Source organism: Leptidea sinapis, chromosome 29 (genome assembly GCF_905404315.1).
Source record: "Leptidea sinapis chromosome 29, ilLepSina1.1, whole genome shotgun sequence".
NCBI lineage: Eukaryota > Metazoa > Arthropoda > Insecta > Lepidoptera > Pieridae > Leptidea > Leptidea sinapis.
Window position 1 is genome coordinate 7,259,717 of NC_066293.1, and position 72,089 is coordinate 7,331,805.

General features: G+C 35.4%; 1 long non-coding RNA gene and 1 pseudogene across 2 annotated transcripts; one reads left to right on the top strand and one right to left on the bottom strand.

Moving 5' to 3' along the window:
- Positions 1 to 28,870: 28,870 nt before the first annotated feature.
- LOC126973563 (putative nuclease HARBI1) lies at positions 28,871 to 31,478 on the bottom strand (annotated as a pseudogene).
- Positions 31,479 to 35,013: 3,535 nt separating this feature from the next.
- Positions 35,014 to 46,343, top strand: LOC126973375 (uncharacterized). 2 transcript variants are annotated; one of them, XR_007731338.1, is made up of 3 exons: positions 35,014 to 35,100; positions 36,340 to 36,484; positions 46,163 to 46,343. It is a non-coding gene; the product is annotated as an uncharacterized LOC126973375 (long non-coding RNA). The 2 variants fall into 2 exon arrangements; XR_007731337.1 differs by lacking the exon at positions 46,163 to 46,343 and adding an exon at positions 40,206 to 40,386.
- The last annotated feature ends 25,746 nt before the right edge of the window (positions 46,344 to 72,089 follow it).

The window sequence follows — 72,089 nt, forward strand, 5'->3', positions numbered from 1 at the left end:
AATGGTTGATGTTGGTGCGAATGGCCGAGTATCGGATGGTGGTGTTCTGTTTTACACAAAATTCTGGGATCTCTATATTAAAGGCGAATTAGATATACCAGAACCATCGCCATTGCCATACGCATCCGAAAGTTTTCATATCTGATGAGGCTTTTGCACTAGGGAAAAATTTAATGAGACCATATCCACAAAGTGCATGTAACAATAATAATGATGAGCGAAAATAATTTATCAGGCGACTGTCACGAGCTAGATCAGTTATTGAAGGTGCTTTTGGTGTAATAACAAAAAATTCGGTGTATTTCAAAAGGCAATATGCTTTGAGCCACGAAAAGCCTCAGTGATAGTAACGGCTTGCTGTTATTTACATAACTACTTAATGAAAACTAAATCCCGTCGCTACTTGGCATCAAACTGGAAAGTTACAAAAGCTACGGATATTGGATTGAACGATTTGGAGCCCACTTCTACCCGAAATTCAACTAATGATGCCAAACTGATAAGAGAAAGACTCTGCCATTACTTTAGCCATGAGGGTAAATTGGAAATTAGCAAAAAAGACCTTCAATACTGAATTGAGGACAAACAATAATAATTTTACAGCATTATACCTACTTTGTTTTATTTTTGAGTTAGTACCTTCTTGCGTACCTACCTATTGCGGGTTGACGTTGGGGGGACGGGGTGTTAGGACCCACGCGAGGAAGAATAGGGTCGCGGGAAAAGAAATCGCGCGCAATACACGTGTTACTTTTATGGCTACTTCATCCCCTCAACGTCTGTCTCCACGCAGGCACGGCACGCACAAACTCGCCGGGCTATATAATATGTACCTATACTACATAGAAAATATGCTCTTACTTACTCGATCTACCGGAACAGGTTGCTCAAATTTATCCAAAAATTTTAGATATTCGAAAGTCCAACTTTTTGGACAGTATAAGTCATCGTAAAATGTTAATTTTTTTTTGATATCCTCTATAGTTGCCCCGGGTTTAATTTTTATATATATGTCGAGGAGTTTTCGCAAAGCGTCATTTCTCTTGTATTTATTACATTGTATTTTATTTGCGCTTCGTCGCTTGGCACGTCTTGCTCCATTCGGGGACGGTGACTAACTGACGAGAGAATGATTCTAGCGGTTACACGATCAGTCTGGCATCAGTCTGCTGTCATTCACGTCATTCTGAGCTGACTGTTGGACTGAACTGACGCCAGACTGAGCGTGTTGTAACCTTTGACTAAGTAAATGCGTCTTGAGTGTACTCATGTAAATAACGGGGACTGTTCACAAAAGTGGACGGCAAAATAACCATCTTGCCAATGGCTTAGCAATCAACTGCAGGCAACATGTTGCAATATGGCTGCAATAGTATGGCCTTTGATTCAGAACGCTTTAATGAGCCACACAATCCAGCAACAATGGCCGGACGAAATGACGCTCATCGCAGCCGCTTACATTGTTTTGGCAGAAAAACGAAAAAAAATGACACGAATGTGGATTCGACCCTACCTAAGTAGGCGTGACACTTTGGATTCCGTAGACAAGAAATTAATGCTGGATAAATACTTATTTAAAAATTTTACAAGAATGTCTAAGAGCGACTTCCTATTTCTTGTGAACAGAATTGGACCAAGCATACAAAGGCAAGATACAAACATGGGGAATGCAATACCTGTGACTACAAGATTAGCAATCTTCAATCAACTCTACGGTATTTAGCGACTGGAGATTCTTTCAAGAGTTAAATGTACATTTTCAGAGTGTCCGCTTATTCAATTTCAACTATTGTCTCAGAGGTTTGTGAAGCCTTAATAGAAGGCTTAAAGGAATACATAAAGGCAAGTAAATATTTAAGTATTTATTAAGTGCACTTTTATTTTTGTTCGACGTAGAATAAACGAATTTGCGAATCACTATTGACAGTTAGAGTCACAAGTTCTTCATAAGCAATATTTCCAGTTAACTGGTTGTGGTGTAGATCAGCATACTGTTGTGGTGGAGACTGATAAGGAGCGGTATATTCTTGAGTCATAGGCTGCCGAGTATTTTGTCGTGATATGTATTGGTACATCTCTGAATAGTGGGATTGAGAAGTGCTAGCTCTTTCTCCGCTATCGCCAGCAGGACTCTTCTGAGGACAGCTGGATTTCTGTATTTTCTCATGTCACAGTCAAATAAAATTTTCATTATGTTTAATTCTGCCTGAGCACGGGTATAGTCATCATATTTACTTAACTTGTTTGCTATATGCTCTGCGAAACCAGCAAATTCATTTCTTCTATTTTCACCTGCTTCAAGTATAATATTTTGAGACTTTTCCAAAATGGGATCTGCAGTCTTGGACTTCTTAGAAGCACGTGGTTTTGGAGAGGAAACAGAGGAAAGCAGAGAGTCTGTTGTTTCTGAAGGTACCTCTTGGTTAACAATGCTACTAGTCTCTTGGGCTTCAGTCCCCTGAAAACGAAAGAAATATTCAATATAATTAAAAGGGAACCTTTATTTTACAGATGCCATCACAAGCGACTGAAAGGAAACGAGTCGCAAAGGATTTCGAAGACCGTTGGAATTTTCCTCACTGTTTGGGTGCAATGGATGGCAAGCACATTAGAATTATTTGTCCACCCAACAGTGGAACTCAATATTTTAATTATAAGCAGTTTTTTAGCATAGTGCTATTCGCGGTAAGAGACGCAAAGTACAATTTTTTGTATGTGCATGCTGGAGTTCAGGGAAGAATATCCGATGGGGGAGTTTTTAGGCATACGGCTTTTGGGCAAGCACTCCTGAACCAAAATCTTGACATACCACATTGTGAACCCCTTCCGGGTCGAGAAGTATCTACACCATATGTTTTCTTGGCAGATGATGCATTTCCCTTAACCGAAAATATTTGCAAGCCCTATACTGTAGATTCGAACATAGGATCTCCTAAGCGAGTATGTAAGTACAGAATATCTAGAGCACGCCGAATTGTGGAAAACTCATTTGTAATTTTCGCATCCATTTTTCGTATGCTACATACTACTATCAATGTTGAGATGAAAGATGTACAAAATATAATTATGGCTTGTGCATATTTACATAAATTTTGCGACGAAATACAAGAGCACAAGCTTTATATTCACCACCTGGGACCTTTGACAGGGAAGATATTGACCTTGGAACGGTGATCCCAGGATCATGGCAAGCTGATGGAGAGCGTTTAACAGATTTTTATTATTTTATGACAGAGCGGGGACGAGTGGCATGGCAGGACAAATATTTAGGAAATCCATAATCTAATAATAAATATAGGTACATAAATTTTCTGTTGCATTTTCACTATCCAGTCCTGTATTTGGAGTATCTTGACTAAGAATAAACGACATCGCATCGTTAGCAAACCATTTTGTTTGTTTGCCGCCAGCACTACCACTTTAATTCTTTTTTCTTTCCTCATTCTTCACATAAGTTCGCAGGCTTCGGAATTTCTTGTAAGCGTCATCACTGGATATATCAAACTTAGTAGCAACAATCCATGCATCTTTTTTCGCATTTCTGTCTTTATACATTCCTGTTTCCACATTCCATATTTCAGGATGTAATTGCACTTCATTAATAAAGTCAAGAGTCTTCTCACTAGACCAAGTATGAGTCATTTTAATTTATTTTCAAAACAACACAAGAATGATAGCTGCTGACAGCACAGAATATCGCCACACCACAGATTTATACATGATGGACGTCGCAGCACTCGCAGCACACTTCACGTCGCGCAGAAAGTGAAACGCAAAGTACTTCACGTCGCAGGAAGAAAGGGACGCGCATATACAGTAAAACAGAACAACAATATAGATGGCCCAGATATATTGCAGTATTTTCGATTGCGAGGCCATCGTTCAGCCACACGCCGGCTACACATAAAAACATTTTGACATACCAAGAAATATGTGGCTATAATGCCGGGCCATCCTTAAAATATTGCATAGTGTGGCTGGTATTGCTAGCAATGTTGCCGGCCACAGTATTGCAGCCACAAATTGTCGTAAAATATATCCCGTGTAGACGCCCCATAATATTATCATCTGCGCTAATCGTATCTTGTAGATGTATGTAATTTTCAGATCGTAATTTTTTTTTGTTCGCTTTCTACTTTAATATTACATCTACCAAGAATTGATAGAAAAGTTGCCTTGTACGCAGAAGGAGATTAAAGTTTTGCTCTCGAAGCATCATGTAATACGCATAAAAGTCCATACAGGAAACTTTTTTATTTGGAATTGGCTGTCTCGTTGTTGGATTACCGACTGGAATATTAAAATGATATCGTGATTCATCTTTACTTAAAGCTAATGGGTACTGCAAAGCATCTTAAAATTTATGAGTATCAGCTACACGCTGTAGCGTATTATCATGTGCCCGTAACACAATGTCTCGTGGAGAGCACGGGTCAACAGTAACCAAAACGGCAAATTCATTGACCATTGGCGCATTATAACGCCTCTCATGGTCGCCACGGGGAGTTCGATCAGCATGAATAACAACTTTGTAATTATCTGAAGACCAGTTGTCTATTGCACTTTTAAAGATCTTCACCAAAACATTGTGGCTCTCTTTCTACTTCTTCAATATACTGGCAAAGACGGTTAACTTCATTTTATTGTTAACATCACCCATAAAATACACCTGCAAAAATTTATGCTGATCATTATTTTCTGAAAATAACAATCCAATTCGATGATATATCTGCCCTTGTACAGTAAAAGTTGGTGAGAATCCGGGCATTCTTATCTGTTTATCAACTCCAAAGGATGTCATTTGAAAGCAAGAGTTATACTTTCTTATTTTGCTCAAAAATTGCTTTGACTCATCTGTAACACCTAACAATAAAGTTTTTAAAGGCTCTTCTGGTTCACCAAGTAATGAAAGTGAAACTTTACCACTGGAACAGCACATTCCAACAGTTTCATCTTTTCATTTGAGAGCGTCGCAATAGTGACATTTTTTGAAGTTATACTTCTTTTGGCGCGATGGAGAAAAATGATGAGAGTGAATTATTACGATGCGCGCTGTTAGACGGAATATTAAAAACGAACTTTTAAAAAAGAAATTTATTTAGAACTAGAAAATATAATTGAAATGTATGAGTGGCTCAGGGTTCGGAAGGAGACTGACTGCCTTTATATTTTATTAAGTGACGCCATGGTCTTAAAGTGCTGACGCTAATGTTATGCCTGCATTAAAGCATACATATGTGCATATGTAACAACCCCCCCTTTAAGAGGAAACTTATCGTAAATAATAAAGATAAGTTTTCAGAATATTTTAACCAACTCTTAGTTGCGGTGGAGGTGGTGATGATTGAAACTCAATATCTATTTCTTCAGAATCCTTAGCCCTTACAAAATACTTTGAAAGTAGGATACATAATTTCTTACATATAAAAACTACGATAAAACATACAACTAGAAATAGTGAAATTATACTTATAACAGAATTATTTGAATTATCACTAAAGGTATTAACAGGATTTGCAATATATAGATCATCACTGATATCTTCTATGTTAAATTTAAGTTCTTTTAATTGATGTAGATTAATATTACTAATTTCAGAAAAGTTAATTTTGGAAATATTGAAGCGGCTAAGATTACAACATTTATCAGATATTATATTATAAGTAGGTTTTATGACTGGAATATTAATTTCTGGATTGGATACCTTATTAAATTTAATATTCTTAAAATAAGCTGTACAATTATATGGAATGGTAAGTTTTCCTGTTCCTGAAATGGTTGTTTCAAATAATACATCCTGATTACATTCTATTGTTATTTTATTTAAATTCGATTCTACAAATATCCAATCAGCATTATTTAGTTTATGCCAAATATCTATATCACCATGTATAAATTTAGTTTGGCAGGTATTTGGAATGCTGGATACAGCTTTTGTCATAATTTCTATTTCACAAGACGGATTACCAGGAACAGAGAATATGTTAGTTATTTGACATATGTGTACTTTGGGAGAAATAACTTTACACTCATTAAAATCCTTTAAATATATAAATGTAGACTTATCAGTATTTATTGTCAGATATCGTTCTGTAGGTATAATGCAAACATATGAATAAGATGAATTAACTTCATGCGGAATAGGTAAAGGAACAGTATCATAAACATTATAATCTAAGGCATTAACTAATGGAATCTTAACAATAAAAATCAGTTTACCATTATAATAATATGAAATTAAATCTGCTACATTAATCAAAACATGAATATTACTTAAATCTAAATTAATACAATCTAAATTAATATATACTACTCCCAGACTCAATAATGTTGGGGCTACTGAAAACCAGTGCTACATTGGCACCACGCTATTGCAGCTTTTTACTGAGTTAGCTCCATTTGGTGACATTCACTGCCGCACAGTACCTTTTTCGTTTTAAGCTGTTGTATTATTTAATTTGTTTTATTTGTTAGTTCTAAGAAATTATTACTTATTTTGGTTTGTATCATTTTAATAATTGTGTGGTGGTGGTTTTTGTTATCAATAAATTTTTATTCTATTCTATTCTAATAGGTAAGTCCCTATACTTAGGTATATTTTTATAGACATTTAATAAATCGTTATATAATTGCTTGGGTGTTAAGACAGATGGATGTAAACTATTGCTTTTTATGAATAAAATAGAATTCAATAAGTCTTCAATTTTAAACGCAAGAGTAAACAAATGTGATTGAAGACAATTTAAAATGTTTATTAGTTTTACTTTGAAACTATCTATAGTAACTAAATTCGATATATTTCTCATATTTGTAGACAAGTTATTAATGGCATCATTGAGTTTAAATTGATTCTCCAATATTTTATTGACAGATTGGTTAATATTAGAAATAGCAGATTTCGAAACTAGAATAGTTTTCTTTATCGAATTCTCTAACCGTTTATCATTATCATACAATGTTTCTATTGCTCTATTGTAATTTATCGCATCGTCTTCATCAAGGGTGCCGAATATATGCTTAAAGCCTACACCGACGCCAGAGAACCATGCAGATCTTTTGGGTCTCTCGCTAGATATGATATGAGATATGGAATTATAGTCACGAAGTATATCATTATAGAGTGAATCCAAGGGTTGCATTATATTTTGACAGACGGAAATATCTATCTCTATACTTTCCTGACACTGTAATTTAACAATCTTTAAAATATCCTGGGTGTACTTAATATTTTGATCAAAAGAAGTAACATCTATCGGAATAACTATATGAAGATAATCGTCTATGAGCTTCAGAGTGCCCACTGGGTCGAAGAGCAAGCCAGGACCTTCCTTGATGTATTTAATATACTCATTCTCGCTAGCGGCTATGGCGCAGTATGTATTAACCATTCTGTAATGACAAAACTAAACTAAACTATCATGCTTATGTAAATAAACCTATAGGTAACTTTGTATATGATAAAAATATAGTATTTATTTATTTATTTATTTATTTATTTATTGGAAAACAAACAGCTTAAGTTATATACACATTGTAACACATAATTTATATTACACAAGCCAATAAAGTTTCCACTTAAATATAAACAAAGTAGGAGTGAATATAATACAAAATATAACGATTTTATATACAATTAAACATAAGGCGAAAAAAGTACACAAAAATACAAATGAAACAAAATTTATCAAATTTATCGGTTGGACATATTTTAAGAATGTTTAAGATATTCTTTAATTTTTTTAGTAAAAGTTGGATAGCTGCTATGAAAAATGTCTAAGTGACTATAATTATTATTATAAGTGTTGCATGCTCTTATAATAAAACAATTGCTAGTATAATTAGTTCTACGAACAGGGATAAAGAATGTATCTATAGAACGTGTATAATGTTTTGGACAGTTAAGTTTAATGTTACTTAAAATACGATTGGAATCAATTAAGTCATGTAATATTTTGAAAAGGAAAACTTGATCTCTGTATTCTCTACGCTGTTGTAAAGATAGGTAATTAAATTTAGGAGTATTACAATTTTGAAACTTATAATTTAATCTTTTAATAAATTTATTTTGTACACTTTCTATAGCATCTATATATTTTGTATAACGTGGGTTCCAAGCAGTCGAGGCATATTCTAAATATGGTCTGACATAAGCATTATATAAAAGATTAAAAGTATGAATATTTTTGAAGTCATTTCCCTGTCTGAATATAAAACCAAGCATTTTATAAGCTTTTGCTGTCATATTGTCAATATGATTTTCAAATAAGAGAGCCGAATCTAGCGTTACCCCAAGGTCTTTTATTTCTGACACCCTTTTAAGGGGTTTATTGTTTATTTTATATTTGAAGAAAATTGGCATTTTTTTCCTCGAAAATGTTATCATACAGCATTTGTCAACATTGAGGTATAAGTCATTAGCGGAACAATAGTTTCCTAACTCAATTAAATCGCTTTGTAGGTCAACACAGTCCTGTTTTTCTTTTATTATTTTAAATATTTTGGTGTCATCCGCATAAAGTAAAATATTAGAATTTTTAAAAGATTGCAAAACATCATTAATAAATATGTTAAATAACAATGGGCCAAGGTGAGAGCCCTGAGGAACGCCCGATGTAACAGGGACAAAACTAGAAATAAATCCTTTAACAGCTACCGCTTGTGTTCTGTTACGGAGATACGACTCCAGCCATCTTAGAAGATCTCCTTGAATACCGATACGCTGAAGTTTAAATAATAGTCGAGCATGCGAAATTTTATCGAACGCCTTTGAATAGTCGGTATAAATTGTGTCTACCTGGAATCCATTGTTTAAGGCATCTATTACTTCATCTAGAAATTCGCAAAGGTTAGTTTCCGTCGAGCGTTTATTTACAAATCCATGTTGCTGTGGAATAATTAGTGGTCGTAATAAAGGAAATAAAGTGTCATAGATAATTTTTTCAAATAATTTTGGGATGACCGATATCTTTGAAATCCCACGATAGTTTTTAATATTATGTCTGTCACCACTTTTAAAAATGGGAACAATTAAAGACATTTTCCATATTGATGGTAAACTACCTGAATGTAATGATTTCCTAAAGAGTATATCTAAAGGTATTGAAATTTGTCTACTACATGCCTTCAGTAAAATTGGGTGTAAATGATCGGGACCACTTCCTTTGGTTGGGTCAAGTTTTAACAAGTACTTTTCTACCTTTTCACGTGTAATGTCTATTGTTCTCGCAAAAGTTTGAGTATAGCTTAATGGTAAGTTATCATGGCTAAATCTAGTATTAGAATCGGCTGTAAAAACGGAGCTAAAGAATGTGTTAAACATATTAGCTATCATTTGACCGTCTGATCCAGTATCATCATCATAGTACATACAGTCTGGAATGCAATTACTACTTCGCTTAGATTTTACAAATGCCCAGAATTTTTTAGAATTGCTATAAATATTATTTTCGGCCTTATTAATAAATAAATCATAGCATTCTGCTTCTAAACGTTTTGTTTCACGGCGTAATTCCGAGAACCTATCATAATCACTAGATCTTCCGTATATTTTCCATTTTTTATGAGCTTTCAGTTTTTTCTTAATTAACTTTATTAAAGATCTAGAGTACCACGACGGAAACTTATCATTTTCATGCACTAGTTTTGTAGGGACAATTCGATCTATAATATGGTTAAGTATAAAATAAAATTTTCCTACGGCACATGTTATATCTTCTGATGAGAGCTCTTCAACCCAGTCAATTTTTGATAATTCATCATTAACTGCATTGTAGTCGGCGTTGTGATAACAACGAACAACACGAGTCGGTGCTCGTAAGTACTTGTTATTTTTTTCACTCTCAACCTTCACCACTAAGGATGGATGATGACCGTATAGTAAAATATAGCTGTATAAAATGAAATAAGTATTAATAAACTTAACTTAATAATTAATAAAAGAAGAATTAGTTACGTATCCGCGTTGTATGCAGGTTTTACTTCATAATAGTGATGTTTTACATATCTTCGGTTTATAAGAAGAGATAAGGTGTTATTGCTATGTATTTTGAAGATCTTATATGGACCTTTCCATATAGGAGATAGCGCCTTCCGAAGTCTTACATGATTTTTAATATAGACATATTAACCGACTTTATATTGTACTGGACGAGTATGTTTATCATAATAATGTTTTGACTTTTTGTGAAGAGTTAATATTTGGTATGGCCTTTTCTCTAGACAGTTTAAGGCGATGGTGAAGCATCTTAATATATTCTGGGTATGTGACGTCAGATCGTAAATCAAAAACGGACGAAAAAGTGTAAATTGGGTAGTTGTATGGACGGTGCTATTATATGTGAGCATGGCAGTAAATACATATTTATGCCATTTTTTTTTTGGTTTTCGTTAATATAAGATTTTAAATATTCTTTTAAAGTGGAATGACTTCTCTCCAGAGCACCTTGCGTCTGAGGGTGATAGGGAGATGACCTAATCTGCTTGATTTTTAAAAATTCACAAGTTTTCTTAAAAAGTTCGGCTGTAAAGTTTGTTCCTTGATCTGTTAAAATTGACTTAGGTATTCCAAATAAAGATATGAAATGAACGAGACATTCACATGATTCTTCAGCCGTAGCATTAGATATTGGGTAAGCTATAGAAAATTTTGTCAAGTCATCTTGTAAAGTAAGTATATATTTTAATTTATAAATTCTAGTTTCAGGCAAAGGTCCCACTATATCGAGACTTATTCTATCGAAAGGTCTAGAAGATGTTGTTGTGATTTGCATAGGTGATTTATTAATTTTTCTTAAGGCTTTTGGCAAAACTTGCAATTTTCTATGTCTGATCTCATATTTTTCCAAAAATAACGTTCTTTTATGCGGTTAACATTCTGTTTGACCCTAAATGGCCCGCTATTGGTATATCGTGGTTCTCCTTCAAGATTTTTGTAATTTCTGTAGGCACGGGATATATTATACAATTGTGATGGATATTGACTTATATTTGTACCATCAAAAAGATACATGAGCATACTATATATTTTTACAAATGAATGTTGTTCAAATGAATTCCTAAAGTCGGAAATAGCTATCTCATTGATTGTGCCGGTAAGTAGAATACTGTCTCTAGCAGATTTTAATGCTTTAAATATATCAGGGTAGGTACAAGTATCAAAGAAATAAACTTTAGTAAATAGGAAATAGTAAATTTTACCATTGATTTCAGATATTTTAAACGAATGCAGTTCACGTTCTCCTTCTACAACATTGACATTCTCTGAGGCAGAGATTAAGTCAGAAAGGTAAGGATTCGACTCATCAAAATCTATTGATACTGGAAGAAGAATTACATTTGCAGAACTCTTAAGAAGGCTCTCGTTGTGCTGTTTTATATATGTATTAAAAATCTTGTTTTTATCTTTAATGCATTTTAAATAATTGGAATAATCTTCACTAATATTTGTTTGATTTTCAGCTAGCTGGCTAGTGACTCTAGTTGATGGACTAGCGGATACAGGTAAGTTTTCAGGTAAAGATTGAAGGAGATCGGTGTCATTAGGAATATGTGAAGGTAAGTTTTCAGGATTTTGGTTACTAGTAGAAGGTTGTGGATCAGAAAAAGTTTCATGAGGTGAATTGTCTGACGTAAAGAATGAAATCGCAGAGGGCGATAAATTTAAAGGACTCAAATTAGCTGGGTCAAAATCTGTTGATAATAGATCTTCAAGGTTTTGATCTGGCAAACTAGGGATAGATAGATGGGGTGAATTTGGTCTTTGATCTCTCATTTCATCTTCAGCATTATCAATTGGATCTTTAGAAATTAATGGATTAATTGGGTATCGTGACAATGCATCTGCGTTAGTGTTTATTTTACCCTTTTTATATTCAATCTCGTCAAATTCTTCAAGTTTGAGCCTCCATCTAACGAGCTTGGAGCCCGGGTCTTTACAATTAAAGAGCAACTTGAGTGGACGGTGATCTGTTATAATTTTGAATCGTCTACCAAAAAGGTAGGGACGGAAAACTTTAGTACCATAAATGATCGCTAGACATTCTTTTTCAGTGACGCTGTAATTGCATTCAGCTTTATTTAATGTTCTTGAAGAAAATGCAATGGGGCGATCTTTGCCAATGGATCCTTGTGAAAGTATAGCAGATATTGCGAAATTTGAAGCGTCACATGTAAGTAAAAAGGGTTTAGTGAAATCTGGATAAGCTAGAACAGGTGCGGAAATAAGAGAATTTTTTAATTTTTTAAAAGATAATTCCTGTTCATTATTCCACAGAAATGGGACGTCCTTTTTAAGGAGATTGGTTAAAGGTTTAGCTAGTTTTGACATATCAGGAATGAACGTGCGATAATAGGAAACTAATCCAAGGAAGGACTTTATGTCCTTAGGGCACTGGGGTGTAGGAAAGTCTGCCACAGCTTTGATTTTCTCTGGGTTCGGTTTTACCCCGTCATCAGTAATGATATGTCCAAGGTAGGAAACTTCTTTGCGGGGAAATTCGCACTTGTCAGGTTGCAACTTTAACCCGTAGGTGCGGAGCCTGTCAAATACATTAGAGAGGTTGTTTATGTGCTGATCAAGATCGAAGGAGGAGATTACAATGTCATCCAAGTAGACAAAGCATTGTATACTTTGTAACCCAGATAGGGCAGAATTCATAAGTCTTTGAAATGTTCCAGGTGCATTTTTTAGTCCAAAGAGCATTCTAGTGAATTCAAAATGACCTTGTGGAACTGAGAAGGCTGTTTTGGGTGCATCCTGGGGCGACATTTTAATTTGATGGAAGCCCGACGCAAGATCAAGAGTACTGAAATATTTACATTTGCCCAACTGGTTATCGGATAACTGGTATATCGGATATGTTTGGGATAGGATAAGAATCACCAATTGTGATATCATTTAGTTTGCGGTAGTCGATTACTAACCGCCACTTCTTTATTCCGGATGCATCCATCTTTTTTGGGACGACCCAGATTGGAGATGACCAAGGGGATGTTGAAGGCTTAATAATTCCTTCTTCTAGCATTTTGTTAATTTGTGATTGAACCTCACCTTTGTGAATGTCAGGGAATCGATAGGATTTTGTATGTATAGGGATTGAGGAGGATGTTTTAATTTCATGCTGAATACCTTCTGTAAAAGTTAACTTATCACTAGGCAAATGAAATATATCAGAGAATGTGGAACATAAATTAAACAGAGCGTCTCTTTCTTCGCAATTTAAATGGGATACTCTCAAAAGATCTAAAACTTTATCAGTTCTATCTGAAATATTTTGATCATTAATATTCGAATAAAATATAGAGTTATTTTCATTGTACTCTAAAGGATTCATTATTAATTTGAGGTCTGAATTTATCTCTATTTGATTTTCGGATGTATTTACCACGGATATATTAATTCTAGAATTAGGTTTTACTTTAACAATACAGTTAGCGATTAATAGAGAATCCATAATATGTTGATCTAGAATGAGACCTTCTTTGATTTCGGGATTATGTACTGAGCATTCTATTACCGTTTCGGTTCTAGGCGCAATTGTATAAATGGGGTTATTAAATTTTAAATTGAATTTTACGTCATCCGTACTAAGTTCCTTCAAAGTATAATCTATTTTACTTTTATGTAAAGAAAGGAAATCATTTCCGATAGTACAGTCGTATGGAAAGTCGAAATTAGGTATGAGGTGGAAGTCATGTTCTATTGAATTAATTTCGATAGATATACAACCTAACGAATTGATTGGATTGTCGGTATTTCCTAAGCCACTGAATGTTATAATGTTTTTATTCACCTCGGGCATATTTTCTATTATATGCATTTTAATAAGACTGATTGTAGCTCCACTGTCGACAAGGAGTCGAAAGGGTTCTGAGGAGAGAGATGTTTGGATTTCAATATAAGGTAAGTAATTTTTTAATGGATTTGTGTTAACTTTGTAAGATTTTAATACTTTTTCTTCTTTTTTAGGTATTGGATTTAGAGGATTTGACTTCAGGCTTCCGTTTTGGGGCTGGTTACCCTGTCGTGTAGCCTTGAGAGTTAGGCTTCCGTTTTGGGGCTGGTTACCCTGTCGTGTAGCCTTGAGCGTTAGGCTTCCGTTTTGGGGCTGGTTACCCTGTCGTGTAGCCTTGAGAGTTAGGCTTTCATTTTGGGGCTGGTTACCCTGTCGTGTAGCCTTGAGAGTTAGGCTTCCGTTTTGAGGCTGGTTACCCTGTCGTGTAGCCTTGAGCATTAGGCTTCCGTTTTGGGGCTGGTTACCCTGTCGTGTAGCCTTGAAAGAGGTAATGGTGTCCAAACTTTTTTTTGTTTTGAGATTTTTATTGCAGGGCTTCGCGTGACACCTTCGCGAGACCACTACGTGTTTAAATGGGTAAGCTGTTGGTCATTATTATCATTGGAGCATAGTTGTTGTGGCTCCGAGTTATCATGATTTAAGTTTTCATTTATGACAAAATTAACATTATCTGCTCTGGGTCTGGTTGGTTGTAGTCTGTTGTTATTGAATTGTCGTCTAAAACAATACACTAGCGACAGAATGGGCTTTTGTTCTCGAACTGCCTTGTGGTTTGAAATTTTTGGGTATTATTATGTGTAGGACCCCTAAATGGCTGTTGGGGTTTAGGAGTGAATCGGTGTAATGATGATTGGTGAGAACTTCCTTTTGTGAAATAAATTTAAAATTTTCTCTTCTGAGACTGCTAGATTAATTGCTTCATTGAGATTTAGTGGATCTTTACAACGAATTAAATTTGAAATTTCGGGTTTAAGACCCAATAAAAAGGTATGGAGAGCTAGGTCTTCCATGGCTGCCATTCGACTTGTTAGCTCTGATTTCTTCTTATTCGATATAGTTACTTCTGTTAAAAGTTTTGAAAGACATGTCTCTACGTGTAAAGAAAATTGTGACACTGATTCTGTATTATTTTGTTGACATTCCTGCAATTCAAGTAAAAGGTGTGCATAATGCTTTCTTTCTCCAAATTGTGTTTTGAGAAAATCGCTAAGTTGATCCCAATTGTCGAATTCCTTAATAGAGCAAGCGAATTCCGCTTTGCCCTCAAGTTGAGAAAGTATGAATTTAAATAAAATCGATTTTTGAGAATCCGGTGCTAGTCCAATAGCATTATTGCAATTATTAATAAAATAATTTAATTTTTCGCGTGTCCCATCAAAAGGACTAATGAATTTGAATAAATTGCTAATTTGTAACTCATTTTTTTCATGTTTAATTTGAGATTCTTTAACCGACATGTTTAATTAAATAAAATATTCACTTATAAAATTTAAAATGTACTACGGTGTGATAGACGGCCACCCAGATTGTATATAAATTTGATGCGATAAGCTACTCGACAAAATGTTCTCGGAACCTAAGATGATGTAATTAAATTAGAATGTAGATGACAATAACGCTCTTTAGTATAATATTTATGCAATAAACTTTGGATAAAGTATTGTTAGACCTCACACCTTGCACTTTCACTGTAGTTTTAAGAAATATGTCTATTTAATATCACAGTTATTATGGGTTTTGCACTTTCACACTTGAAATATTTAAAATTTGAAGACTTACAGGACCACGGCGATATTCACGGAAAATTCAAATCGAGTCATAATTGGCACAATTTATGGTAAATCGTTAGGTACCAGAGGACTCGGCGTTGATGAAGAGAAGACGATTCAGCGATGTTGGAAAGCACCACGTAGATAGTTATTTCTTTCCGGTATAGCAGGTCGAAGCTTGTTAGCAGTTCAGAACCATTGGATTCAGGCGGTCACTAAGATTTGTATAGTACTCTGGATTAGTACTATTTTGTTAAACACTTATTAAAACCAACCAACACAGATATTATTTTCACTTTTGCACTTTTTGGTATCACTATAACTTTTCACTTGAGGCGTTTACCGCGGATTTATAAAATTTTAAATCCCACCGCTGCCACCATTTGTTAGACGGAATATTAAAAACGAACCTTTAAAAAAGAAATTTATTTAGAACTAGAAAATATAATTGAAATGTATGAGTGGCTCAGGATTCGTAAGGAGATTGACTGCCTTTATATTTTATTAAGTGACGCCTTGGTCTTAAAGTGCTGACGCTAATGTTATGTCTGCATTAAAGCATACATATGTGCATATATAACAGCGCGCACTCCGACACCTGAATTCTACATCGTGAAGTTAGTTCTAGGTGGCATGAAAATCGATAACTATGTTCAAGTTGTTTATTCTAGTATATTGTTTTTATTAATAATTAATTTTCTATACTTGTTTATATCAACCTTAAATGTGTTTATACTATCTTTGATGTTAACTATTTGTTAAAATTTGATTTACATACTTTCCATACGCCAAATAAGTATAACTTCTAACGCGTGTACATAAGTACACACACTCTTTTTATTATTCATTGAACCAATGACAATCAAAGGATGATTATGATATTCAATTTCAAAATCATATTGAAATCCAGTACCATTAAATACCGACCAATGAAATTAACGCATGAAATTTCGACGGCACGTGGTCTGCATTTCTGCATTATGAATTCTTCTCGCCTGCGATTGTTCTGGCGTTTCTATAGTGTAAGTGTTTATTACAAAAAACTACATAATATAAGTACTAAAAATCTTCTTCGGAATTTGTGATTGGCTCGATGCCAGTCATCATCGCTATCGCTGATCTCACTGTCCGAACTCTCCTCGCCTAGGGATATAATCATTTCCCGAACATTTTCTTCTTCAAGCTGGTCTTTCTCCCAATACTCCTGCTGTAATCTTTCAATGTGATTCACTTCTTTTTTCCAGTCGGAAGGTGTGATGGAATTAATCGCATCTCTTGTTAATTTTTCTATTTCTTTTTCTAACTGACTAAAATTTTTGTCTGCCACCATTTGCTTCACTAGATTCCAGATATATTCAATCGGATTTAAGTCACAGTGATGGGGTGGCAGACGTACTATTGCCTGACCATGCTCGTTCATTAAATCGTCGACGACGTATTTTTTTGGAGGCTTTGTCCTTAAAATTATCGGGTACAATTCCTTTTGCGTCATATTCTCGTCAAACGGAATGTTATTATCACGCAACGAGTTTTGCATCTCACCTTTGAGAGATCCACTCGTGGGTGCCTTTATTGATTGAGTCGAATGGTAAGGTGCATTGTCAATGACGACTATACCGTTCGGCGGTACGTTAGGTAGCAACTTTTCTTTGAGCCATTTCAAGAAATTATTCGTATCCATTGTGAATAGTTTTTCCCATATTTGAAAAAACTTTCACTGTCCCACTTCAAATGTCCTACGTTGCAGCAAAAACAATATTTTAACGTAACAGCAATAACAAAATAACAATAAAAGTCCAAACGTAACAACGAAATGTTTGTAAATATACCACGAAAACAAGTAAACGCGTATCGGCAATGAAAGTGCTAACCGTACTGACGCGCCGTGGCAAGCGCGGGGAGGTGAAAGGAGAACGGGGCGGGAGGTTCGCATTTCTGCGAGGTCTCGAGATAATGTGACCGGGTTGTACTTCTAATATTTCATGATAATCGGTTGAGTAGTTTTCGCGTGAAATAGTAACAAACAAACTTACATTCACAGTTATATATTAATAGAGATAAGTGAAAATTTGTAATTAGCTGTAAGTTTTCCGAATAGAATAAAAATAAAATAGTTTGTAATCATTTCTGAAAATGCGCCCCGTTTACAATGGCCTCTTGGCGTTGTGACAGGGTTGCACCCTGATCGTGACGGAGTCGTGCGCGTTGCCGACGTTCGTACTAAGGCTGATTTTAGTCTCACGCTCACCGTCAGCGCTCATAGCTCAGCGCTGAGGCTCAGCGTGGCTCGTTTTAGTATCATACTGACCGCCTTACTGTACAGACGACGACCAAAATGCAGAGTGTATTAATTATTGCTGCTTTGTATTATCTATCCCAAAAAAATAAAAACCGGCGGCGTTCATCCATTAATTGAGCAGAGAGCCGTTGCAGGAGACTTTGTCTTGTTATATGGCAGTTTGAGGGTTGACGAAAGTAAATTCTTTAATAACTTCCGAATGTCAACTAGAACTTTTGACGAATTACTGGAAAAGATACAGGATAAACTGGTCCATTGTAGCTTACGACGTGTACCTATACCACCGATGGATAGACTAATGGTGACTTTAAGGTAAGAATGAAAACATATTTACTCGTTTTATCATTATGTTTAATTATAGTAAAGTAAGAGAACAACATATTTATTATTATAATGTTTCATAAGGACAGATAAAAAAGAAAAATTTTATTATAAGTAGTAATTGAACACATATAATTATTTATTCATCAGTAAGTCTCGCTGTTTGATAACCAGAGTAACCAGGATTCGCATTGTTGGTATCGTACTCTGGGTAAGCTGGAGTCTGATAATTGTATGATGATGCATATCTTCTCGCGTCGTTGGAGTAAGAGCTATTTGAGCTATTTGATCTGTTGTAATTTCGAATATCCATGGCTTCTCGTAGCACTCTCGATCTAAACTCCAGCTTTTGTCCTACATCAAAACTTTTTAAAATTGGACCCAAAGAAGCGAAAAAAGCCAGGTCGTCAGCGGTAAGATCTGGGGTTTGGTTACTTAATAAAGTTAATAATTCTTTTTCAAATGGAGAACTTTCTGGATTTGTTTTCGGGGCCCTTCTTTTTCTCTTTTCCAACCAAGGTTTTTGTGTTGATGCTGAATTAACACCACGGTCAATCTGCTCACTGTGTTGAGTGTTTGAAAAAACTTGCTGCATTAATATATCAGAATCTTGAGTATTTTCTGAAGTCCCCATACCATCCAATGTATGTATCTATATTTACTGAGGGTGAGGGAAGGGAAGAGTCATTCAGTGATTCATCAACTTCATTCTCAACTGTTGGAGCTTGGAAGCTTAATTCGTCATAATAGATGTACTTTTTGTATTTTGGTGCAGCACTTCCAGAGGGCGTTTTTTTAATTGCGTTCTTTGTTCTAAAAAACGCGTCCCGGGCTGTTTTCCACCTTTGTTGAACCAGTTTTCCTGAAATAATAAAAACATTTTTTTTAGATTTCTTGCTACGGGTCGAACATATACAGATTTGCAGTATTCATTTAGGATGGGAATCGCAACAATCAGTAAGATCGTGGACGAAGTGTGTAAATTTATATAGGAAACGCTACACGATGAATGTATACCATGAAATACTCCTGATATGTGGCAAAATATTGCTAACGGTTTTCTACAAAAGACCAACTTTCCAAATTGCATCGGAGCTATTGATGGCAAGCACATCCGAATCGTAAATCCAACCGGTGGTGATCAATATTCTACAACTATAAACATTTTTACTCCATAGTTTTGCTAGCTATGTGCGATGCAGATTATTGTTTTACATATGTAAACATTGAAACATATGGAAAAAACTCGGACTCGACTATATTCCAAAACAGAACACTATACAAGAGCCTTGAACAAAACACTTTAAATATTCCAGGAACAAAGCCGCTGCCTGGAACAAATACTCCAGTTCAACATGTAATTGTGGGTGATGGTGCGTTTGGAATATCAAATAAAATTCTGAAGCCAATGCACGATCCAATATGACCCACAAGAAAAAAATATTTAATTATAGACTGAGCCGCAGTAGACGATACATAGAATCGACATTTGGTATCATGTCAAACAAGTTCAGTGTTTCATACACCTATTAATGTGAGTTTTGATGTTACAAAGAAAATAGTTAAAGCATGCTGCGTATTGCATAACTTTATAAAAATTCGAGATGGTTATCGTATTGAAGACACACTTACAATTGAGGGTATGGTGGACTTGCCAACTGTACCTACGAACAGGTCTGGACATGCTCTGCGAGAACATTTTGCCGAGTACTTCGTGAGGTCTATTGGAAGCGTGCCCTGGCAAGATTCGTGTATATTTTAACTTGAAAAGGCTTTGTCCTGTAGTGTTGGTATTCAGATAATAAAATAAGAAAGTAAACAAACCAAGTTGTTGTTTTTCTTCTCCTGAAATATTTTCGAACAATGCGTCCACAATAGCCTCCCAGGCTTTGTTTCTTGCATCTTTATTTTTGTAGAGTGGATCGGATGCATCCCACAATATCTTCCTCAGGCGTACCTCATCGATAACTCGACCTGTATCCACTTCGCGATTTCCCATGACTGTACGCGCTGACGACGTCCGCTCCGCTCGACACAAGAACGCTCACTGAACGCAGAGGCGCTCGTGCGATCGTCAGCGCCGACAGCTACGCGAGGCCGACGCGCGACGCGTACGGCCGCGTAGCTATCAGCGCTGACCACCGTTCAAGCTGATAGCTACGCGTTCTTTAAAAACGCTTCCTAGAAGTCCATATATCTCGGACATCAGCGCTGATGGTACGCGAGCCGTCGGCGTAAGACTAAAATAAGCCTAGAGAAGAGCGGTATGCTCAAACGACGTTTAATAAAACTATGTCCGTTACCTACTCAATAGTATAATCAGCATAAATAAGTTTAGTCGTAGTTTATTTGGTATTTTATTTGTAGTTTTTTTTATTTTACTTTTTCATTTAGCAGTTTTCTCTGTACTTGTTTATAGCAACTATGCCTTATTTCTTTTGAAGAGGTTCCTTCAAGGCGGGGGGAGGGGGGGGGATGTTGAGTTTCATTCAAAATTCGTGCCAATTTGTGGCTTGGACACTACAGATAGTTAATTAAGCTGTCTGTGTATCGCTTTTTTGCATTCCTTGCTCAAGTCTCCTTCCCTTGGACAATCAGTACGCCGCTCGCCGTTAGTTAAGAAACACCTATATTTGGTGTCTGTAAAAACCTTTAATGGCCGCCCTAGTGTGACGTGATACATATAATCTATCCTAATTAAATAATACAGGAAGAATGCAACCAACTAATAAGTAAGTTTAGCGATAGTTTTTACAAAGAAATTACCGAGATTTAAATATGTCCAGCATGGCTTAGCGTGGGAGGAACTTTGGAAAGGTCTATAAGAAGATTAAAAAACACGGAATCCGAAGATATTCAAGTTGATAATTCCATAAAAATCCTTGAAGATCAAATAAAAACCTCAAACGGATACCTTATCATTATCAAAGCATGAGATACATCACTATGCGGTGTCTTATGGAACGCTAGCAGCAATAGCAGTAGCAGGTATCCTGTTCGTTGTGTGTTCCAAAGCGACGTGGACGTCTTCAAATCTTACCAGGCGATTCAGTCTGGTACAATCGGCCAAAACATGTGCTAGTGGGAAGGTCTGCGTCCCAGAGCAAAGCCTTACACTGAACACTATGTTCCTGAGTCGCCCTTGCCCGAGCAGGGAGCGTGTTCAAGTGAGCAAGTGTGCGAACATACTATATATATATCAATGGTTAAGTGCGTGTCTTAAAAATCAACATCGCCAATAACATAAAGACACTTTATTAATTTTAATACTAGAAATTAAGTTGTTTAATAATAAATATAAGTATTAAATTGTTTACTAACACCTCATTAGAATTAAGAAATAATTAATTTCACCTTGTATTGTTCTAACACGCATCTTATCGTATTCATTTTTATGTGCCCGCGGGAGTATATATAATAATTATTTTAATAAAGTAATTTAGGTCGATTAGCTATTCGCCCAATCAGCAATGTTAACTGCGTAAGGCGGCCGCTTGGCGTTGAGTTCACTCACAGCAGCGTCCGAGTGCTTTCATTCCTTCCGTCCACTCATCATCATCAGCCGGAAAACGTCAACTGCTGGACAAAGGCCGCCCCCAAACATCTCCACGACGATCGGTCCTGCGCTGCCCTCGTCCAACGTATTCCGGCGATCTTGACCAGATCATTGGTCCATATTGTGGGGAGGGCCTACCAACTCTATCCGCTCATATATATCATTAATTTAGCAGCAATTAAATAAATTCATAGTCAAAATAATCCCAGTAATTTACTATCTAATATGTTACTATCGGTCAGTCGCTGTGAAAATGAAATACATTTATTTCATGAATCCAGTATCTTCTTCGTCTAATACGTTTTTTTATTCAAGTTTTTCTGTATTATATCTAAACCCAAAATCTGCAATAAATCTTCCTCGAAATTTTCATCTAACTCGTCTTGTAATTGTAAATCCATGGCTACGTCGCTACACTCTCGCCTTTCACATGATACTGGCAAAGCTAATGTAGATTGCAGCGTCGGGTGTGGTGTTGTGTATGTGCACGGCACACGTTAGGTGTCGCCACACTTGAGGTCCTATGTTAAACTTATTTTCCTTATGAAGGTCCCAAAAGATATTAGCACCTAATAATAAATCGATTTTAGAAGATCCACAAAACTTAGGGTCAGCAAGTTGGACATAGTTAGGAATGCCTAAATCCTGAATACGCACCGTAGCATGAGGCAAGTTATCCGTAATATTTGGTATTATAAAGCAATTAATACGCGTGTTAAATTTATTGTATAATGAATGTATATGTATGTCACAATGTTCTTTTATATTTAGTAAAAAGTTGCCTAAGCCAGACACAAACTGATGGCAATTTTTTTATTTGTAGCTTCCAATTCTGTTTTGAGCTTTATTACTTATGAAGGACGATTGGCTGCCACAGTCTAGCAAAGCCCTCAGAATAAATGTTTCATCATTGTTTGTCACCTTGACCAATGCCGTGGAAAAAAGGGCTTGATTGGTGGAGACAGCAGACATAGCAACTGAAGTAGAGGGGCCAGATACCGTGGTGTCGACTAAAAGATTATTTGAGTTTGATTGTTTACCCATATTTCAATTATTGTTAATACTCGTTTCTATTTTTTTCATTTGTATTTTGATCTATTATGTGTTGTGAAGTTGGATGTTTGTGTAATAGAGTGTTATGTTGCTTGTGATGTACCTTGCAACCACTCAGCCTGCACTGATAGGGCTGAAGACCGCCGCGAAGGCAGTTACTATATAGTTTGAAAGAAGAAACCTTTGCTATTCGGTCTTCTATAGGTAACGATTTAAACTTAGAACACTCATATAGTTTATGTTCTTGTTTGCAGATTAAACACCGTTTAATTGGTGAAACATCATGTGAGGACGCAACGAATGACTTATTATTAATTTTTGGAACACTATGGCGTTTATCAGTGGTTTTAAAAGATCTACCAGTGTTCATTGTTTCTAAAATTGTAGCGCGCTGGCGAAGAAAGGAATAAAACTCTTCCAATGTAGGTGAGTCTTTATTGCTCCTAAATTCTTCCCATTTCCTTGAGGTCACGGTGTCTAATATTGACGATGCCATATAGATAATAAGAGTGTCCCACTTGTCAGTGGGTTCACCCAGAGAATTCAAAGCACTTAAATTTTTTGTTAACATATCAATAATATACCGTATACCTGTGTCTGTGTCCCGTTGTTGTGATTCAATAGAAAATAGGCATTTTAAATGTTCATTTACTAGCAATCGTTTATTATCATATCGTTCACAAAATAAATTCCAAGCAATTGGATAATTGTTTGCTGAGGTTTCACAGAATTAAGTACACAACAAGCTGTGCCCTCTAAGAACGACATAAGGTAGTGAAACATGCTAACATCATCAATGGTATCGTTAGTATAGGTAGTCTCTAAACGAGAGCCACTTGCTTTGTTCGCCATTAAGGGATGAAAGTATTAATGGCGGCAACTTAAAATTGTTTTTATTGCTTGATTTGCACAATGAATCGGTCTTTAATGAATTCTGAAAATATTCCAATATTGATTCAGCATGAGCAATTAATTTAAAATAATTATTTTCAGTTCACTCGCGTTCCTACATTTGTTTATCAATGTCTTCGTCTAGTAATTCTATTTGGGACTGAACCTCTTCGAAACTACAAGATCATTCACGCATCTTGTTTAACCTAATGCTTAGCTCGTTTATAATTAAACTACTTGTATTCTTGCAGTCCATTCGAAGTATTAAATATTTTTCCAACCAAGTTAACCGAGCTCTCAGATTCCCCCTTCGTCTGATTAGTTCCTTTACATCACTCATTTTGTCGACGCCACAACGAATCACTCAAAGTTAAGTTTAAAGTTACAAAATAAAAGCAAACAATAAAATAAAAAAATAAAAAAAATAACTTACAGTTATTCCAGTGAGCACAATACTGGTGTTTTCCGATAACGAACCGGTTTGGCGGCGACTCGACAACACGTGCTCGTATGCAAATCGATTGATGGTGCTTCAGTTATTATTATTCTTACCAGCTTACTTCCACCGTTATACCCTGGAGTTGGTCGGTACTTGTGCTTAAATACTTGTATGATTGTAGTTAAATAAGTAGCGAACACTAAAAACACATGGTTGAAGTTGGTGTTTATATACCTAAAATTTGTAACTTAATTATTATTAATTTTTATATGAGTAATAGATACGCTATATAATTAATGACGTTTGATTGATTTATATGAAATAACATTTACTTTATCTCTAATATATAAAATTCTCGTGTCATGGTGTTAAACATTGAACTCCTCCGAAACGGCTTGACCGATTCTCATAAAATTTTGAGTGCATACTGGATAGATCTGCACAACATCTATTTATCATCCCCCTAAATGTTAAGGTTGGTCCACACGATTTTTTTTTAATTTTTGTTACATTTTCTTTTAAATTTTTTTGATTATGAGTCAGCATTAAAAATACATACAACTTCAAATATTCACCCATCTACGATCAACAGTTACTTTTGTATCGCGATTTTAATATCGGCAATACAACGTTTGCTGGGTCAGCTAGTATTTGATAAGAATTTAAACACGTTATTCAAATTATTGAGTAGTATTAAGTAGGTACGAGTTAAGTTAAAGTAGTGTGTCAAACTAAATTTTCACTGATGGAGGTTACAACAATATCGATGCAAATTAAACGCCTTTGACGGAAAGATAAATAATAGATAGGATAAAAGGCATTTATTTTCTCAAAATTGATTCCTTTAGAATTCTTTTTGATGTCATTTCTTATACTACTAGATACTACTACCGCTTCGGAAACAAATGGCGCTCTGAGAGAGAAGAAGCGGCGCAAGAAACTCTCCCAGCATTCTTTTTTTATGCGCTCTTTTCAATAAAAATATACAATATTGTACAGTCGCTATAAAATAATCACAATCTAGTCCCAGGCTGTCCGATCATTTAGATATTCAGCAGTGGAGTAATAGGATTTACGACAGAGCCATTTTTTTATAAAACATTTAAATTTATTTATAGATAATGCCTGAACAGTGGCTGGGACTTTATTGTAGAAGTGTATACATTTACCCTTATAGCTATTATGTATCTTATGGTAAGAATTATATTAAGGATCGGTCTCCGCTGCGAATTAGTTACAAGCAATCCCTTATTTCTAGTGTTATAATAATGAAAATCACTATTAAGAGCAAAAAGGTGACGATTTTTGTGAACATATATTAAATTTTCATAAATGTACTGACAATAAACAGTCATAATATTTATTTCTTTAAATTTTTCTTTGAGAGACTGTCTATAACCAAGCTGATATATAGCACGAACAGCTCTCTTTTGCAGAGCAAACACTATATCAATGTCAGCAGCATGACCCCATAGTAATATACCGTACGTCATGATGCTGTGAAAATAACTAAAGTACACTAATCTAGCGATAAGGCACTTCCCTCGGATAAATGGCTGCAGCAGCTGGCTGGCGAAATCCCGGGCTAGCGTAGTTATCTATTTTATTTGCCGGTCGATATTGTCATCAGTTCCTCATCACGTCGGGGTCACCAAATGAATGCGCCGTTTTAATGTGGTATATAAATAAGACTATAATTATTGTTGCAATGTATCGTTTACTTTGCTTTGACTCTTTGACAAAAATATTATTATTGGTATACTAGCTGACTCGGCAAACGTTGTTTTGCCATATAAATTATTTTTAGAGTTAAACCGTTTCTTGGACATTGCTTTATTTTTCTAAAATAAACGTAGCCTAAGTTACTCCTTATTACATCAGCTACCTGCCAATAAAAGTCGCCGGATTATCCGGAATAAACAGACAGACAGACAGACAAAAATTGTAAAAAATGTTATTTTGGTGTATGTACCGTAATAACTATTCATAATATACATTTAGTAAAAAACGGTCATTTCAATATTACAAACAGACACTTCAATTATATTTAAATGTATAGATAATTCACACAATATTTTTATAAATTATAGCCTATATGTTATTCTGGTGTGTAAGCTATATTATTGCAAAGTTTCATCAAAATCCATTCAGTGGTGTTTGCGTTAAAGAAGTTCAAACATACAAACTTTCACATTTATAATATTAGTAGGATGTAAACATAGTGCCACGTTGGGGCTTGGCGACGCAATGGCCGCTAATCCTTCATATCGCTCGCGTCATAGGCGCCGCGCTGTGACGTCAGATAGCTCGTTAACACCGACCTTCTGGAATACATTCTTCAATAATTAAACGTGTGCTCAACACCTGTTGATATAAACTCACATACATATGCAAATCAACTTAATTTTTTGCGTATTCAATAAACTCAACCCTTTTATTTATATATGAAGCCTAATTGATTCACCTTCATTTTTAAATAATTATTAACAATATTATGATTATATGCATAGTAATAATATTATACATGCTGTTGATATTTATATATATTATTAGTTTTGTAAAAATTTGTGCTAACCTTAGAAATAAGGCAACTTGCAATATGTATATATACTTGAAAATGTTAAATATCTTTAGAAAATAAAATGCTTTATTTTTATAATATGTTTTTATTTTACATAATTTAGAATAATTGGTAAATAAAAATAAAATGAATTCATGGTAAATGGTATAATGTATAAAAAATATGTAATTTATAATGGAAAAAGGTCTAGGAAATAAAAGGATTTATTGTTCTAATTTAAAAGTAAGAAAGGGGGCTTCCATAAATTACGTGAGGTGTTTTTTTGAATTGTCTGTCCCTCCCTCCCCCCCTGGTGAGATGTCGTGAGATTTTATTCAACCCCCTCCCCCATCCCCCAGTCTCACATGAGATTTTTCAAAATGTGGGTTCCTTACGTAAAAAGAAAAAATAGAATACTTAAATCGTAACTACTGTGATTAAAAAAAGAATATCTACTCTAATTCAGTCCATTGAGAATCATGCACGGTGTCAAGAGAGACTATTGGAAACAACTTGTTCATGTGATAAATGGATCAAAATAGTATATATATTTTTTGTTTCAATCAGAAAAAAATTGCGTGATATTTGCCGAGACCCCCCCTCTCTCCATCGTAAGATTAGATGAGATTTGACTCGACCCCCTCCCCCCCCCCCCTTAAACATCTCACGTAATTTATGGACGCCCCCAAACTAAATACTAATATTTTTATTTAGTTGTGTCAGTCACATTTTAAACCGTTAATAATCTATGGAAACAAAACACTATTAAAATTATTGTATGTTGTAATAAACTTTTACAAAAAAAAAATATTAATAAAAAAACCATAATAGTTATAGTATACAATAAACTATTTATTATTGATCATTACCAACACTTATTAACTAAAATAAATATACTACTATTTTGAAGGTTAAGTATCTCATGCTTATTACTTACTTGAAAAAAAAAAACAAAATAAAAATCTTATATTAATTAGTAATAAAGTTAGGTTAAAATATTTTTATTAAATATTAGTTTTAAAAATCACTTATTGAACATAAAAAATCCATTCGATAATAGCATGCTTCAGACCGAAGAATGAGTGTAAGACACTATTATTATGTGTGTGTTTATTTTTATCTTATATCTTTAAACGAGCAATTCTTGTATTTATATATATATATATATATCTCTGAATCTCGGAAACGGCTCCAACGATTTTCATAAAATTAAGTATGCAGGGGATTTCGGGGGTGATAAATCGATCTAGCTAGGTTTCAATTTAAAAAAAATGGTTTTATCCATGTTTGAATGAGAAACAGCTACAGTAACATTAGAATACAAAGGTAAATTTCGCCACTATATACAAGACTATTATAGCTCAGATGGGACATAGGGTGATCCGGAAAGCAGAAGACCCCGGCTCGAATCCAGATGTCCTATTAGTTTTTTTTTTGTTCAAGTTTTGTACATTCTTAAAAATCCGAGCAAGGCTCGGTCGTCCGGATATTAAACTATTATAATACCTAAAGTTTTAAATTGCCTAAGGGTGATTGCTTCCCAATCTGTGGTATCATAAAGAAAGTCATTTATGTTATTGAAATCTTTACTACACAATAGTATTTTACAATTCTTTTGATTTTCAATTCAGATTGTAAAACATGTCTTGTATATTTTCTGGGATCATGATGTAAAATCATATACATCACCCAACAAAAGACTTACTACACAAATAAAATTTGAAAAACAAAATTTTATGTACGATGCGGGATTGGAACCGACGACCTCCGGCGTTCCGTGCCGGTGCTCTAAACCACTGAGCTAACCGTTCGAGTACCGCTCCGTTATAAAATTCTGTTTGCTTTGTTCAACTCTAAGGTTGTGGCTTCATCTATAGGATCTACTTTACAGTTGATAACCTGCTCAACCCCAATATTTGCATATAAGGAAATTGACTTGAGATGTCCCTCTTGTAAATCTAAACAATTTGTTATGTTTTTAAAGTGATAACCACTCACTTCTATAATATAAATTATATTTAATTTAATACACAAATAAAATTTGTAAAATACTTACAACTTACACTTTAGACTTAACTTGTTATGCGTACTACCCGTACGCATACCAAGACGTTTGTTTCCAGTGTTAACATTATGATTATCGGTTTCTAGCAAATTTGCTAATGTGCTTAAGAACATACATAACATAATCAAGAAACTATTGCAATTATTTCAGGAACCAATTCAACAAAATTAACAATTAGTTTTTTGCAAATTTCATAATAATATCCATAGGACCATGTCCTTTGGACAAATATATGCCATGCATTGTCATGTGCCTCATTTGCTGCCTCTGTAAAAACTTGATGCTGTTGGTCCATCTCTACATCACTCCTCTGGTCATAATCTGGCATTGGAATATTCTGAGAGTTGGCTATGTTATTTAGGACAACAGATGCATTCTCTATTTTGCCAGCTTTTACTGCGTCATAGTGAAGAGCCCTGTGTTTCAACATACACCTCCAACGTGCTTACAGAACCCCAGTGCAACGCTCAACTGTATTTCTAACAGTAGAATGAAGTCGTGAGTAATATTCTTCAGGTGAATCCGGAGCAGCACTTAAGATAGGTGTCATCATCCATGGACGTTGTGCATATCCAGAATCAATTAAAATATGAAAATAAATAAAATAGCCTAGCAGTTTTTATAACAATGTCAGTTTATATAAATCTTTAACAATTAGTTTTAAATTTTTTAAGCATACCTAATAGCCAACAGAACTCTCGATTTTGTTCCAGTCCTTCTAAGGTGGACTTATAAATACATTGATTCCAAACACATGAATCATGTGAAGCACCACCAAATGATGCATCAACATGTAAAGTATTTAAATTAAAATCACAAATCTGAAAATAAAATAAATTTTTAAAATTTTCATCCATTTAACATGTTTGAACTTCTTTAACGCAAACACTACTGAATGGATTTTGATGAAACTTTGCAATAATATAGCTTACACACCAGAATAACATAAAGGCTATAATTTATAAAAATATTGTTTGAATTATTTATACATTTAAATAAAATTGGAGTGTCTGTTTGTAATATGGAAATAACCGTTTTTTACTAAATGTATATTATGAACTTACAATTTATAATATTTATAATTTTTGAATTTATAATTTAATTTATACATACACCAAAATAGATTTTTTTACAATTTTTGTCTGTCTGTCTGTTTGCTCCGGCTAATCCGGCGACTTTTATAGGCAGGTAGCTGATGTAATAAGGAGTAACTTAGGCTACGTTTATTTTAGAAAAATAAAGCAATGTCCAAGAAATGGTTTAACTCTAAAAATAATTTATATGGCAAAACAACGTTTGCCGGGTCAGCTAGTGAATGATAATTTTTCCTATTAAAATATGTCTCCTCAATTCCTCATGAACCATGGGTCGGATTATGGCCACATGTGTTCCATCAATGCACCCAATAATGCTTGGAAACCTAAATTAATCCATGAATCTGAAACCAGTAGTAATAAATTCGTCAAAATTGGATAACTTCTATTTCTAATTACCTATTAGTATTATGTAAACTACATATTACCCTTTCATAATGATTTCCTTCTCTCGCTGAGATGAAGGAAACTTTATATATTTTAGAAGAATATTCTCTACATTTAGTGCCTCAGTAACTTCATGAAGATACTTACTAAATGTGGGCTGTGACATATTAAAGAGATATGATGCACCTACATTCCGTTGGTATGACCCACTTGCATAAAAGCTTAAGGCTGCCTGGATCTGTAGTAAAAATATGTTATTTAGTCAAAATGTTCTATCTGGATTAATGTATCTAGAAAATACTATATATTTTATTTTCATAAGTATAATAATATGTTATAATTTTATAAAGGTTTTTTAAAAAGCAGTTTTTCGACGACTTTGCGGTAAATATGGCTGCAGTTCTACTAAAACCTGTTGAAATGCAGCCTTACTCAAACGAAAATTAGCCATGAAATCTTTGTCTGGCAACTGAATAGGATTACTAGCATCGCGTAAGTAGCGTCTTTCGATTTGCAAAAGGCTCTTTCTCCGCTCTTCTTCAGCAAATGCCAATAAAATTAAACGTGCCATAATTTTCAACGTATTTAACTCTCCAAGAAAAACAAAATCAAACTACAAAAAACTAAACATAAATTAACTTTAAAAATTTCTTAATAAAACAGGTTCGGTGTTAATCACTACTAGCATTTATAAAACACTACCATTTAGCAGTGCCCTTCACAAAATAATAAATGATTATCACTTTGATGTAAGTGGACATCAAAGTCACTTACACGCTTACACGATCGCAAGTATCAAATTATCGATACGAAAACAACTGTTATGTGTTACGGTGACTATCACAGTTTTTAAGTGCGAGCATGACGTCATCACAGTTGTCCACTGACGATAGTCAATACGGAAAGTGATGTTTGACAACTAATTGATGTACACTTCGTCAAGTGATCATCACTATAACCTGTCAACTGAGATACGCAATAGGCCTGCAGGACATTCAGCTGATGGTAATTGATACGCCCTGCCCATTCTTCTTCGAATTTTTTAAAAACACCAAAAATTCTGAGCGGCACTACAGTAAGCTGCGCTCGTCACCTTGAGACATAAGATGTTAAGTCTCATTTGCCCAGTAATTTCACTAGCTACTGCGCCCTTCACGGAAGAAATAGGCGTCGTTGTGGTACCCATACACTAGCCGGCATCCTGAGCAAAGGAGCTTCCCACTGGTTATTTTTAAACACCGACTGTTCCTAATTCAGTTTTGTATGAGATTGTAAATAAGCATTATTTAATATCATAAAACTATGGGAACCTTTCTGATTGTGATTTTAATCTCGTTTATTAAGAAAATAAATTCGACATAAGCTGTTAAAGCTGTCCTATACAACAATAGCAAAGAAATTAATATGATATTTTACAATAATTATAAAATGTGAAATTTCCATAAATGTAAATAATAAAACGGCTAAGTGTGAAATAAATACAATATAAACACAGACATCCTCTTTACATTGTATTCAGTTACCAGGGTTATTGCTATACCCAAGAAAAGCGAAATAAGATTATCCAAGAGGAAATTAAAAGATTTTGTCCCTGATAAAATAACTATGTACCATCGACAAAATTTATTCATATTCAATTTTGCTAATAATTCTTTTTAAATTATAAAAACAGGTTTATATTTGCACGAAAAATATTGTATTACAATTGGTGGACTAAGTGGTTATTACTGTAGGAAAATAACATTATGGCGGGTCAGGATTAAATTTTGTCGTACATTTAAAACTTATTTCATATTGTACGCGCCACTTATGGTCCGCATACTCAGACACTAGATAAAACTAGGCTCTTAAGCGAGCGGGTATCACGAGTTGAGGAAGTCCGTATTTTATACAATTACGAGATTAATTTCCTTTCCAGTATCGGCCGTTTCGTCACACCCTGCACAGCCCCGAAAACAACCCTTCACCAAAGAAGAATGGAGGCACATACTTGATGTTAGGTTCTGATTAGCTTTCTTCACTTTCCGTGGGCCTGGTTACGTGATCCACCTACATACTACATACTACATACATACATACTCCAGGCATGCGAATCGTACAAAATACGTCGCGTTTTGGACTGTAGCACTATTTTGCGAATAAAACTATCACCAAACCCACATTAATACACCAAATAACTCAAATGTTATCACAGCACACGTGTTTGCGTCTTAAACGTTCATCAGAGGATTTTTAAGTGTCAAATTTGCACACAAAATGTAATTATCGAGTGAGGTACGTGTGCGCGCAACTTCAAATCGACGTTCCTTTTTACGTCGGCCGAAGGCCTCCACTAAGGCTTCTGGGATTGTGTTAGTAAAAACAAAAGGGCCGAAACAAATATTTTATATAAAAGGTGGCCTACAGAACAGCATATTACAAGGAAGTAATAAATTATGACACTAATTATAAATAAATATAGACAGCTGTCTTCCAAGCTCAAGGCAGTATCATCGAAGCTTCTTTGACACGAAAGGTTGCTAGTTTATCTGGATCCTTACAGATAGCAATTCAGTACTTCTAGCTGTTTATATGGAAGAGGAGGACAAACGAATATACGGGTCAACGGATGAGTAAGTGAAGCTCTGGAGCGTTGCCGCCCTGAAAGGTGTACGCGCTTTTTTCCGAAAGACCGTGTCGTATCGTCCTAGAAATGCCGCACAAGGAAGCACATTCCACAGCTTGGTTGTACGTGGAAGTAAGTTCCTTGAAAACCGCCTTGTGGAGGAACGCCACACATCCAGTTGGTGTAGATGATTTATAATTTGTGGTGTGTCGCGCGAGAGACCTAATACAGAAAGGAATCAATGAAACAGCTCTTTGGGACACTTTCTGTGATAGATTGCTAGAAGACACACTTGCTTTTAAGCAATAGTATGACTTAAAACACTTTTATTATAACTCACCATTACCTGGAGGTACATCGTTAGCTGGTAGGATCGGAGATGATAGCAATTGGATCGGAACTTCCCATCTCCTCTCGGTTGCTTATATTCGTCACAGCGGCAGCATATCAAGGAGGTACATGATAATTACTGGATGGTAGTGTGTAGATACAGACAGACGAAAGAATATCTACTACTACTAGCTCTCTGGCAAGATGGTGAAACTCAAAAAAACCAAGGTTATGTAAAATAATTCATGAGACAAAGGGTACACATGCACCTAAAATAGGGGTCACAAACGTTCCCTGGGTAGCACTTGCATGAAGGTCAAAAAGGGGTCGTGGATGACGTCACTAGTTTGATCAACAATACGAGAAGTTGGCTTGGCAAGATTAGCCGCCACCCCACCACGCCAAAGTGGATGTCGACTTTCGGAAACTTCAAATTCAAGTATTATTAGTATATTATTCAAAATAAGATTCAAAATCACTTATTCAACGTCAAAACCTACCACCCATTCAAAATAAACTGCCTCAAAACTGAGACGAACGGGTTCTAGCAACTCAGCGGGCTGTTTTTTTTATAAAAATATGGATTGTAATGTGATATCGTACAATAAACATTTATAATTAAACAGCCTGAGGGTTTTCGCTTCATTCCCAGTCTGTGGTATCATTAAGAAGATCGTTTATGCTATAGTAACCTTTCCCACGCAAACGTTTTTGAACAATTCTTTTATATTTCGTAACACATTTGTTTTCTACATTTTCTGGGATCATATTCTAGAAGCATATACATCGCCCAATAAAATACTTACTAACTCGACTTAACCAGCACGTGATTACCTATTACCTACCCAATAGAGATTACAAAACTGGTGAGAGTGACTAAAATGATTCTATGTAAAGCATCATTATTATAAGAAAAAAAATAACCGACTTCAAAACACTATTCTATAACAATAGATATAGTGTGCAGTAAAAATTATGAAAATGATTGCTTAGACAATCTAATTAGTAAATCTAATTCTAATAACGAATCGACTCAAGCACAACTCATCTATAACTATGTATGTAGTTACAAACCTACCTTGCCTGACACAGACTCCAAAAATAACAATTGAAATGGGACCACCCGGGAAGCACCAGCTTTTAAATAAAATAAGAATTATCAAAATCTGTTCACCCACTCCAACATAAAAAAAATATACTGACGTCTTTGAAGTCGGTTAAAAATATTTAAAGACAAGTCCAGGCCCTAAAATTGTCGTTCGGTCGTGAACTAGATTTCATATCATTTCGAATGAGTGGTAAGATTACAATCTATCTACATATATATATTGAAATTGGTCATTGTTTGAGGCTCAATCACGCCTAAACCACTGCTCGTATCGTCATGAAACTACCACCATTCGATGCGGAATTTATACTAGATGGTTTATGGCTACTATATGCTATTTTTCGAATTCCAAAATTCATTTCTTTTATAATGTGCCCAGCGAAGCGGGCGGGAACGGCTAGTGTTCAATAAATTGATTTCAATTTCCTATTTTTAATTTGAGATTAGTAGAATACTCGTATATTCTTTGAGCGCTAATGCGAATATACTTAGGTACTATCTTTCTGATGCATTTTATTTTTCCCTACTTATTAATTAATGAACATAAAAGTCGAAGGTACCTAATCAAATGGGAAATTAATATTCAAGCATATAATATCACGGATAAAATTTAAAAAAAACTGTACAGTTATAGATTAGGTTTTATTTTTATCGCGCCCTGACATATTATTTAAAAACTAATTAATATTGAATAATTAATAGTTTCTCAAAAAAAAAACCTAATTAAAATAAGTAATAATTATATTTCGAATACCTATATAAGCGCAGTAAGTAATTTAGAATTATTTATAAGTGTTGTACATTACCAGCCACGATGAGATATTTATTATGTAAGTTATTTTCTCATTTTTTTAGTATTATACACAGATCCTTGATGTAAAATGTAATTTATTTTCAAATCTATAGCGATAGAGTGTAAACAAATAAAAGCGACGCTATTCTTATCCCATTCTTTATCCTTACACCTAGAACTTACATTGTTTTAGACCTTTATACATTTTTGTTCATCCTACCTACATCGTACGACATTTCGTGAACGGGTGCTGCTTGTGGTGCCAGATCGACATGTTATAGTAGGCAAATCATTGTATGTTGGATCAGATTACCAATTATGACAGTTTTCACGACCATTATGTTCACGAAGCATCCTTACACAAACGATGAATTCAAGGTCTAAAGGTTGATGCATCCAATATACCAGTATTTATAGAATTAATTCTTTTAGTTTTTATGAAATATTTGATATTAGGAGGGCTATGCTCGGAGTTTCCCTGCCAGATCCAATCGGAAATGAGGAGATCCGTAGGAGAAACAAAGTCACCGACATAGTGGAAATGATTGCGACACTGAAGTGGCAGTGGGCAGGCACATAGTTCGACGGACAGATGGCCCCTGGGACAGAAAAGCCAAATAGCGACCAGCGCAGGACCGATCGTCGTAGAGATCTTTGGGGGAGGCTGATTCATATATTGGATGCAGCACCGTACAAACTAATTTTTTCTATACCTTATATTAAAGCCATTGTAAAATACACAAATTAATTGAATAGAGTGGCCTTTAAGTTGTATATTCTTCTCACGAGCTCTACTTTTTCCGAACATATAGTAGATTTTCTAATTTAACATACCTAAGTATGTTCAATGACGATTCAAATCGCTTAGTTTAAGCCTAATTGAATAAAGTTTATTTGACTTTGATTATTTTGAAATTATTTAAGTTTTAATTTTGTCATATTAAATTAGGAATTTTTTTAATTTTTGATGAACAAAGTCCTAAATGATAAATCAATAGAGGTTACAGTTGTTCTGGAGTTCTCCCACAATCACAAAACTAACACTTGTGCCTGTATAAAATTAACTAGCCGTTCCCGCCCGCTTCGCTGTGCGAATTTTAAAAGGAAGGAACGTTGGAATTCGAGAAATAAATACGCCATAAACCATCTAGGATAGATTTCGCATCGAATGGTGGTAGTTTCATGTCGATACGATCAGTGGTTTAGACGTGAAAGAGCCTCAAACAAAGACCATTATCATTATATTATATATATAGATGTAGTTTTATTGTCACAGTGACTACTGTAGTGTTGGCGTGTCTAATGTTCGTCTTGGCTGACGACACCACCGATCAATGTATCCAGAATTGTCCAGATGATGCTACTGTAGTATGTGGACAAGTCGCGGGAGAACCAGTTAGACCCTTCCTCAATAAGTGCTTGTAAGTGTGAGAAAATAATACTTTATTAAAACTTTGGAGTAAGTGGGAGGCTTCTTTGCACAGGATGCCGGCTAGATTATGGGTACCACAACGTCTCCTATTTCTGCCATGAAGCAGTAATGTGTAAGCAATACTGTGTCTGTGTCTTAAGTCTGAAGGACGCCGTAGCCAATGAAAAATCTCGGGGCAAATGAGACTTAACATCTTATGTCTCAATGTGACGAGCACAGTTGTAGTGCCCCTCAGAATTTTTGGGGTTTTTCAATAAATTTGAGGCAATGCATTGTAATGGGCAGGGCGAATCAATTACCATCAGCTGAACGTCCTGCTCGTCTCGTCCCTTATTTTCACTAAAAAAAACTTGGTTTCTACACTTTCGTTTCTAACTTGGCTTAACACACAATATTTGAGTGTTTTATGATAAGTTAAACATTTCTGTGTTTGGAAATTCGAATGATTCCTGAGCCAATGTATATGTCGTAGGCACATTGTATGACTTCGCATTTCACATACGGCGTCGTTTGTTTAAAAACGCTCGCTGTTACGACATATGCCTTTGGCAAAATGTAAATTCCCTTGGCATTATATAATATGCCGTAATATAGACGAGGCAAACGCTATTTACAAACTGACGCGGCACATTGAAGTATTTAGTTTAATTTCTTACCACGCGCGCTCTTTGATGAAAACAAGAAAAAATGGCATCGAGTAGTGGGTGTGTGACACAAAAAATATTGAAAACTGCAAATTTTACGTGTCCAAACAACTTTCCAGAAAAAACGATGAATGTAAATCTTTACAAACGAAGATGGAATTAAGTCGAAAAGATTTTAGAGCGATGATTTTATAAGATTTCTAAAGTTCTCTCTCTCCGCAAGACTGTGCCGCTCGTCTTCAAAATGGAATATATTATAGAAAATATTCAAATTCAAATAGTTTTATTCAAAATAGGATTCAAAATCACTTATTGAACGTCAAAAACTACCAATGTGATATCATACAACAAACATTTATAATTAAAGAGCCTGAAGGTGTTCGCTTTATTTCCCAGTCCGTTGTGTCATTAAGAAAATCTTTTATGCTATAGTAACCTTTCCCACACAAACGTTTTTTAACAATTCTTTTAAATTTCGTAACACATTTGTTTTATAAATTTTCTGGGATCATATTGTATAAGCATATACATCGCCCAACAAAAGACAATTGAGAAAATTTTACAATTCAGAAAGGAGAGCTGTAAAAAAGCCAAATGACAAAGTTTTTGAGGTTATTCGGCATGTCAAAATAGCTATAGTGTCCATTGAATCTGGTTCTACGGACTCCTGCCGAATATTATTGGTAGAAAAAGTATGACGTAATTAGTATTGGTCACATCACCTTCTTCTAAAAAAGGATAGCCCTGAGAGTCCAACAGTCCATGTAGAAATTTCGTATCCACGTCCGTAGCTAGTGGAATTACTGGGCAAATGAGACTTAACATCATATGTCTCAAGGTGATGAGCGCAATTGTAGTGCCGCTCAGAATTTATGGGTTTTTCAAGAATTCTGTCTTTTATAAAAATTAGATATCAAATAATTTATGATTAATTATTTTATTAATATCAATTATGTGTATGTTACTTCATAATAAATTACCATTATATGTCACATAATTTGAATGAGACAATAGGGTTAACATATTATTCAAATTGTCTCTTGCTTTGTTTTCCTGTGGCAAATACTGTATGTATGGCAGTGTGAATATTATAAGATTTTCTATATTTAAGCTATTTAATTCATTGTTTAATTTTTGTAGAACCTTTTTAAGTATTTCAATTCCGTCTTCTCCCAATCATAACAATAATAGAAGTATTAGAGCAGTGAGTATCAATAAGAATTCTTTTTATAATTTGATACTAACTCCCCGTTACTAATTTTATGCAAAATCAGCCCCATATTTCTTCCCAGGTCAGGTATACTCAATACTTCTGTCAACACTGGATTCTGGACATATTGGTAGTAAAATGGATTTATTCCTTGGGCAGAACTACTTTATAAATGAAAAATTTAGCCAGGTGATTACCACAATTATGACACGAAGAATTCGTTAAGTCGCAAGAGATTTACGGAACTTGCCTCCAACGGCATAGTTGTAATAGATAATGCGCCATTCAACCCAGTCCGAATAATACAATGTCATTAAAAAGTGAGATGCAAGCCTGGTTGTTAAACAACAACATTAGTTTTGAGGAAAAAATTACAAAACTAGAATTATATCATTTAGGTAATTCTAGTAAATATTCCGGCAAGAAATATGTTGTAGACGAATTGCTAAAGGAGCATGGCCACGAAATTGTATATCTGCCACCATTGCGATTTGAGTCGAATTTTGGTAAACAATGGGTGGTAGACTAAAATGTCGATCGATTGGAAAGTCGAATAGAAAAATTAACAAATTTACATACAATCTTTTGTGTCCTTGCTACTAAGTTATGAGGAGTTAAGTGAGTAAGAGTAAGTGACAATCATCACTGCAGCAACAGTTTCTAGTAAAACATGATTATATATTATAATATTATGATAGTGCTATTAATCGTTGAAGAGTTCTCTATCGAAGAGATAATATTGGCTGCAGCGTCAGATTATGTATAATATCATATAATTGCATTGTCACCGAAGTTAATTAGGTATACAAGAGTTTAGCTTAATCAGATATCGGGAAGTGTTATAAAAGTTACTTTCAAAATTTAAATTTAAACAAATACTTTCATACACAAATAAAATTTAATAAACAAAACTTTATGAAACATGCGGGATTCGAACCCACGACCTCCGGCGTTCCGTGCCGGTGCTCTAACCAACTGAGCTTACCGTTCGAGTGCCGCCTCGTTATAAAATTCTGTTTGCTTTGTTCAACTCTCAGGTTCGTATCCCGCATCGTTCATAAAGTTTTTTTTTTTCAAATTTTATTTGTGTATTAATCCTAGAAGTGAGGGTTTTCACTTTAAAAATATAACATATTGCTTAAATACTTTCATAGTTATATACCAACTGACCCACAATCAAGTGTTAAGTAAATCCCAATAATAATAAAATGGTAAAAACATGCCGTGATGTTATCTCTTCCCGTAACCATAATATTTATATAACTGTTAAAGACCTTGGGATAGTCAACATATTTTTTTTTTCGTATTATTTATGTATGGGTACAGTACAGTAACCAATCATAGAAATAATATTATAACATCATTTTTTATGTTGAAATATTCAAGATAGCAATTATTAATAAAACAATACGTCTGTCGCGCTTACTCTTGTCAACTGTCTGTGCGATGATCAACCGGTTATAACTTGTTAGGCCGCGTACACAACAAGAACATGCGGCAAGTGGACACTCACACATACCCCGGATCATTGCAGGAGTGCCAACCGTTGGCGTGGCGATAATCGATCAAAATACTATTTTCAGTTTATTTATAAACATTTTGCAAACACTTGGTTTATTCTCATGGAAAACTTTATAACATGCTATTTTTAAGGCCGTTTGTCTTTGCGTGGCGACGTACGAGAACACTATACTAATAGTCGCATAGGCAGAGTTTTGCTACAGAGAATATTTGAGCGCGATTAAGAGTATGGTTTGTTTATTGTACGTCAAATGTTCCTGATTCAATAAAGTCTGTTATGGATATATGAAACCTATTAATTTTACTTCAAATTACAAACTAATCTTATGTTACAGTATGAAATGCAGCAATGCCACTTTTGTCGCCGACTACGATGAGGACAAACCAAACTGCGATATTCCAGATACTGTGACTGATAATCCACCAGATTATAACGAAGAAACAACTGTGGCGTAACCTGTAGTAAAGAGTTGTAGCGGGATATAAATGAATAAAAATATTCTGTTAAAAATATTATATTGAGTGTTTATATATACTTTTATTACTTAATAATTTTTTTTCGAAAATTTTGTATATTATTTGTAATCCATATCGATAACTCTTATAAATTTCGCTTTCGTTGATATATGAAATAGGTGTTAAAATATGAAATTGTCGTTTTATTGTAACAGGTACTTTTAATAATAAATTTAGAAATTTTAATAACTTCATATTATGTCAGCACAAATCGATGTATTTTTAGATTACCTAATAAAGGCATATTATGAACTATACAATTCCACTCTTTTATAACCTCTGACGAGAGAAATCCAGCCCATAGGGTCAAACATTCGTGCAAGCACAGACAAGATGAAAACAAGGATTCCATTGAATTCTTATATTTCAATATAGCCTGGAACCATCGCTGTTAAACACATAAACATTCCAGATGCTACGTAAGAATATCATCCAATAACTATTTTTCATCTGACATCTATTTGCGCAACTTAAAACCTCATAATGAAAGCAAATTTTTAATTTTTGAGATTCTGTTAAACTAGAGGCACCACATAAAATATCATCCATGTTAATCGAGATCTCAAGCACCTGAGCGGACTCAGCTAAGACTGAAGAGCCAACGTTTGAATTGTCAGAACCTGACATGAAATAATTCGCCAGTTGACGCACGTTGGTTATCCTGATGAATTAATATCCGTAGCGAACTCAATTTTAGGAAGCCGAAACTTACAAATAACTTGCATAACATCATGCTGCAGTTTAGGACCATAAAGGCAATCATTTAAAGACAGCCCTGAGGACGTTGGACAACTTGCGTCAAAAACGACACTAATCTTATCTGAGCCTGATTCACGATGTGGTATTATATAGTGTTTTTCACTGAGATCTCCACTGAAGGGTGACCCATATTCTGGTATTTTCGCATGAACTCAACATATTTAAGGCGTAACAATTCATCAGACTGAAGCCGCTTTTCCATTGAGCAAAATCTTTAAAGTGACTGTTTTTGATAATTACCCAAATTAGGACTACGATAGACTGAGAGCGAGAGATAGCTGTCAAAAAAGGTAAATGCAGTACATAGCGTACCATCGCATCATATTGATTAGTATTTTCAAAAATGGACTCACACTCTTCATTCCAGAGATCCACCAATTTTGTTGGCATATCCTCAACTTCCCAGAATTTTTCTTTGTCTTATGTTATGACCAGAATGTTTCTCCAAGACCTACGTACTATCGATGCAGCCTCTAAAGCACTTCGATCTAAAGCCACCGAACTTTCAAATGCCTTAAAACGTTTGAAAATTTGTCTAGAAGAATTGGAAAAATATCGACATGAATTTGAAAATTTAAAAATAGAAGCAAATAGTGTAGCAGTAAAATAGTCCATTACCCCTGAATTTTCTAAAACTCGTCTGAGGAAGGTAAAACGCCATTTTGTTGAGCTTTGCGAAGATGAGCGTCTCCAAGATCCGGAATATCTGTTCAAAGTGAACAGGTTTTATCGAGTATCTCTCTCCCCTCAAGGCCCTTAATACAAACATTTTGTATTTTCATAGATACCCGATTTGCGAATAACCAAAATTTTTGCTAGTACCTTGTTCTGGTTGGTTGTGGTGCTGCATCTGATAATTCTGGTATACTTTTAGTTAGGTATAATTATGCACTTTTGGAGCACTGCTCACTCGACTTTTTATTATTTAAGTCATCATTTTTCAAGTACTAATTTTAGGTAGCTTTTTTTTTCAGTCTCCGTCTTTCTCTTTCGTTTTTTGTTCGCACTTAAATATTTTCTGAAACTAGATATTTTAATACCTAACTTTCACAATCAACTTTACTCTTCCACCATTTTCATATTCAACAAAAGAACAAATACGAAAAATCACAGATACAAATCACCAATTGACAAAATAAGTTGTCAGTAGAGCCTCATAAAAAATATCAAATCGGAATTCCCCTTACATAGTGTTGCTAGCTCTCCACAGCAGCAGAGCCACGAAAAAAGTGAAAACAAAATGGGGGATTCCCCGATCGTCAATGCTCACCCGCGCTGCGAAAGAACCGCTACAAAATATGTAGAAACCAATGGATGCGTTCTAAAATGAATAGATATGTGCAATTACCGGTATTTTGATTGACGGTATTTTGACGGTCGTAGGTACGTAAAATTACTCGTCACAGGTAACGTGTACATCTCAAAAAAATAAATCAACATCTTTTTGTTTAGGTTGGTTGAAATGCTTAACGATTAACTTGAAATTGTATTATAGTCTTTAGTTGTCTCACTTTGGATTTTAAGGAGAAATTATGTAAAAATATTTTTCAAATAAAATTCTCAGGTACAATGTAAAAAAAAATATTGAGCTCGCGGCCGCTTGGGTCGGGCATTCTTGCACCCTGCAATACATAACCAAAAATGGTGTTCATTGCCAATGGCAACCCTTCGATCGGATTTTCTAAGGCAAAACTCACTATCTGCTAGGCGCAGTCCATAACAAGTATCTGCTACATTATTCAAAACTAAACCAAAAAACGGGCTTGACAGCAAGACAAAATATTTAACCCTACTCCACGAACATCGACATCCTCTGACCTATGAACCGGCAAACTTAGATGAGAAATACACTTTCCAGTCACAAAAGTACTTTGACTAACACTGTCTAATAAAGCTCGAGCTTCCTGACAATTTCCATGTTTGTCCAAAACGTGCACAGCTTACTAGCTGTCTTATTGTCTACTGCTGTACTCAGCAGTAGACAATAAAACCGTGCGTCTAAAGCTGATAGATACTGTATGGAGAACATTTGACACTTCCCACTTGCCATCACTTGGTAAACCTAATTTTGAACTCCCCGGGACCGTCTTCGGTTGAGTTACAATATTGCTAGTAGGAGCGTTCGCTACCGACAACTCATCCAAATGAATTAAAGAATTATGTCTTTTTGAATTACATTTATCACATGACAACTTTACCCTACAATCACTTATATAATGACGATGAAAGCACACCCTTTTTTCAATAATAAATCGTTTTCTATCACCTTAATAAAATACTTGCCGATGTCTTTTAATATTTTTATTTTTTTTAAGTTTATAATTGAAAGTTTTTTAGATTAAGGCCTTCAAATCTAGCCTATTTGATGATTAAAATATTTTTTCTCAAACATGCTCGGAAATATTTACATCATTTTCGAAAAAAGAACACGCAAAGTATTGATATTTCGGACAAAGAAAATCAAATCCATTGCAAGAACGTTTTTTGAATTTGGAACATTACAACGCTCCTGCAATGTTGTATGAAACGGCGTACTGGGGTTATTAATTAATACTCTTTGATCGGATCTCTTTTGTCATTCATCCCATAGTCTCGCGTTTGCGTGTCTGCACAGATGATAAAAAAGAAAAGAGCGCGAAAGTTGTATATGAAAAAGGCGCCTAAATTTGAATTAAATTTTTTATAAATTAATTTAAAAACGCAAGATAATCAAAAAATATACAAATATTCAAGTATTTTTTGTATATTTCTTTTTAAATATATAATTTATTTCGTATATAGTGAGAGTCAATAAGTGTATAGTGTAAATTGAAAATGGGAGGTGTTAAAAAGCGGAGAAAAGACCCTCCTGATGGACCGCTAATAGAAAACTCTGATGAAGATCCAACCACAAAATACCAAGTCTATAAGGTTCCAGGATACACCAGGAAGTACCCGGAAAATAGCCAAAAATCGTAATACATCGTATTTTTATCACATCAAGACGAAAGAAAATCATTTTCTGACAAAGATAGGCTAGCCATTTCCCATGCCATTCGCAAGCATTGCATCATTTAATAGGAATTACATTCGATTTATCAAATCATGCCAATGTAACGGGTGTTTTTTTAAGCCCGATATAACTTGAAATTGTAAAAAATAACACAAAAAATTAAATTGTAATCAAATTTTTTTTTTTATTCGAAAGATCAATACGTGACATTAACATTTGAAAATGATTTCGGGCATATGGGCACCGCGGCTGTTCTTGACGAAGCGCATTCTGGACGTCCAATTTTGGGCCACTTTTTCGAGCACTGCTGGCCGTATGTCACGAATAACACGAACAATGCTGGCCTCCAAGGCGTCAATTGTTGCTGGTTTATCAGCATAAACCAGTGACTTCACGTAGCCCCACAGGAAATAATCGAGAGGTGTCAAATCGCACGACCTTGGAGGCCAATTGACAGGTCCATTTCTCGAAATCAAGTTATCGCCAAATTTTGATTTCAATAAGTCGATGGTTGCGTTCGCCGTATGGCACGTAGCGCCATCCTGTTGAAACCACATCTCCTCCGGATCAATGTCATCCATATTTTCAAACAAAAAATCATTGATCATGGTGCGGTAACGATCTCCATTGACCGTAACGCGAGCTCCGGCCTCATTTTTGAAGAAATAAGGTCCGATGATGCCACCAGCGTGAAAACCGCACCAAACGGTGCATTTTTCTGGATGTAATGGAGTCTGTATGGTCTCTTGTGGATTGGTCTCACTCCATATGCGGCAATTTTGCTTATTAACAAACCCGTTAAGCCAAAAATGCGCCTCATCGCTGAACACAATTTTGTGATAAAACAACGGGTCAGTTGTCAACTGCTCTAGAGCCCAATCGGCGAAAGAACGACGCATATAATGGTCTCGTGGCTTCAATTCCTGCACCAGCTGGATCTTATACGGGTGTAGGCCGAGATCTTTGCGCAAAATTTTCCACGTAGTGGACGGACGGAGCCCCAATTGCTGCGACCGACGACGAATCGATAAATTTGGATCTTCTTCCACACTTTCGTTTACAGCGGCTATATGCTACGCACATTCCTTCGACGTGTTGGTGTTATTGCATCCTCTAGAGAGTATGTGGTACGAAATCTATCCACAGTTCGACGAATGGCTTGTTCAGATGGACGATTATGTACGCCATAAAAATGACGAAGTCGTCTATAAGTTGCGCGAATCGACGACTGATTTTCAAAGTAAATTTGGATAATTTCGTAGCGTTGTTCAAGCGTGAGTCTATTCATGATGATTTGTCAGAGTATACTGAAACAAATAAAAAAAAATGTTTTATCAAAATTTAATTTTTTGTGTTACTTTTTACAATTTAAAGTTCTATCTAGGTTAAAAAAACACCCTCTATTTCTGCAGAACAAAAAAATATTAGAAGAGATTGGCCTAAAAACGGCGTCATCAACTCAGACTCCATGCACCTAACAAAGAAGAGAATATCTGCTCTTATTGGCAGCTCAAGGAATATTATACAAGTTAACAACGTTTCATGCGTCATGTAAGGAGTGAGGACAGTGCGGCCTCGTACCAACCCACTCAAACCGTCGCCTTGACGTTCGCATCAACAGAGTTACCTCAGTAATACCTTTACTCTTGGAGGCACGAGATAAGCGTTGACGTTCCTCCACTGAAACATTGTCTGGATTGCAGGAGTGCCAACCGTTGGCGTGGCGATAATCGATCAAAATACTATTTTCAGTTTATTTATAAACATTTTGCAAACACTTGGTTTATTCTCATGGAAAACTTTATAACATGCTATTTTTAAGGCCGTTTGTCTTTGCGTGGCGACGTACGAGAACACTATACTAATAGTCGCATAGGCAGAGTTTTGCTACAGAGAATATTTGAGCGCGATTAAGAGTATGGTTTGTTTATTGTACGTCAAATGTTCCTGATTCAATAAAGTCTGTTATGGATATATGAAACCTATTAATTTTACTTCAAATTACAAACTAATCTTATGTTACAGTATGAAATGCAGCAATGCCACTTTTGTCGCCGACTACGATGAGGACAAACCAAACTGCGATATTCCAGATACTGTGACTGATAATCCACCAGATTATAACGAAGAAACAACTGTGGCGTAACCTGTAGTAAAGAGTTGTAGCGGGATATAAATGAATAAAAATATTCTGTTAAAAATATTATATTGAGTGTTTATATATACTTTTATTACTTAATAATTTTTTTTCGAAAATTTTGTATATTATTTGTAATCCATATCGATAACTCTTATAAATTTCGCTTTCGTTGATATATGAAATAGGTGTTAAAATATGAAATTGTCGTTTTATTGTAACAGGTACTTTTAATAATAAATTTAGAAATTTTAATAACTTCATATTATGTCAGCACAAATCGATGTATTTTTAGATTACCTAATAAAGGCATATTATGAACTATACAATTCCACTCTTTTATAACCTCTGACGAGAGAAATCCAGCCCATAGGGTCAAACATTCGTGCAAGCACAGACAAGATGAAAACAAGGATTCCATTGAATTCTTATATTTCAATATAGCCTGGAACCATCGCTGTTAAACACATAAACATTCCAGATGCTACGTAAGAATATCATCCAATAACTATTTTTCATCTGACATCTATTTGCGCAACTTAAAACCTCATAATGAAAGCAAATTTTTAATTTTTGAGCTTCTGTTAAACTAGAGGCACCACATAAAATATCATCCATGTTAATCGAGATCTCAAGCACCTGAGCGGACTCAGCTAAGACTGAAGAGCCAACGTTTGAATTGTCAGAACCTGACATGAAATAATTCGCCAGTTGACGCACGTTGGTTATCCTGATGAATTAATATCCGTAGCGAACTCAATTTTAGGAAGCCGAAACTTACAAATAACTTGCATAACATCATGCTGCAGTTTAGGACCATAAAGGCAATCATTTAAAGACAGCCCTGAGGACGTTGGACAACTTGCGTCAAAAACGACACTAATCTTATCTGAGCCTGATTCACGATGTGGTATTATATAGTGTTTTTCACTGAGATCTCCACTGAAGGGTGACCCATATTCTGGTATTTTCGCATGAACTCAACATATTTAAGGCGTAACAATTCATCAGACTGAAGCCGCTTTTCCATTGAGCAAAATCTTTAAAGTGACTGTTTTTGATAATTACCCAAATTAGGACTACGATAGACTGAGAGCGAGAGATAGCTGTCAAAAAAGGTAAATGCAGTACATAGCGTACCATCGCATCATATTGATTAGTATTTTCAAAAATGGACTCACCCTCTTCATTCCTGGGATCCACCAATTTTGTTGGCATATCCTCAACTTCCCAGATTTTTTCTCATATGGTTACTGTATTAGCAAAATATGAATAAACCGTTAGTGTAGATGGCTTGTTATTTTGTATTGCACCCAGTGACGTAACTATACCACTTGGGGCCCGTGGCAAATCCTTTTGATGGGGCCCTATCAGTAAAAATCATCATGTTGTACTCAGTTAAATTTTAATAAACATCGAGATTTTCAGCGTACTCAATTACACGTTGTATATGTCCCACTAATGGCCATTGGCCTCCTCTCTTAGGCGAGAGACAAGGGTCTGTAGTCCCCGCGCTACCCCAATGCGTATTGAAGACTTCACATTCATCCATTGAACATAATATCTCAATGCATTAATCATCTATTCGCTAACTTTTCGGTGAAGGAACAACATCATGAGAAAACCTGCATACATTTGCAATGAAATAAAAATAACAATTTAATTTCAATAAGATATTTATTAAGAAAAACCTTTTTTTAGATCTTTTTGTTACGCAAAAAGTGTCTATAACATCATCAAAGTTTAAAGATCGGGCCATAGAATTTTCAATAGACAGAATAGACGAGTTACATAGCCTGTCTTGCTATGAGACAAGAAGAGTTTCTTAAATAGGTTTTATCAATTTTAGTTTTGTAAATGATCATTCAGCTACCTGTAGTCACAGGAATTGTATGCAATAACGTTAATGCAGTGCATACTTCAGGAAAGCTACAGGACATAAAATGATTTTTTATCATTAATATATCAGCAAGGTCTCTAATACACGAAGGTTTTACTATTTCGTGTCTAAAAGTGGATCGAAAACTGAGAATTTCTCTGGCAAATGATTCAGTTATGTCTTTTTATATATCTCAACAAATTCTAGAGTTTTTTTTAATAGGTCAGTGTCATTTAAAACTTTTAAAGGAAGGAAGGCTGCAAAACACTGAAATTTTAAACAATTTCATTCATTGGAAGGAAACGTAGTTCGGTTGGTTTATAATGATGTCCAATACTCGATAAAACCTGTTCACTTCGAACAGACATTCCGGATCTTGGAGACGCTCATCTTCGCAAAGCTCAACAAAATGGCGTTTTACCTTCCTCAGACGAGTTTTAGAAAATTCAGGGGTAATGGACCATTTCACTGCTACACTATTTGCTTCTATTTTTAAATTTTCAAATTCATGTCGATATTTTTCCAATTCTTCTAGACAAATTTTCAAACGTTTTAAGGCATTTGAAAGTTCGGTGGCTTTAGACTGAAGTGCTTTAGAGACTGCATCGATAGTACGTAGGTCTTGGAGAAACATTCTGGACATAACATAAGACAAAGAAAAATTCTGGGAAGTTGAGGATATGCCAACAAAATTGGTGGATCCCAGGAATGAAGAGGGTGAGTCCATTTTTGAAAACACTAATCTATTGATTCATCATATTTGATGCGATGGTACGCTATGTACTGCAATTACCTTATTTGACAGCTATCTCTCGGTCTAAGTTTATCTTAGTCCTGATTTGGGTAATTATCAAAAACAGGTACTTTAAAGATTTTGCTCAATGGAAAAGCGGCTTCAGTTCATGCGAAAATATCAGAACATGGGTCACCCTTCAGTGGAGATCTCAGTGAAAAACATTATATAATACCACATCAGCAGAAGAGGGCTATTCGCGCTATTTATAACCTAGGCCCTGAGGAATCATTGAGAGCAAAATTCAAAGAAATTAACATCTTGACTGTTGCTTCTCAATATATTCTTGGTAATGTATTGTATGTTTATAGGCACATAAGTGAATTTGCCAGAAACTGTCATAACCATAATGTTAACACCAGGAACAGACGTAAGCTTATAATGCATACTACTCGACTAAGTCAAGTTAACAAGTCTTTTGTGGGGCGATGGAAAATCAATAACATAATAAAATTACAGTTTTCAATCTTCTTTTTGAATAAAATAGCTTCAGTTCTTCTGATTTGCAATTTAACAGAATTGTTTTCCTCAGCGCTTTTTGGATTTCAACAAACCAAACTTTTAAAGCAAAAACTTATTAATTATTGTTATAAATGTGTTATTAATTAATTAATGTTTTTAATGTTATTGAATTTGAAGACTCACTTTCTTTATTAGATATAAAACTTGATAAAATATTCCATCTTTTGATACTATGCCCAAATAAATTATAAATTGGTTGAACTGTTTAAAAAAAACTTGCATTTCAACAACCTCTCTCACGGCATCATTAAGTACTAGATTTAAATTATGAGCAGCAGAGTGATTATATATGGCAATTCGCTCGACATCTTTAAGTTTTTGAACTCCACCACCTCCCTTTCACTATGTTAGCAGCATCATATCCTTGTCCTCGTCACTTATTTAGAGGAATATTTTTGTCATTTATGGATTTAATAATTTGCGTGGATCAAATTGCTAAGGCGGTTTGATCCTTAACTTCATGTAATCCAAATGATCGAAAAAGATTGTAATTGGATAGATAGATGAACATTAACGGTAAAGTTCACACATTACATTTGATAAATTTTTGAAATATCTTGAGTTGTATCGATAGAGTAGAATAGTGCTGCATTCGTTTAATTCATGTTTGCATTTTGTACTCCTAGAACCAGGACAGAAATAAGCTCATTTTGTATTTTTGGACTTAAGTATTTTATCTGGCCCTTTGCTTTACTTAACAATTCTTGTAAAATTGGGTCGTATTTTGCTAATAACTCAACAATATTCAAAAAGTTTCCTTTGAAGCTTGGATCACTGCTACCTGCGTTTTCGCTGTGGCCATGACAGGCTGAAAGTTACACGTTGAAAGTGTCAGAGTAACATCAAGGAGCCTAGAAAGCACTTGGCGCCAAAAAGATTTTTCTTTTTTGATCATAGACTCTTGCTCTTCATCGAGTGTTCCATGTAGCCGCCACTGTTGATACGTAAGACAGGAATCCAGATGAATTTTTGATGTCTCGTATCTTTGTATGGCATCTACAATATGTTTCCAGTCGGCATGTCATAGCCCTCACACCAAACATTTTGTATTTTGATAGATGCCTGATTTGCGAATAACCAACATTTTTGCTAGTAACTTGTTCTGGTTGTTCTGAATCATGATAGTCACTGGTGTTGGGTGCTGCATCTGATAATTCTGGTATACTTTTAGTAAGGAATAATTCTTCACTTTTGGACTCGACTTCGACATTTTATTATTTAAGTCATCATTTTTCAAGTACTAATTTTAGGTAGCTTTTTTTTCAGTCTCCGTCTTTCTCTTTCGTTTTTTGTTCTCACTTAAATATTTTCTGAAACTAGATATTTTAATACCTAACTTTCACAATCAACTTTACTCTTCCACCATTTTCATATTCAACAAAAGAACAAATACGAAAAATCACAGATACAAATCACCAATTGTCAAAATAATCACACAAAGAATACGCAGTCAGTAGAGCCTCATAAAAAATATCAAATCGGAATTCGCCAAACATAGTGTTGCTGGCTCGCCCCGTAGCAGAGCCACGAAAAAAGTGAAAACAAAGTGGGGGATTCCCCGATCGTCAATGCTCACCCGCGCTGCGTAGGACCGCTACAAAATATGTAGAAACCAATGGATGCGTTCTAAAATGAATAGATATGTGCAATTACCGGTATTTCGATTGACGGTATTTTGACGGTCGTAGGTACGTAAAATTACTCGTCACAGGTAACGTGTACATCTCAAAAAAATAAATCAATATCTTTTTGTTTAGGTTGGTTGAAATGCTTAACGATTAACTTGAAATTGTATTATAGTCTTTAGTTGTCTCACTTTGGATTTTAAGAAGAAATTATGTAAAAATATTTTTCAAATAAAATTCTCAGGTGTAAAAAAAACTTTTTTGAGCACGCGGCCGCTTGGGTCGGGCATTCTTGCACCCTGCAATACATAACCAAAAATGGTGTTCATTGCCAGTGGCAACCCTTCGATCGGATTTTCTAAGACAAAACTCATTATCTGCTAGGCGCAGTCCATAACAAGTATCTGCTACATTATTCAAAACTAAACCAAAAAACGGCCTTGACAGCCAGACAAAATATTTAACCCTACTCCACGAACATCGACAGCCTCTGACCTATGAACCCACAGACCTAGATGAGAAATACACTTTCCAGTCACAAAAGTACTTTGACTAACACTGTATAATAAAGCTCGAGCTTCCTGACAATTTCCATGTTTGTCCAAAACGTGCACAGCTAGTACAGCAATAGACAATAAAACCGTGCGTCTCAAGCTGATAGATACTGTATGGAGAACATTTGACACTTCCCACTTGCCATCACTTGGTAAACCTAAATTTGAACTCCCCGGGACCGTCTTCGGTTGAGTTACAATATTGCTAGTAGGAGCGTTCACTACCGACAACTCATCCAAATAAATTAAAGAATTATGTCTTTTTGAATTACATTTATCACATGACAACTTTACCCTACAATCATTGATATAATGACGATGAAAGCACACCCTTTTTTCAATAATAAATCGTTTTCTATCACCTTAATAAAATACTTGCCGATGTCTTTTAATATTATTATTTATTTTTAAGTTTATAATTGAAAGTTTTTTAGATTAAGGCCTTCAAATCTAGCCTTATTTGATGATTAAAATATTTTTTCTCAAACATGCATGGAAATATTTACATCATTTTCGAAAAAAGAACACGCGAAGTATTGATATTTCGGACAAAGAAAATCAAATCCATTGCAAGAACGTTTTTTGAATTTGGAACATTACAACGCTCCTGCAATGTTGTATGAAACGGCGTGCTGGGGTTATTAATTAATACTCTTTGATCGAATTTCTTTTGTCATTCATAGCATCCCACAGTCTCGCGTTTGCGTGTCTGCACAGATGATAAAAAGAATAGAGCGCGAAAGTTGTATATGAAAAAGGCGCCTAAATTTGAATTAATTTTTTTATTAATTAATTTAAAAACGCAAGATAAACAAAAAATATACAAATATTCAAGTATTTTTTGTATATTTCTTTGTAAATATATCAATTATTTCGTATATAGTTAGAGTCAATAAGTGTATAGTGTAAATTGAAAATGGGAGGTGTTAAAAAGCGGAAAAAAGACCCTCCTGATGGACCGCTAATAGAAAACTCTGATGAAGATCCAATCACAAAATACCAAGTCTATAAGGTTCCAGGATACATCAGGAAGTACCCGGAAAATAGCCAAAAATCGTAATCGTATTTTTATCACATGAAGACGAAAGAAAATCATTTTCTGACAAAGATAGGCTAGCCATTTCCTATGCCATTCGCAAGCATTGCATCACTTAATAGGAATTATATTCGATTTATCAAATAATGCCCATGTATTTCTGCAGAACAAAAAATCATTAGAAGAGATTGGCCTAAAAACGGCGTCATCAACTCAGACTCCATGCACCTAACAAAGAAGAGAATATCTGCTCTTATTGGCAGCTCAAGGAATATTATACAAGTTAACAACGTTTCATGCGTCATGTGGAGTGAGGACAGTGCGGCCTCGTACCAGCCCACTCAAACCGTCGCCTTGACGTTCGCATCAACAGAGTTACCTCAGTAATACCTTTACTCTTGGAGGCACGAGATAAGCGTTTACGTTCCTCCACTGAAACATTGTCTGGATTGCCTGAAGTTTGGTCACATCACTAAGTATTATAGGAATGCAGAGGTATGTTCCATAACTGCACAAAATCACAACTTTGAAATGTGCAAAGAAGTCAGTAAAAATGTCAAATGTGAGAACTGTGGTGATAATCATATCGCTATTTCAAATACATGCCCCCAAAAAAACATAGAATAGAAGAAAATAAAATAAAGTCAAAAGCTGTAGCTTTTTTTAAAATATTCAGATTTTGTAAAATATTCAGATTCTATTCATTCTACGAAAATTCGTTCCCTCCAATTAACTATGCGTAATATAGGAACACAAATCTTTTTTCATGAACATCTTAACAAACGCTATTACAAAAATTGTATTGAACCAAAAAGACAATCCAATAAATTCATCACCCATTAAAGAAATTCTTAAACAAACATTCAGAAATAGTACTTTTACTCCTAATAATGGATCTTCTTAACATTATGCAGTGGAATGCTCAGAACATTATGAGTAATAAACTTGTTCCAACACAATATCTTTATATACATGTAGCAATAATATCATAAACTTGGTTATCACCTGATAAACATTTTAATATCAAAGGATATCAAATAGATAGAATCAACTTTGGTAACAAACACAATGGCGTAGCTATTTTAATTAATATTTCTATTGATTACCGAAAAATACATACATATTCTGATAATTCCCTGCAAAACATCAAACAAATAAGAACGTGTTAGAATTACTTTAAATAATAGAGAATTAAGTATTGTAAGTTTTTATTGTCCTACAAATTGTACACCATCCTTTGATAAACGTAAATTCCAATCTTTATTAGAATCAGTGCCTGAACCCATGATATTTGCTGGTAATTTCAGTGCTCATCACACTTCATGGGGATGTAATTCTGTTAATTCGAGAGGTAGAGATATTTTGGAGATTGTTCTGGTTTTACTTAAAAGCGATGATGTGACAATAGTTGGTTCTTTGAAATGGCGTCCAAATGCTCTTGATTTACCTTTGGTTTCTCCATCATTGCCTTTCAGTTCCGCGCGAGACGTCAAGTCAAGCGCTTGGTTTGTATACTAGCGTACTGGTTGCGATATTTTTCTGCGCATTTATTTAAAAATGTAAGATGAGTGTTGAGAGTCTTACTAAAACTTTTTGTGATTCGAGTGGGAGTGATATTATTGAGGAGGATATCAGGATTGTGGAAGTGCAACCTTTGTTACATCAAGAGGTAATGGTACGAGAAAAACGATTGCGATCTAGTTCAGACGATATTGTAGAGGAAGATGGTTTTACAACGGTACGTAGCAAACGGGCAGTGAAGATTGCTAAAAAGTCAACTAGGGACTTGATTTCAGCTGGAAATGAACAAGAAAACTTACCTACACAAGACGAAAAGATAATTGTTGCCGTCACAGGTAACGAAATTTTATCTAAACAATTTAAATTTGCTAAAATATTACGATCGGAAAATATTTTGAATATCACTAACATTCGGTATAAAAGTCCGTTTAAGATAATTATTGAATTTGAAGACAAAAAAAATGCACAGAAATTGATAGAATGCAAAAAAATTGTAGAGATGGGGTTTAGATGTCAATTGTTGAATGATATGGGTTTGTCGTATGGCATCATAAGAAATGTAGATTTAGATATATGTGACGAAGAGATTAAAGGAAATTTAGAAAGTGACCTTGAAATTGTCTCTGTACGAAGATTAAAGCGTACGACTATCACAGGAGAATGCGTTGAAAGTGAGACAATTCGAATAGGTTTCAGAGGATCGGTATTATTATATGTGCATATATTTACAGCAAAGGTGTTCTGATTTTACAAGACAATCCTCCTGTACACACAGCCTTAACGGCGAGGTCAGCTTTGAGCAAAAACGGCTTCACAGAAATTAACCATCCACCTTATAGTCCAGATCTGGCTCCCTGTGACTATTTCTTATTCAAAGATTTAAAGAAAAAATTGAGGGCTCACAGATTTTCGACGGACGAAGAAATGAAGGAGGCTGTGACTGACCATTTTGACGAGCAAAATAAAAATTACTATTATAACGGCATGATGTCACTCATTTGCAAATGTCATAAGTGTAGAGTGTCACTTGCAGGAGACTATATAGAAAAATTAAAAAAAATTAGCCATCAAAGTCTTTTCTTTCATAGTTAGGTAGATTACTTATCAGCCTCCCCTCGTAGTTAGAGTCAATAAGTGTATAGTGTAAATTGAAAATGGGAGGTGTTAAAAAGCGGAAAAAAGACCCTCCTGATGGACCGCTAATAGAAAACTCTGATGAAGATCTAACCACAAAATACCAAGTCTATAAGGTTCCAGGATACACCAGGAAGTACCCGGAAAATAGCCCAAAATCGTAATATGAACCCATGATATTTGCTAGTAATTTCAGTGCTCATCACACTTCATGGGGATGTAATTCTGTTAATTCGAGAGGTAGAGATATTTTGGAGATTATTTACGATAGTTATCTGGTTTTACTTAAAAGCGATGAAGTGACAATAGTTGGTTCTTTGAAATTGCGTCCAAATGCTCTTGATTTACCTTTGGTTTCTCCATCATTGCCTTTCAGTTCCGCGCGAGACGTCAAGTCAAGCGCTTGGTTTGTATACTAGCGTACTGGTTGCGATATTTTTCTGCGCATTTATTTAAAAATGTAAGATGAGTGTAACACAACAGTGTAACATAATAAAATAAACAAACCTAAACTTGTTATGCCTACTACTCGGTTGGGTCGAGTTAGTAAGTCTTTTGTTGGGCGATGTATATGCTTCTACAATATGATCCCAGAAAATGTACAAAACAAATGTGTTACGAAATTTAAAAGAATTGTTAAAAAACGTTTGTATGGGAAAGGTTATTATAGCATAAACGATTTTCTTAATGACACCACGGACTGGGATTAAAGCGAACACCCTCAGGCTCTTTAATTATTAATGTTTATTGTACGATATTACATTGTAATCCATATTTTATATAAAAAAAAAGCCCGCTGAGTTTCTTGCGCCCATTCTTCTCAGGTCTGAGGCAGTCTCTTTTGAATGGGTGGTAGATTTTGACGTTCAATAAGTGATTATAAATCCTATTTTGAATAAAAATATTTGAATTTGATAAATCTTGTCCAGTTTTTTTAAAAGAAAAAAACATTAGAATAATAATGCGAGATTTAAACTACACGTATCGAAAAGCTTTGTCAATTTATCTTAGAGAGAATGAAGAGTGAAGAAGATTGATAATGACCATCTGAAAGAAAATTTAAATACTGTAACTGAAAATCAAAGCCTCGGAAGATCATACAAAGATGTTATAATTAGTCAGCCCGATATCGACACAGACAAGCAAGAATCTACAGATGGTCTTGTTGACTACAAGAAAAAGATGTAATAAATACGAAACAGCGTGTAAAACGAAATATAAAGATTAAGAAACGAAATAAGAATAATACTAAATCAGAGAGCAGTGGTGATATCGTGAGAGAAGAAAGTGATACAGCGATGTCTGTGGATGAGCTTGATGATGAAAACAAAGGTATCGGTAAGAAAAAGTCCGAGAGAAAGAGAGGTAGCATAAGTTTTATGAAATTTTTTTAAAAATTTAAGGAAATAAATTTTTCTGAATGTACTGTAGATGAAAAGATTAAAGTATTTATTGGTTTTATTATTAGAAGTTTATTTCGATTTTGTTTAGAGATATTTAAAATCAATTCCAGAATTTAGAAAATGAGGAAAATCCACAGGTACTTTATGATAGTTTAATAAACTTAATTAATAAGGTGGAAAAGGGGAGTATTCCGATGATTAAAGTACCACAGAATCCAACTGGTAAATTTATTCCAAGATCTTATTCCTTCACTATCTCATAAAGTGGCTCAACGTAGATTAGCACTCCGTGAATTTAGGAGAAATGCTATTCCAAATAATTTGAATGTATTGGAGAAAAAGCATTCAGAAGCAAGGTCAGCAATCTATAAAGCAAGGGCACAAGACTGGCTTGAATTTTGTGATAGTATCGATGAAGCAACTACTTCATCGAGTATGTGGTGCCGAATGAGGTGGATGAAAGGATTGAAAACAGCTAGACTCTCTGTATCTGAAGAACGAAAGTTTGAGTTGTTGTGTGAACTAGCCCCTGATTATGTCATTACATCAATACCGGTTTTCGAATTTCCAAACAAGAAGTTGGATAAATCGTTTAGTCTAGCTGAGATGAACAATTGTTTAAAGAAAAAAGATACAGCCCCGGGATGTGATGGGATTACATATTCAATGATATGGAGTTTGCCAAAGTGTGCGAAAGTATTTCTTTTAAAAATTTATAATTTGATTTATAGTTCAGGGAAGATACCAGAACAGTTGCGTGATATCAAGGTGGTAGTGATTCCGAAATCCAATCAGCCAGGTTTACCATCAAAGTTACGTCCGATTTCATTATTGTCTTGCCTTAGTAAAATTTTTCACGTTATGATAGCAAAACGCTAAGAATGGTTTGTCGAGAAAAATAACATTTTATCGGCATGTACTTCAGGATTTAGACGAGGACAATCGACCATGGATTGCCTAACACGATTAGTTACAAATATACAACTTGGCTTTTCTAAGAACGTACCTACCTTGGCATGTTATTTAGATATTGAAAATGCATATAATAACATATTAATCGATAAATTAGTTACCATTCTGCATCAATTGAAGGTGCGTAAAAGTATTTGCTTATATGTATGGATTTTTAACAGAAAGACATTTACAAATTAAACATGAATTTAATAATAACCCCATTTTAGTAAGATATGCACGTAAAGGATTGTCACAGGGTGATCCTTTATCACCACTGCTATTTAATATTGCAACGTATGAATTGTGTCAGAGTGTCAGTAATATTTCAATTTGTCAGAACGCTGACGATTTCGTTTTATATTCTGTTCATTGAAATATATTTGAAAGTGTATACAAAATTTAGCAAGCTTTGGATGCTTTCATTATACTTCTTGATAGACTTGGTCTTAAGCTTTCAGAAACAAAATCCAAATATTGTGTGTATAGTAGAGGAAATCGTAATCCAGATATAAATTTAAGAATCAATTACAATCAGATTAGTTATGTAGCTTCATATAAATACCTGGGTATATGGCTAGATAAATCTCTGCGTTGGCATAAACACATAAAAGAGACTGTTGAAAATGTTCAAGGATTACAAAATCTGTTTAGAAACCAGGCTGGTTCGTCTTGGGGTCTACATCCGACACACCTACGACGGATATATATAGCTATGATCAGAAGTAGGTTAGATTATGGAAGTTTTCTTTTTGATAGTAGTGCTAAAACTAATGATTATAAGTTAGATAAAATACAAAATCAAACAATGCGAATTATTGGTGGTTCTATCAAGAGTACCCCCATACATGTTATGGAAAGCGAGCTTAGACTACCACCATTACATTTGAGATGAAAATATTTGGCATATAAATATAACCTAAAGTCAGCATCATCGTCAAACAATGTCACAACCCTGTTACTGGATGAATTGAGAGAGTTGTGTAACAACCGACATTGGACTAATAAAAAGATACCATTATTGATTACAACAAGAATTGAGATAAGTACGGATGATATTGCTTCGTCAGGTCCATTAGAAATGTTTAACTTAAATTCTTTGGTCAGAGGTATTGACCTGGCTGATATTATATGTGTTAATTTAAGTAGTTTAAAAGAATCCAAAAAGTTGTATGATCCAACATATCTAAAATTCAATGTAATCAAAGAAATTTCAGACAAATATTATGGATGGTACACCTTGTTTACCGATGGATCCAAAAGTGTTAAAGATGGTAATGGTGCAGCTTTTTATGATCCTCTTGTAGCTGACTATTCCAATAATTGTTTTAAGGTGAACACTAATGTATCAATCATGTCCTTGGAACTAATTGAAATCTCTGAAGCACTTAAGTATGTACAAAAACTGCCATGTAAAAAGGTCTTAATCTGCACTGATAGTAAGAGTGCATTACAGCATATAGCTCGATGCGCCTCTGGCCGCAGAGGTGTCTCGATAGCTTATGTTATACTCTCAAATATTTTGGATTTTAAAAGAAATAAAAAAGAACTTAGATTGCAATGGGTTCCATCGCATATTGGTTTAAGGGGTGTGGCCGATACATACACTAACACGTACACTATACCTACATACACTTACACAACAGATAACTTATTACTATCTATTTACTATTTATTATTACTAATTATTATTATCTATAATATATATTTTCTTACACTACAATAACAACAATATTAATATTCCCACGCAATTACATAACCAAAACAACTTAACTATATTAATAACAACACACTTACACACAAACGTACAGAATAATATTAACAATAATTCAACTTAAAATATTCAGTATTGTGCAGTGGAAATCCACCGCTTGTAACCGGTGAATATTGCGCCTGCGCAGAACGAATACCGTTCAACGACCCGCGCCCGCGCCGGTACAGCAGTCGTATCTTGATCATTCGCAGCGAAGCCCGTGTCGCTTGTTTATAAAATTTACCTACTGTGCAATTGTCGTGTCGTAATATCTGTACCTCTAATTACTGTTTTCTCCTTCTTTCTATATTCTAATGGTTTAACTTCATGTGTGTATCAGTTTATTTAATGTGTGTGTCGATTAAACTGTCATAGTGTTAGACTTGAATTAGTTTTATTCAATCACCATTTATACCACCATATCAGAACTGATAGCCACCTAACGACCATAACTGGTGACCCCTGAATAATACGATAAGATAATCCAGGTACCACTATGAGTGATAGCAGTGAATCTGTAACAGATATTGGTTCGAGTAAGGATGCCAACGTGACAACGCGACGAACTCGACGAGTGCGCGTTTCTACTGAGCGTGAAAATAAAGGAATGCAGATTTTAAAAATTAAAGTTCCCCCGTTTTCACCCCAGGATCCGGAGTTATGGTTTGCACTTCTAGAAGGTCAGTTTCAAAGTCAATATATTACTGATGACGTCAACAAATTTAACAATGTGACAAATAATTTAGACGTGCAGTTTGCAAAACATGTGAAGGATGTAATCATTAACCCTCCACCTAACAATAGGTACGACAAGCTAAAGACAGAGCTTACTAAGCGCTTATCCGCGTCGCATGGGAAAAAAGTTAAGCAATTGTTGACGCACGAGGTGCTCGGTGATAGAAAACCTTCACAATTTCTGCGACGTTTGCAAGACTTGGCTGGCCCTTCAGTACCTGATGACTTCCTCAAATCCATATGGTGCAACCGACTCCCGCATAATATCCAAACGGTACTGGCATCCCAAAAAAACCAATCTCTGGAGCAGCTTGCAGACCTGGCAGACCGTATCCACGAGCTCACGTCACCATGTAACGTCGCCGCTGCTTCCTCAAGCAGGGCATATACTTCGAACCAGTCAGATGAGATTGCGGAGTTAAAGAAGATGGTTCAGCACCTGACTCTTAAGCTGGAAGAGCACACTAAGGCTTCTTGCTATTCTATGGACCGCTCGAACCACATGACCGTCGCCGCTCATCATCGCGACACCGGAACCGGTCAGAATCCAGTTATCGCAAGTTCCCTGTGTGCTGGTACCATAGCAAGTTGGGAGCACAGGCTCATAAGTGCCTGAAACCATGCTACTACAACAAGGCGGGAAACGCCGCCGGCAGTCGGTAGTGGCGACAAACGACTGTCCATCTTATAAGGGTCGCCTCTTCATCACCGACCGCAGCATGAAAGTCCAGTTTCTGGTGGACACCGGCAGTGATCTTTGTGTCTACCCTCTTTCTGCACTTTGTGAACGTCGAGCCAAAAGTAACTTCGAGCTCACCGCGGCCAACGGGTCTGTTATAGATATATTTGGTTTTATTGAGCTCAAATTAAATCTAGGCTTACGACGCAATTTTCCATGGAGATTTATTGTAGCTAATGTAACCAAGCCAATTATAGGCGTTGATTTTATTAGCTTTTATAATTTAATAGTAGATTGCCGACATCAACGCTTACTAGACAATAACAACACGACATAGACAACCTTGTCATGAAATGCTTGTATTGCTAATAATAATGTGTTTTCTGTTAATGTTCCAACAGGCGACACGCGCTTTCACGCTATTCTGAGTAAGTATCCGGAAATCACACGTCCCGCAGGTACGCCAGCGTCTCCAAAGCACAATACGGTACACCACATTAGGACCACACCCGGCCCTCCTATGTCATGTACCTCTCGCAGACTGGCACCAGATAAACTTAAAATTGCGAAGCAGGAGTTTTAGCTCATGCTTAGCAATGGTAATAAAAGTAATAAGCTTTAAATTAAATTTTTATAATTAGGTTTATTTTAACTAATAAAATTTTTAAGGTACAGCGCGTCCCTCTGATAGTCCCTGGTCTTCTCCCTTACACCTTGCACCCAAGAAGGAAAACGGCCGGCGACCTTGTGGTGATTATAGGATGCTTAATTTCTCTCAGCTATCGCAGGGAAACACTCACTGTCCAACCAAGGAGGTGATGAAACATACCCATTGCCACTATTATTTTTATAGGAAAAACTTCCTCAGCAGCCTGTAGTAGGGCCCGTATAAAAGATTTAGCACAAAGATGATGATTGCTATCATTTAGTGGTAGTATGGTTGATAAATTTTGTTGAACTTTATCTCTATATATAACGACCAGTGGGCATCCTTAAGTCTATTTTTTTTTAGCCAAGGCTCCTTGCCTTTGACGTCTTTTCGCCAATTTTTTGAAGAAAAGGTTTTTCTAGTAGGACAAACAGAGTTTAGAAGGCATAAATTATTATCATCTAAGATGTCTAAGATTCGAGCCCCATAATGATCAGACTTCGAACTTCCCCACATAGAATGTAGTGCATTGAAATCTCCCATTATTATTTATAATTTATACTCTTATTACAAACATTTTTAAGTTTTTTTTGAAGTGATGAAGTGTGATACTTGTGAAAAGGAGTTAAATGACGGAGAAGAGTGTGCGGGATGCAAGCGTAATTTCGATTATAGCTGTGCGGGTATATTGGAGACCGGGTACCGCAAACTTGGACCAGAGCGTCGAGCTGCATGGAGGTGCACATATTACAAAGGTGGAAGCTCACCTAAGCCTACTCAACTGGACAGTATGCAAGAACAACTCAACAATATAATGGTTAAACTGGCACCGTTGTCCTATTTAGCGGTGGCCATTAAGTCCATCAGAGATGACGTTAATAACTTAAAGGGCTCATTAGAACTGGCACACCAATTGATCTGCGACTGCTCTGGATTTATTAAGGGCTTGGAGTCTAATTTCAAGACGTATTCTGAATATTTACTGTGAATTATAAGGTTTCATTTTGTTATCAAATTCCTTTTAATATTCTTTGTAATATAAGATTACTACTATACTAAAACACGTAAATTATTAAAACAAAAAAGATTCAATGGCTGGAAATCATTTTGTGCCTCAATTTCACCAGACATTTCTCCATCTGAAGTTTGGCAAAATATTCTCTTTTAAACCTCCAAGGTCTCCTTTTATGGATAGCAGTACAGTTGATTTGTTTCTTGACAAGTTAGCTCTACCCTTTGTCCTATCTATAGATAATATTTCTTCTGACTAACAGCCTTCTCCTCTCTGGGGAGGACCCCAGCATGATAGTAGCGATTCATTCATTTCCTATTTCAGAACTCAATGGGGTTTTTTCAACACTTAGGAACTCAGCCCCAGGTTGTGATGGAATTCCATTTTCCGTTCTTCAAAACCTGAACGACTCCGGCCTTTCTTATTTTCTCATTTTAAAAATTCAATCTTAACATCAGGTAATATTCCTCCATCATGGAAAATCCATGAAGTTATCCTAATACATAAGCCCAATAAACCGAATAATGATCCATCATCATGCAGACCAATTGCATTAGCTTCAGTTATTTCCAAAATTTCCCAACATATAGTTAATGTTTTTAAGTTTTACTAGAATGGTTTATTGAGAGTAAGGTATTACTATCTCCAAACCAGTTCGGATTTAGGAAAAACAGAAGTACGATGGATAGTCTCAGCGTTTTTATGACAGACTTAAGATTGGCATTTTCGCACAATAAGTATATGTTAGCAGCATTCTTAGATGTGTCTGCCGCCTATGATAATGACAACCTTTCAATTCTGAAACAAAAAATGATTAATTCGCATATCCCACAAATTTTTATAAGCTTCACAATGAATCTTCTTGTTATATCAGAAGACTCCTACCAATCCCGTATTGCCTGGAAAGGTTTACCCCATGGCTCAGTTTTCAGACCTTTACTTTACAATATATATTCTCATGATCTGGAAGGCTCCCTTAAGGGTTTAAAGTTAACACACTCCAATATGCAGATGATTTACCTCTCTATGTCTCTGGTAATTCTGTTGACAATATGTCTGATACTATTACATATTCCCTTAAGTTGCTAAAAGTCTGGCTTGACAATAACTCTCTAAGCCTTTCGGTTCCTAAAAGTATTATAGTCTTATTTTCACTTATGAGGCTTCCTCCATCAGTATCTGTATTTTATAATAATATTAGAGTTCCCGTTAAAAGTGAAGCATTAAGAAGTCATTGCTACTACATAAGTGCCAAATGTGAGAAGAATCTCAATATGCAGTATATTGAGAAGCTTGTTGCTTCTCTGGAGTTTGGTGGGGAGCCCACCCTTTCTCTCTAAAGCTTCTATATGGAACATTTATACTTCAACCGTATAATGCAGTAGCTCTCCATAAGATAGACATTATCACTGCTAAGTCTCTGAGAATAATTGCTGAGGCTATGCGTTCGACCCCTATTAACGCTTTGCAGGTTCTGAAGCCCCCCTGCAACTCAGACGACAATTTATTTGTGACAGGTTCCTGTTTAGAGGTTTCAAGTCTATTAACATCCTCTTTACTCTATGTTACGTTCTCTGTTGCAATGTATGGATTATCCGTACTGGGCTCATAAATCACCGCAGATTTCCTTTTAGCAGTAACAGAAATAATCATCCAGTCATTATTGCATGTCGTGATTTATTGTTAATGTTGCATCAAAAATTACACAGTTTTTTTTTGTTTGAATTCCGGGCACTCAGGTATCTTTGGCAATACCAAGGCCGATAGCCTTGCCTGTGACGGAGATATGGTTTCGTACAAAAACTTTTGTTGAGATTTGTCTCTTCTTCTTAAATCCCAGTTATTGAATTCTTGGACACACATTTGGCGTTGTTTAAGTCAGACTAAAGGTCGATATTACAGCACGATCCAGGTGGATATACCTCCTAAACCGTGCTTTTCAAATCTGACATTTGGTATGCATCCATACATGCCTGCTTTCCCTTGCATTTGGGTAGGCTTAACCTTTTGCCTGGCGATATATGTGAGTATGGCAATAACGTTGGGGATTTTAATCATATATTCTTTGCCTATCGCCGACATGACCGTTCCGCTTTTATTTCCTCGCTTTTGTCCATTAAAATTCCTTTTCCTTCTTCAATTTCTGTCCTTTTATCTAACTTAAATTGATGTATATAGAATTTTAGCCAGTTTCATTTTTAATAACAATATAAAATTATAACCATTTATGTACTGTGTACTAAATTTACCTGATCCTTTTCCATATTTCGTTCCAATTCTCAATCCAATAAAATAAATCCAATAAAATAAATCCAATAACACACTTCCTAACCTTTTTGCATGGCTGACGCACAAACCGTGCAGGCTTAGAAATGGGGAAAAAAAACACAATAAATAGATTATTTTTGCTGTAGCCTCCAATTAGTATAATAGAGTAAACTGGGGAACTTAAAAAATCATTTTAGGATGTAGCTCGGAGTTGATAGTGAACAGAATTTACCACTCAGTAATTGTATGCACGCGGCATTTATTCACATGTTTGAAAAACTGTTCTGTAGAGACGCGACGGTGATATTATATAAATATCAACATAAACATCATATCAACCTGAGTACTCGATACATAAAATCCTAGTCGGGCAGGCTCTCCTATTCTTAGACTTTTTGCTTAACGTAAACAAACAATTTGGCGTAGACAGTTGAAGGCAGATAACATAAATACCATGTTGACATAAGGCTAGTAAAAAGAACATATATTTTTGCGTTGTATTGTTGCTATATGTTGTCAATACAATAGTTTATTGACTAGATCAAATTCGGTATCATCCTTGCCAAATCCTAAAAGACCAGGCGATATGGATCAAGACTGGTCCATACGTAAAGGAGTTGCGCACGGTACCCAAGTAAAAACGCAAACACTAGTGAAGACATTTGATAGATTTAGCGGCCTTTCCTGACCTCACGAGTTCACTAAAACACTTTTCGGGAATTTTAAATACCAAGCATTCAAAAAGTCACTGTTACTCAGCAGAGGACCACAAATCACTTCAAGATGGCTTGCGGTCTGAGAACATATATTTTTACACGTTTTCGAGGAAAGAAGAACAAAGTTTCAAATTTATTGTAATCATAAAATCTAACTCACTCACCAATATATTACGGAACCGACGCATTTCACTGATTATTCTGCCACTTTCATCGATGTTATTAGCAGCTCTTCTAAAGTTTTAAGCCCAGTCGTGGATTACGTCCCTACTCTTAGCAATCATGCTTTCATTTCATGCCAGCTTCGTAGTTAGAGTCAATAAGTGTATAGTGTAAATTGAAAATGGGAGGTGTTAAAAAGCGGAAAAAAGACCCTCCTGATGGACCGCTAATAGAAAACTCTGATGAAGATCTAACCACAAAATACCAAGTCTATAAGGTTCCAGGATACACCAGGAAGTACCCGGAAAATAGCCCAAAATCGTAATATGAACCCATGATATTTGCTAGTAATTTCAGTGCTCATCACACTTCATGGGGATGTAATTCTGTTAATTCGAGAGGTAGAGATATTTTGGAGATTATTTACGATAGTTATCTGGTTTTACTTAAAAGCGATGAAGTGACAATAGTTGGTTCTTTGAAATTGCGTCCAAATGCTCTTGATTTACCTTTGGTTTCTCCATCATTGCCTTTCAGTTCCGCGCGAGACGTCAAGTCAAGCGCTTGGTTTGTATACTAGCGTACTGGTTGCGATATTTTTCTGCGCATTTATTTAAAAATGTAAGATGAGTGTAACACAACAGTGTAACATAATAAAATAAACAAACCTAAACTTGTTATGCCTACTACTCGGTTGGGTCGAGTTAGTAAGTCTTTTGTTGGGCGATGTATATGCTTCTACAATATGATCCCAGAAAATGTACAAAACAAATGTGTTACGAAATTTAAAAGAATTGTTAAAAAACGTTTGTATGGGAAAGGTTATTATAGCATAAACGATTTTCTTAATGACACCACGGACTGGGATTAAAGCGAACACCCTCAGGCTCTTTAATTATTAATGTTTATTGTACGATATTACATTGTAATCCATATTTTATATAAAAAAAAAGCCCGCTGAGTTTCTTGCGCCCATTCTTCTCAGGTCTGAGGCAGTCTCTTTTGAATGGGTGGTAGATTTTGACGTTCAATAAGTGATTATAAATCCTATTTTGAATAAAAATATTTGAATTTGATAAATCTTGTCCAGTTTTTTTAAAAGAAAAAAACATTAGAATAATAATGCGAGATTTAAACTACACGTATCGAAAAGCTTTGTCAATTTATCTTAGAGAGAATGAAGAGTGAAGAAGATTGATAATGACCATCTGAAAGAAAATTTAAATACTGTAACTGAAAATCAAAGCCTCGGAAGATCATACAAAGATGTTATAATTAGTCAGCCCGATATCGACACAGACAAGCAAGAATCTACAGATGGTCTTGTTGACTACAAGAAAAAGATGTAATAAATACGAAACAGCGTGTAAAACGAAATATAAAGATTAAGAAACGAAATAAGAATAATACTAAATCAGAGAGCAGTGGTGATATCGTGAGAGAAGAAAGTGATACAGCGATGTCTGTGGATGAGCTTGATGATGAAAACAAAGGTATCGGTAAGAAAAAGTCCGAGAGAAAGAGAGGTAGCATAAGTTTTATGAAATTTTTTTAAAAATTTAAGGAAATAAATTTTTCTGAATGTACTGTAGATGAAAAGATTAAAGTATTTATTGGTTTTATTATTAGAAGTTTATTTCGATTTTGTTTAGAGATATTTAAAATCAATTCCAGAATTTAGAAAATGAGGAAAATCCACAGGTACTTTATGATAGTTTAATAAACTTAATTAATAAGGTGGAAAAGGGGAGTATTCCGATGATTAAAGTACCACAGAATCCAACTGGTAAATTTATTCCAAGATCTTATTCCTTCACTATCTCATAAAGTGGCTCAACGTAGATTAGCACTCCGTGAATTTAGGAGAAATGCTATTCCAAATAATTTGAATGTATTGGAGAAAAAGCATTCAGAAGCAAGGTCAGCAATCTATAAAGCAAGGGCACAAGACTGGCTTGAATTTTGTGATAGTATCGATGAAGCAACTACTTCATCGAGTATGTGGTGCCGAATGAGGTGGATGAAAGGATTGAAAACAGCTAGACTCTCTGTATCTGAAGAACGAAAGTTTGAGTTGTTGTGTGAACTAGCCCCTGATTATGTCATTACATCAATACCGGTTTTCGAATTTCCAAACAAGAAGTTGGATAAATCGTTTAGTCTAGCTGAGATGAACAATTGTTTAAAGAAAAAAGATACAGCCCCGGGATGTGATGGGATTACATATTCAATGATATGGAGTTTGCCAAAGTGTGCGAAAGTATTTCTTTTAAAAATTTATAATTTGATTTATAGTTCAGGGAAGATACCAGAACAGTTGCGTGATATCAAGGTGGTAGTGATTCCGAAATCCAATCAGCCAGGTTTACCATCAAAGTTACGTCCGATTTCATTATTGTCTTGCCTTAGTAAAATTTTTCACGTTATGATAGCAAAACGCTAAGAATGGTTTGTCGAGAAAAATAACATTTTATCGGCATGTACTTCAGGATTTAGACGAGGACAATCGACCATGGATTGCCTAACACGATTAGTTACAAATATACAACTTGGCTTTTCTAAGAACGTACCTACCTTGGCATGTTATTTAGATATTGAAAATGCATATAATAACATATTAATCGATAAATTAGTTACCATTCTGCATCAATTGAAGGTGCGTAAAAGTATTTGCTTATATGTATGGATTTTTAACAGAAAGACATTTACAAATTAAACATGAATTTAATAATAACCCCATTTTAGTAAGATATGCACGTAAAGGATTGTCACAGGGTGATCCTTTATCACCACTGCTATTTAATATTGCAACGTATGAATTGTGTCAGAGTGTCAGTAATATTTCAATTTGTCAGAACGCTGACGATTTCGTTTTATATTCTGTTCATTGAAATATATTTGAAAGTGTATACAAAATTTAGCAAGCTTTGGATGCTTTCATTATACTTCTTGATAGACTTGGTCTTAAGCTTTCAGAAACAAAATCCAAATATTGTGTGTATAGTAGAGGAAATCGTAATCCAGATATAAATTTAAGAATCAATTACAATCAGATTAGTTATGTAGCTTCATATAAATACCTGGGTATATGGCTAGATAAATCTCTGCGTTGGCATAAACACATAAAAGAGACTGTTGAAAATGTTCAAGGATTACAAAATCTGTTTAGAAACCAGGCTGGTTCGTCTTGGGGTCTACATCCGACACACCTACGACGGATATATATAGCTATGATCAGAAGTAGGTTAGATTATGGAAGTTTTCTTTTTGATAGTAGTGCTAAAACTAATGATTATAAGTTAGATAAAATACAAAATCAAACAATGCGAATTATTGGTGGTTCTATCAAGAGTACCCCCATACATGTTATGGAAAGCGAGCTTAGACTACCACCATTACATTTGAGATGAAAATATTTGGCATATAAATATAACCTAAAGTCAGCATCATCGTCAAACAATGTCACAACCCTGTTACTGGATGAATTGAGAGAGTTGTGTAACAACCGACATTGGACTAATAAAAAGATACCATTATTGATTACAACAAGAATTGAGATAAGTACGGATGATATTGCTTCGTCAGGTCCATTAGAAATGTTTAACTTAAATTCTTTGGTCAGAGGTATTGACCTGGCTGATATTATATGTGTTAATTTAAGTAGTTTAAAAGAATCCAAAAAGTTGTATGATCCAACATATCTAAAATTCAATGTAATCAAAGAAATTTCAGACAAATATTATGGATGGTACACCTTGTTTACCGATGGATCCAAAAGTGTTAAAGATGGTAATGGTGCAGCTTTTTATGATCCTCTTGTAGCTGACTATTCCAATAATTGTTTTAAGGTGAACACTAATGTATCAATCATGTCCTTGGAACTAATTGAAATCTCTGAAGCACTTAAGTATGTACAAAAACTGCCATGTAAAAAGGTCTTAATCTGCACTGATAGTAAGAGTGCATTACAGCATATAGCTCGATGCGCCTCTGGCCGCAGAGGTGTCTCGATAGCTTATGTTATACTCTCAAATATTTTGGATTTTAAAAGAAATAAAAAAGAACTTAGATTGCAATGGGTTCCATCGCATATTGGTTTAAGGGGTGTGGCCGATACATACACTAACACGTACACTATACCTACATACACTTACACAACAGATAACTTATTACTATCTATTTACTATTTATTATTACTAATTATTATTATCTATAATATATATTTTCTTACACTACAATAACAACAATATTAATATTCCCACGCAATTACATAACCAAAACAACTTAACTATATTAATAACAACACACTTACACACAAACGTACAGAATAATATTAACAATAATTCAACTTAAAATATTCAGTATTGTGCAGTGGAAATCCACCGCTTGTAACCGGTGAATATTGCGCCTGCGCAGAACGAATACCGTTCAACGACCCGCGCCCGCGCCGGTACAGCAGTCGTATCTTGATCATTCGCAGCGAAGCCCGTGTCGCTTGTTTATAAAATTTACCTACTGTGCAATTGTCGTGTCGTAATATCTGTACCTCTAATTACTGTTTTCTCCTTCTTTCTATATTCTAATGGTTTAACTTCATGTGTGTATCAGTTTATTTAATGTGTGTGTCGATTAAACTGTCATAGTGTTAGACTTGAATTAGTTTTATTCAATCACCATTTATACCACCATATCAGAACTGATAGCCACCTAACGACCATAACTGGTGACCCCTGAATAATACGATAAGATAATCCAGGTACCACTATGAGTGATAGCAGTGAATCTGTAACAGATATTGGTTCGAGTAAGGATGCCAACGTGACAACGCGACGAACTCGACGAGTGCGCGTTTCTACTGAGCGTGAAAATAAAGGAATGCAGATTTTAAAAATTAAAGTTCCCCCGTTTTCACCCCAGGATCCGGAGTTATGGTTTGCACTTCTAGAAGGTCAGTTTCAAAGTCAATATATTACTGATGACGTCAACAAATTTAACAATGTGACAAATAATTTAGACGTGCAGTTTGCAAAACATGTGAAGGATGTAATCATTAACCCTCCACCTAACAATAGGTACGACAAGCTAAAGACAGAGCTTACTAAGCGCTTATCCGCGTCGCATGGGAAAAAAGTTAAGCAATTGTTGACGCACGAGGTGCTCGGTGATAGAAAACCTTCACAATTTCTGCGACGTTTGCAAGACTTGGCTGGCCCTTCAGTACCTGATGACTTCCTCAAATCCATATGGTGCAACCGACTCCCGCATAATATCCAAACGGTACTGGCATCCCAAAAAAACCAATCTCTGGAGCAGCTTGCAGACCTGGCAGACCGTATCCACGAGCTCACGTCACCATGTAACGTCGCCGCTGCTTCCTCAAGCAGGGCATATACTTCGAACCAGTCAGATGAGATTGCGGAGTTAAAGAAGATGGTTCAGCACCTGACTCTTAAGCTGGAAGAGCACACTAAGGCTTCTTGCTATTCTATGGACCGCTCGAACCACATGACCGTCGCCGCTCATCATCGCGACACCGGAACCGGTCAGAATCCAGTTATCGCAAGTTCCCTGTGTGCTGGTACCATAGCAAGTTGGGAGCACAGGCTCATAAGTGCCTGAAACCATGCTACTACAACAAGGCGGGAAACGCCGCCGGCAGTCGGTAGTGGCGACAAACGACTGTCCATCTTATAAGGGTCGCCTCTTCATCACCGACCGCAGCATGAAAGTCCAGTTTCTGGTGGACACCGGCAGTGATCTTTGTGTCTACCCTCTTTCTGCACTTTGTGAACGTCGAGCCAAAAGTAACTTCGAGCTCACCGCGGCCAACGGGTCTGTTATAGATATATTTGGTTTTATTGAGCTCAAATTAAATCTAGGCTTACGACGCAATTTTCCATGGAGATTTATTGTAGCTAATGTAACCAAGCCAATTATAGGCGTTGATTTTATTAGCTTTTATAATTTAATAGTAGATTGCCGACATCAACGCTTACTAGACAATAACAACACGACATAGACAACCTTGTCATGAAATGCTTGTATTGCTAATAATAATGTGTTTTCTGTTAATGTTCCAACAGGCGACACGCGCTTTCACGCTATTCTGAGTAAGTATCCGGAAATCACACGTCCCGCAGGTACGCCAGCGTCTCCAAAGCACAATACGGTACACCACATTAGGACCACACCCGGCCCTCCTATGTCATGTACCTCTCGCAGACTGGCACCAGATAAACTTAAAATTGCGAAGCAGGAGTTTTAGCTCATGCTTAGCAATGGTAATAAAAGTAATAAGCTTTAAATTAAATTTTTATAATTAGGTTTATTTTAACTAATAAAATTTTTAAGGTACAGCGCGTCCCTCTGATAGTCCCTGGTCTTCTCCCTTACACCTTGCACCCAAGAAGGAAAACGGCCGGC